We start from the raw sequence: 72,089 nt of genomic DNA on the forward strand, positions 1-72,089 counted from the left end.
GTCAGTTCCTCCGTCTGCAACACCATCACCACCTCCCTGTTGGAAGTCTCTGTCAGCTTGCCTTGGAAGGAAACGTTTCGTTTTCTTAGGTTTTCTTCGTAATTTTGAGTAGAGAACGAGGGTGATATATGGTTGTTGAAGTGTGCACAAGGGGGAGAATGGGATTTCACATAAACATGCAAAAAGGAATCCAAGCAAAACGACGTCGCTTTGCTGACTGTACAGGGGCTTAATGGTCCCAATCAACACATACCATTCCACGTATGATGTGCCAAGGCTATGTCACGGTATGCACGTTACATCTCAGCGTTTTCCGACGACTATGAACGGAGAAACCAACGAAAGGGTTTATTGGTATCACGGAATATATGGATAGGGGCTAATCTAATATTTTATAAAGGTTAGGGGGCGTATAGTCAAATTTAAAAAAGGACAGGGGCTGAAAAGGGTATTTACTCTATTATTAAATACTAATAATTCTATTTTCCTTTTTTTAAAAACATTTCAAATAAAATTAAAATTAGTAAAAATATATACTAAGAATTAATAATATCAATTCTGTTTTTTAAATAAATAATTAAAATACTAAAAAATATTCAATTTTATTATTACATATTTCAAACAAAACTAAAATAACTAAACTAATCTTTAATACTAATCAAGGCTAATATATTTTAATAAATTTTTCAAACCTAAACCACTAAAAAACATATACTAACAATTATTTATTAAACAAATAAATCTGTTGTTGAAAAAATATTTTAAATAAAACTAAAATTACTAAAATATATACTAATAATTAATTAATAATATATCCTAACAAGAATTAACTAAGACTAACACTAATACTACTATACAACTGCAACAACAAAAAATATATTTTTTATTACTTCTTATTAACTAACAAGTATTTTATTTATTTAGTATTAAAACAACAACATAATAATATTAAAAAATTATAAACCATGTTCTTTTATATTGTTTTCAGTTTAAAATAAATTATCTATCTATTAATATATAATAAGAATGTAGTACATGGTCCTTTGATCAACAAGTGGTACGTTCTATGTTTGATAAGTGTTTATCTTAATTGCATGACAAGTGTCAAAAAAACAATGAATCACAAGAGTACAAGAGTATTGCATCACAGAGCAAAAGCAATGGGGCGGGAATTTGAATCAAATTCAAATTCAAATCTATTTTGTTCCAGCTATGCTCTTAGCCTCTTATATATCTTAATTTGTTCACATTTGTCATACGCAAATTTAAAAACTGAGATGTCAACAAATTTTTTAACGAGAAGAGAACACGATGGTGAAGAGAAAAAGCACGACGGAAGAAGGAGAAGAGGGTGGCGACGAGGGCAGTGCCGCAGCGGTCACAAAGAAGGAGGCTAGATCGATAGAGAAAGGAAGAGGAATGAGGCGACGGCGGTGACGGAGGCCATCACTGCTGTTGGATGCGTAGAACTGCATCCACCGCAGAACGGCGTCGCAGACGTTCCTTCGCTGGCAGGTGCTGCAAATGAAGCATGGTTTATTCTCTCCGTCACATGCTTTTTTTATTGTTTGATTTATTTTTTTACATTGTTTTTTTTTTAATTATTGAAATGCAGCTTCTTGAGAAAAATGTTAACGAAGTTTATACTAGCGTTAATAGATTTTCTCACATTGTTGATGATTTTGTTTGAATTCCTTCTTTTTTTTTGTTTTGTTGATATAAGCTTCAGGTTTCCATTAGTTTGGCCTATGACTCGGTTTTTAATAAACTAGAAATTGTAAATTGTAAAGAGGATACTCATACACATGATTGATCGATGGTGAGGAATCGGCGCCAGAGATGGTAATGCGAAGCGCGACGCTGACGCACACTAAGTATGTAGCAGCGATGGCCCAACCCCCACCGTTCTGAATCGGACAGCTTTGCCCAGTAAAGGCCAAGTCGTGCAGTGGCTCACTTCACCCCAAATGACTTCAAGCTTAAATACGGTGAGATTGGTTAAGTTTCTCTGCTCAATGTTTTTCACTGATCTTTTTATGTTTCTGGTGTGTATGGCCAGTTAAAGATTGTCATCTTGGTTTAATAAATTATTTTTATTCTGAACAATTGTGTTTTTTAGAGCAAAAACATTTCGGTGGCTGGTGATGCAGAGAACTGTCTTCCTTAGTTATTATAGTTTTAGTGTGTTTGTGTATCTGATTTTTATTTTCTGTTTTATTTTCAGATACATTATAGCTGCACAACTTATGGTGAAGTATGGAGGGCTAAGTAAAGATGGTGAATTCAAAAATAATGATATTGAGACCAGGATCTAATACTGTGGAGTTTCCAATTAATAAGGTGTGTCTCATGCATTATTGTTCTCCTTTTTTTTCTAGATTTAGTTTTTTCATTTATAACATCAGAGTCCAAAGCATTGTATCATTAGAATACGTAACATCCGTTGACCTAGGTGGATCTGTTGGACCTATCAAAAAAGTAAAAGCTTGCAATCTTCTTGAAACTTTAATTTGTATAATGCAATGGCAATCCATGATGTGATAATAGGTCCTTAGAATAGAATATATATAGTCTGTCATCATCTATGTTCTTTTATCCTCCTTGCTTTTTCCAAATGCATGGATCCAGAGACCATAGGGGTAAACCAAAAGAGGGAAAGATAATTATTAGTGGGAAGATTCATTTCTCTTGAATGGCACTAGAAAAATGTAGTTGATCTGATTTGTGCTAATTCCAAATCAATTAAGAACTGATACTCTTCAGTTGTAATTTTTTTACAACTTACAGCTAGGCAAATGCAAAGTTATTTTATGAGAAGCAGGTGCTTAGCACAGTATGCCCACAAGATGCAAAAGTTACAACTCAATTTCCCAAGGTTAGTTCTTAATGTCTATTTTGTTATGTGTAACATCTATTGTCTTTTCACTTGATTTTGTTATGTGCTAAATTTCATTATTTTGTAGCATGAAGTATGAGAATTCTTTTTCCGTTGCAGTTGGGAGAGCAATTGGCAAAAAAAAAAAGAACAAAAGATAGCGCCAGATGATCCGGAGCTGTTTCCGTTGAGCAGTGGAGATGAAAAACAATAAGTCAGAGGTGGCGATGGTTGTGGATGCAGCGGAGACGAAGAACAGTGGCAGCAATGAGTTGTGAGTTGTATTGCTCCTGTTATTGAAGAAGGAGCAGCTAGCGGCAAGTTGACCATACTGGTGAAAAGAACGCCGAGATCTCTGTCGTCCGCCATGTTGCAGAGATAATTTACTCTCTAAAGGTTAGAATACTCACGTAAATAAAACTTATGAAGTATTTCTTTGACCATTAAACTTCATCGAAAAATTGAGTTTCATAGATTTGAAAAACAAGAACACACTTCTTGAAAGGATATCATACGTGAATGATTCTCAGAAGAAGGGTTTGATTTGATAGGGTATTATGTGTCAATGTGTGTATGATTCTATTTTTTTTAATATTTTTGGTTTTTTATTTCTGTAAATTTGTTTTCAAATTCACTTTGTGCTTCTCATAAATAGAATAGGAAAAGTGAAGCCTAATATACTACTGGATGGAGTGAGGGCAGTAATTTCAAGTAAAAAAATCTTATTGGTGGAGAGAACATTGCAGAAAAGACATTATTTGGCATTGAACTTTTGTTTGTTGAAGATATTGCTTTTGTGATAAGTTCATTACTTTCTTAAATCAACAATGTGTGAGCTTCTTTTTCAATTCTTTGAACATTGATACATCAGAAGTTTCATTTTTATCATTGTCCAATTCCGTAGGTTGCAAATTATTTCCTTGAAAGATCTAGCATTCTTGAAGTTCCTCCATTTCTTTATCCAGAATATATTGGTGATGTATCGAAAGGAATGGCGGCATATGGCAAGATTATTTTTAAAGAGGTACCATTCAAGTTTTCTTCATGTTGAAAGGGTTAGATTGATTTCATTATCATCTCCATTTAAAATTAGATGTATCCTATAAAGATAATTACATTACATTTACTCTTCAAATTGAGAATCATAGTGTTACTCCCCGTACTCTCAAGAGACACTTACCTTAAAATATTTCTTAAAAAAATTAAAAAAAATCTCCAACTAAATAGTTCTTTTTTCTCTTTATACATGTATACATATGCAATGAATTAATTACATATTGGTGTTTGCAAAGAATCATTTATTAATAGATTTTTGTAAAGTTATCATAAAGCATTCCAATAAGCAATAATATTGGTGTTTCTTAAGGTCTTTTATTGATTTTCTTTAATAAGCATTTCATGCTTTGTTCTATCTGTGTGTAATCCTAAAATTATTATAGAAAAATTTGACTAAAGGAAACTCATACATATTTCTATTGTTCAATCTGAAATTTTGATTTAATAGCTTCTTTTTTTAGATTTATACGTGGTAGGGTTGTGGAAACTTCATGATGATTTGGAGAAAGAAGGCTTTATCTTTGTTTAACCAAATGATTTAGTGTGTTTGTTGTTGCTTACCGCTTTTGTTGTTGGGTGCAGTGATCTTCAAGACAAGTATATAGGCTAATTAATCAACAAGTAAGCTAAATTATATGTCCAATTCAGTTCTTGCTATGTGATTGTTGATTTCATATCTATCAATTTAGAATTTTTTATATAAAATTTGGATTTTTTGTTAAGAAAAGGTATATAAAATTAATTATATATCTGATAAAATTTACGGTATTTTTTTAAAGAAAAACCAATTGGGTGTTCATTATGTGAATGCAAATTAAAATTTCAAAGACCTATAATTTGCTTATCCATTTTTATAATAATTTGGTCAAAGTTATTCTATAAAATAGATAGAAAAATACGCCAAGCATATTGTTATGATTTTTATTGAACATTACAATTCCTTTTCAAAAATCAATTGAGTTTTCCAAAATTTATTTAGTGTTTTTATGCTTAAAATATTCTTTGAAATATTTATAAATTTTACATTTTTAGCAAACAAGAAGAGAACAAGTAGAAGTTTTTTAAAATAATTGAATACATTAAAATCATATTCATCAAAGAAAGGGATATTGATTTTGGTGCTTTAAACTTGAGAATATGCATAAACTAATAAGTTTTTATCATTAACATTACTTTTTGTTATTGTTGCAATATATGTCTAGACCCCTGGAGTTCTAGACAGTTTACAATTGGCAAAGGTGGTTGAAATGGATTAGCATGGTATATTGTTGAAATTAGAAAAGCTAACATTGTTAAGTATGAGCTGGACAAGGTAAGTTGACTTTTAAAGGTGTGGTTCACATATTTTATTTCAGAAAAAGTATCAATTCTATTGGCTTTTATATTTTTTAAAATTCATTTTTAATGTCATATAGGTATTCTGTTTAGATGGAGGGAGACTATGAAAAATATCATCAACAAACATTGTAAGTTTCAATTGAAGTTATTCAATTATAATATGATACAATTATACCTGTTTTTTTTGTTCTTTTTGTTAGAATATAATTATATTCTAACACATTTCATCATTTGTGTTGCATATGGAGCTCCCTAAATGTTACATTGTTGCAAACTTTTATGCATTTTTTGTGGTGAATCATGAGACATTTATATGGAACATGTGTTTTTCTTTAAACAAAAATATATTATACTTAATATTTGCCACCATATTCTTCTTTGCCATTGGGTTAGTGTTAGTTGTTGCCTTTTTTTATGGGATCAAAATTTATATCCTCTGTTTGATACTAATTATATCTAAATGAAAGATCAATCTGTAGTTTATTACTTTTATTCGAGAAAATAAAAAATCAGAAAAAAATTATATAATCCAATTTGGTCTTTGATTTTATTTTTCTTGGAAGATCAATTTGTAGTTTACTTTACTATTTTAATTAATTCGCAAAATTTTTATTTGAATATTTTTAAAAAATTATTTGTTTATCTACTTCTCTTTTTCTATTTCTTTTTTCTAATTTTTACAGGAAATTTTATCTCTTAGTGACATAATGGTGGTCATTTGTTACAAATGAATGTGCCTTCAAGAATTAGCCGCTAAGAGGGAGAGAGAATTCTTCAAACATTTCAAAAGATGAATTTGTAAATTATGAAGTTCTTCATTGGTTCATATTAGTGCTTTTTTGTTTTAGTGGGATACTCTTTGGCCTTTTCAACTATAGATCACTGACAAATAAATAGTTGGCAACTATAGGAAAATGGGAGTAAATAACTTTTGATTGAAAGTAGTTTGTATCTTTTTTATAGTGGAAATTGAAAAAGAAATTGAAGTTGAGAAAGAGAATTATCTTAATTTAATCCAAATAACAAAGTTGATCTGATAATTAATTTTGGTAGGGAGTGTTCTAACACCAATGACATCTCTTGAGGCTTGGCAAGGGTTGGTTATTGTTGTTGGAACTACAGTTGAATTGCTTGAAATTGCTGAAAAGTAAGAACATCTCTCATTTGCAAAAGCCACCCCACCAATTTTTACATTGTGAAAAGATTTATTTGTTTAGGTCATGGTCAAAGAGGAATAGAGGGAACTGGGAGAGATACAGTTCACTAAGAAATTGAAGGCATTGACGGATCCTTTGGAAAGATGGCAGAGAGCTAATTTTGGGGACATGGACAAGAAAATTATGAAGTTTGAGGAAGAGATCAAGAAGTTAGATGACATGGTGGGCGACGGAGTTTATGATGGAACAGTGGAGGCAAGAAGAAAGGCTTTAGTTGTGTGCTATGAGAAATGGTATGTGAGGAAAAAACTACATTGGAAGCAGATGTCGAGGTCTAGGCATGCGAGGGACATGGATAAAAATACAAGATACTTCCACAACTTAGCTTCTGCAAGAAGGAGGAATAATAGGATTGATGCACTTGTCATTAATGGACGTTTGATAAGGAATCAAGCTAGGATCAAGATAGCCATCAACGAGTTCTACAAAAGATTATATCATCAAGAGAAGTCTCCGTTGGTGGGATTCAAAGATGGTCTGATGGATGTGATCAGTGAGGAGGATGCTAAGGCTTTAGAGGTACTACCGACGGCTCAGGAGGTTAGAGAGGCAGTGTGGGATTGTGAATCATCCAAGGCTCCAGGTTGCGATTGCTACAACATGAACTTCATAAAGAAGTGCTGGGATAAAATTGGCAATGAATTCACGGCAGCAGTATTGAATTTCTTCCAATGTTCAAAGCTACCGGCAGATGCTAATGTTACGTGGGTGGCGCTTGCCCCCAAGTTTACTGGTGCTAAGGAAATCAAAGACCTGCGACCAATTAGCATGGTGGGGTGTGTGTATAAGGTGATCTCGAAGTTGCTGGTGAGGAGAATGCGAGCAATTATGCCAGGGCTAGTAGGTGAGACACAGAGTGTTTTTGTCAAAGGTCGAAAGATTCATGATGGGACCCTTATCGCGTGTAAAACTGTCCAGTGGTTCAAGCTGAGGAAGAAGGAAGCAGCAATTATAAAATTTGATTTCCAGAAAGGATATGATAGAGTTAATTGGAGTTTTGTGGACCTTGTACTACAAAAGATGGGTTTTGGAAAAAAGGTGGAGGGGTTGGATAATGGAATGTGTCAGTACGTGTTCTATGTCAGTGCTGATTAACGGCTCGCCTTCTAAGCCTTTCAAGATGGAAAGAGGAATGCGACAAGGTGGTCTTTTGTCTCCTTTCTTATTTGTACTTGTGCTTGACGTGCTACATAGGATGATTGGGGAGGCTATCAGGAACGGTCGTATATCTCCGTTATTGGTAGGGAGAGATCATATAGAGTTGTCGCACCTTCAGTTTGCAGATGATACGATGTTGTTCTGCCCACCTGAGGAAGAGACCATCAAGAATTACAGGAGGCTGCTTCGTTGCTTTGAGTTGATGTCAGGATTAAGTATTAATTTTGATAAATCTAGCTTGATTCCTATTAATTTTAACGAGCAGTGGGTACAACGTATGTGTAGGGTGCTGGGCTGTAAGGATGCCACTCTTCGAGTAAAATACCTGGGTGTCCCGCTTGGAGCTAACCAGAGGTTGGTTAAGACTTGGAAGCCAATAATTGACAAAGTGGAGGAAAAGCTCAGTCTTTGGAAGGCCAAGGCCCTTAATAAAGCCGGCAAGTTAGTGCTTATCAAATCTGTGTTAAATAGCCTTCCTGTTTATTATTTGAGCTTATATAAGATGCTCAGGGCTGTTGCAGAAAATTTGATTTCCTTGCAGAGAAGATTTCTTTGGAGTAAGGAGGATGGGAGGAATGGTATGGCTATGGTTAAGTGGGAAGTGGTACAGGCTCCTAAAAGAGTTGGAGATGCTGTGGTCCGAAACACAACTCTTCTGTTTAAATGGTGGTGGCATTTTTCGAAGGAGGATTGTCCATTGTGGAAGAAGGTGGTTTGTTCCTATAATAACCTGGATCCAAATGTACCCCTGGCCAACCAAGAAATACCTGCTCGGGGGGGGGGGGAGGGGAGGGGGCGTGGAGGGATATTTGCCAGTTACAATTCACGAATCAAGAAGTGAGACAGAAGATGATCACTGGGTTGTCTATGGAGGTGGGGGATGGGAGAGGTACTCACTTTTGGGAAGATGTCTGGCTTTTTAGAAGTTCGTTGAAAGATCGCTTTCCAAGACTCTTCTCTGTTTCAAACCAAAAGGGATCAGTGATAGGGGATTGTGGATTTTGGGATGGGTTATAGTGGATATGGAACTTCCAATGGAGACGACAACTGTTCCAATGGGAGATAGATCTAGTGAACCAGTTACACGATGTATTAAGGCTGGTCAGGCTTGCACATGACAGAGAGGATAGGATTGTGTGGAAATATGATAAACATAGAATTTATTCAACTAACTCTTTTGTGCAGGTAATGCAGGTGGAAATGGTCCCGAAGGATATCACAAGTTACAGCTTTACTAAAACTATTTGGAAAGGACTAGTCCCGCCACGAGTGGAGTTGTTTGTTTGGTTTGCTTTGACTGGCAGGATCAGTACGAAGGAGAGACTGAGTTGGTTTGGGGCTATTAACCAACAAGATACCTTGTGTGTTTTCTGTAATGAAAGTATTAATTCTAGTCACCACTTGTTCCTTGGCTGTAGTTTTACTTGGCAGGTTTGGTGTGCGTGGTTATCGTATGTTGGTAGACAATGGTCTTGCCCAGGTACGTTGAAGGAGCATTTCTTAAGCTGGACAGAGATATCACAAAGGAAGGCGGAGTGCAAGCAATTGATGGTGTGCTTTTGTGCGATCACCTGGAACTTATGGCTGGAAAGGAATAGGAGGATCTTCCAAAACAAAGGAAAAGGAGTTGACGATATTATCAACATGTCCTTTCTGAGCTACAAGGAGTGGTTAGGTGTAGATCCCTTTTGTTGTTGATGGCAATGTCGGAGATAACAAAGGGATATATGTTATTGTAGGTTATAGGATTTGTCTCTTTGTCTGAGTTGTTTTATCCTTGTTTTTCTCTATGCTCCACTTTATGTGTCGAGCTCCTCTTTCAAAAAAAAAAGCTTTCAGATTCCCTCATATATATATATATATATATATATATATATATATATATATATATATATATATATAGTCGAGCTCCTCTTTCAAAAAAAAAAAGCTTTCGATTCCCTCATATATATATATATATATATATATATATATATATTTCATCTCTTATATACAACACAAGTGTGTTCGGTCTTTGTATTATTATGTTTAATTAGATTATATTAAGAAGTTTAGCCTTCATAACTAAAATATGATACCCTGTTTGGCTATGTTCAGTTTTCTTTATTTATTTGGTTCGCGTCAGGTTGTGCTTGAGATATGCCTTCTAAAAACTCATGTAGATATATTACCTAAATTTACTCATGGTTTTGGTTTTCAACTTCACACGGTATAATACTACTACATAAGCTAAGAATTTCCTTCAATATAGAAGAAACGTTTGCATAATCAATTTAACATTTTTGCTCTAGAATATATTTGCTACTAAAGTAATAATTTCTTACATGATTGTAGGCATAATTTTTCTTACATAATTTTTTGCATTCAAAGAAAATATACCGAGATAGTAATTAGTAGTGAATTGCTTTATATTATGACAGTTTCAAAGACATCATAGCCAGGGATAGTTTGCAGAAGCATTGTATTATGATTTGACATAGTATAACATTTTAATCATTACATGGATTAATGCTGATTTTAGAGGACTAATTGATAGAATACATACAAACTCTCTTTGTCAATTTTCAATTCTTCTGTGTTTCACTTTTTAAAATTGTCCATCATTTTAAATGGCAGTAATGGTGATGATAGAAAAGATGGTTTAATTTCTCTTAAGATATATACATAGATGATCGCTAAATATAATCTTAGTTGTCCATATTTATGAAAACACGATGCTCAATATGAAATTGTGATCTAATAGCTTTCTCTTTTTCATATTTATAAATGCGTAAGTTTTCTTTTGTGAAGCTACTTTTATTACTATAATGCAAAATTTTTAAGTGAACATTATACTTTTTCTTTTGGGCAGTAGTCTGTTTACAAACTCTAATTGCTTTGCATTCCAAGAGGACAGAATTGACCAGATTAGAACAAACACTATAGTTAACGTGAATAGTTTTGTCTAAATCAAGTATTGAATTTCAGGCAGAGAAGAAAGACTATCTGCCTGTGAGGATCTTGGAGCTAATGTTGTCGTCAATTATAAGACAGAAGACTCTGTTGCACGCTTAAAAAAAGAAACAAGAGCGAAAGGTATATTATTCTCTAAATTTTGTAATTAATTTGTGCAATAATTGAAGCATCTATCTCAGTTGCCACTGCCTGTATTGCTGCAGGTGTTAATGTCATTATGGATCGAAACTTAAACAGTAGAAGTATTGATAAAAGGATTTTCTTCATGGGCGGTGCTATAGTTGAAGTAAATCTAAACAGTATGATCACAATCTCCCTCAACTCAGAGTTGGTAAATATTTTCATTGATTTATTAACATTATATTAGGAAAGATACACAATCCCCCTCATAAAGGTTTGGTTGTGCTTTGGCTTTCTTTTCTTTAAAAAGCTTTGGTTGTTGCTTTGACTTTCTTTAACAATATATGTGCAACAATGTTATGACTATACATGATTACTTTGTGATAATTAATTTGCTCATAAAAAGTTTGTATATCTGTTTATGTGAATTTGAGGAGGAATTAATGGCAATGTCTCATTTTGAACCTTTACTTTTCTTCCTTTCTTTCTTTATGGATACCAGAAATGGATGTTGAATTAATGGTGCATATGTAAACCCCGCTAAAATCGGTAAATTATTAGCTAATAAATTGAATTTTTATTAGGAAAGATAAAAATGCAAAACTAATATCAAAATAGGATAGAGCTTGTCGAAACGAGAATTTTGATACCAATTTCGAAAATTTGGCCCAGAATCGGACCGGAAAGGCCGAACCGGTTGAACTGGGACGCAAATCGGACCCGTTGGTCCAACCGGACCGCTAACATAAATGAAGCAGCAGCTTCATCTTCTCCATTTCACTAAAGTCACGACACAAACAGCAAGGGGGGAGGAGAAGAAACCTAACCCTCACCTTTCCTTCTCACCACCATAACTCCTCCGTCCGGGCTCCGATCGCCGCACCGTTCGCGGCCACGCGCTCAGCGCGTCGAGCTCTACCTTTCTATCTGAATAATTTCACTGGTAAGCCTCCTATTAAGTTCAGAATCCCTATTCCTCTTTCTTTGGTAAACTTGAAAACCTATGGTGAATCTTGTCCAATTTCTATGTTCTAGGATCAAGTTAGCTTCTGGAACTTGTGGGCTCAAGCTATTGAGCATATGGGTATGGTAAGAACACCCTAACCCTAGCTCAATCTTGTTTTTGGTAATAGAAAACTGAATTGGAACATATATATGTGTATTAGGTGTAGTTTAAGAGGGTCTTCATGCATTGGACTTGAATTTGGATTACTTGGAGCTTTGTTGGTGACAAGACTTGCTTTGGGGCTGTTTGATTGAGCTTGGAGGGGTTGTGATTTTGTGTTGAGAGGTTTCCTTGGGTGAATTAAGTGATCGGCCAAGGTATGGTTTAAGTTTCGCACATTTAATATTTACGGTATTGTGAAAACTTAGGTTAGAGGAACCATAGGATAAGTTGAGTTATTTGTTGTATTTAATGATTAGCCTTGTAATGTTGTTGGAATAGATTTATTGGTGGATATATATATCAGAATTATGAGGTGTGGAAGTTATTAATGGTGTGCTCTTATATTTATTTATGATGGATTAGGATTGGTGTTTGTTAACAAGGATGTAGAGTTGTGTTATGGTGGTATTGCATATGCTGTAACTAATTATGTAATGATCGGAATTACATGAGACTAAGTTTGGACTAAACTTGGGAATATAAGGAACTAAACTGAAAAATTTGGGACCTTTTTGTTAAATATACAATTTATGGCAAATTTTTAAAGTTAGGTTGTTAAATCTGTCCTGCAGCAGAAATGGTCAAACAGGGCAGCAACTTGTTTGTCTTGCTGCGACTTCTACGAGTTGAGTTTTGGAGCAAAACCAATTTTGCTATAAAATTTGATTAACTTTCTTTATTGTTCTAAAACTTCAGAATTTTAAGAGTTGAGGATTGGGAGTTGTGAATTTTTGAATATTGGTGGTCAAAGCTGAAAAGAAACAGATTTCAGCAAGCTATGCATCAACTTCCAATGCTTGTAGCTCTTAGAATTGAATAGCAATTGGGTTGCAACCAAGAAAAACTTGTTTCTGGATGAGCTATAAGTTTCCAAATAAAAATTTAGCTTAATTGGAGTTTTGTAATAAAAGTTCTTCAAATTGAAAGGTACTAAGCTTGTTGGTTTCTAAAACAGATTTTGACTCATTTTTACTTAACTTCCAGGTAATGTAACTTCATTAAAAATGGTATTAACTCAGAACCAATTGAGAAAGAAACTTGTATGAGTAAAGTTTAACTACATTAATTTTTAAAGTCATTGGATTTAACTTGGATTTTATATTGAATTTTGAATATCACATGCTGCTGCTATTTTTCTAGTTTTATGCACTGCAGAGCAGTCACAGTTTTTCCTTTATTTCTGAGGCTAGAGAAATCAAAAAATTATGATCTTTAGTTTGTTAGAAAGCTTATTTCAAGATAAATGCCTGGACATAAATTTTGCACAATTTCGAGTTCATTTGTTATATTAAAAACAGAAAAGAAAATAGAGTGTCGAGGATGTCTTAGTGATAGTCATGGGTTCGAGAAGTTAAAGTTTAATCTTCTTGTGATGTGATTGATTTAATGTTAGGGTTGGGTTGATTTTAAGATTATTCGATATTAAGAAGGTTGAGAAGAGTTTGATAAATAGTTTGGTCAGGACCCGGAAAGGGTAATCAAGATGAATTATAAGGGAATGATGATGAAAAATGTGAAAATGGAGGTTGTTAATAAAAGGAGTTAACATGCCATGGCTTGATGAATGATTAAATAATGATTATGACTATGAAATGGCTTATGAATGATGATATTTGAGATACGAGTTTTCTTGGGTAAAAACCGTGGCTCGCCACCACGTGTTCTAGGTTGATTCTCGATACTCTGTTAACCCTACATCGTAAGGGTGACCGGGCACGTATAAATTCCCGGGTATGGATAACCCCCATTGAGTGATTTATATGATAATTGAATGTGAACTCTATGCATAGACTCTTGGGGATACGCGAGGGGGACAGTCTAAGGTTTTCGGACTTGTCGGGTTGGCTGGATAACCGACAGATGGGTCCCATCAGACATAGGACAGGCATGCATCATATGCATTTGTTTGTTTTGATTGCTATGCATTTCCTGGGTATGCCTAATTGATATATATCACCTGCTATCTGTTATACTTGCTATTTATACTATCTGCTCATTACTTGTGCATGAACTTGTTGGTTGCTTGTTTCTGTTGCATTATGGTTGATGGAGAAAATGGAGGAAATGGAGAAACGGTTGGGTGTTAGATTAGGATTGAATTTGAGTAAGTTAGGTAGATTTAGAATAACTGCCCCTGTTTATGGCTTCTGTTTAGTACTTAAGTTGGATAATTGAATAACGGAGTTCTAGGATTGGCTATGGCATTCTCAGGACCGTATTTCTTATGCGTGTGGCACTTTTACCATGTTAAGAACCTCCGGTTCTCATTCCATATTGTATTGTTGTTTTTCAGATGCAGGTCGAGAGGCTCCTCGCTAGGCGTCTGGATCTTGGGAAGCGAAGTAGTCCTTGGGTGTATTTTGGTTTTTGGTTGTATATATGTATATATTTGTTTAGCTTATACAAGTAACTTATGTATGCTGCTCATCTTAGAGGATTAGGGAGAGATAGGAGTTTACTTTGATGTTTTAGTGTATTTTGGGGATACTTAAGTATGTTTATATATATATATATATCCTCCGGCCAGCCTTAGCTTCGCAGGCTGAGTCAGGGGCTAGTTATGCTGTTTCCTTGGCCGTTCCTTATTCTTTTGCTTATCTTTACCATGTTTTTATTAGGTTTCTTAGCGCGCAAGTAATCATTTTCTTTGAGCGTTGCGCTTTTTCTTTTGCGATTTTTGCTTACCCATTTTGTTTTAAGGCTCCTAGTATATTATCTTATTTTCTATTATGTATTTATTTTGCTGTCTAGAGGTCGTAACACCACATTACCTCTATTCTACGACTTAAGCATAAAACTCTGTGTAATAGGGTGTTACAGCATACCATTAATCTGTTTTCTTTCTTTCTTAAAATTTGTTAAAATATGCTAAAAAAATTTCATTTGAATAAAAAAACATTAAAAATATACAAATTAGTTTTAACAACTCTAAATTTTATATACTTATGTTATGTAATTAGTTTAAACATTAATATTTTTAAAAGATATTAATCACTCAATTCATAAACGTGTGAAAAATTTTGTTATATGTTAATAGATATGAGCTCCTTTTCACAGAGATTAAGAAAAAAAATTAAATAGATCTATGAAACATGTCCAAAAAATGAAAGACATACTAATAAAATATTTTGAATAATTAATTTCATAAATCTAAAATAGTTAACTTTTTAGTTTAATTAAAATGTTTGTTTTAAAGAGGTTACATTTGAAAAAAAAATTATTCAAAAGATATAAGTTAATATAAACTAAAATATTAAAGAATATTACCTACATTAATTTTTCTATATACTAACTAAATTAATTATTTAATCTTTTTGTATACTATATAAATTAATTCTTTCAATAATATATATTAATCTTTTTGTAAATAAACTATACAAAAATACAATAAAATATATTAAGTACATGACTTGCGCATGGCACAGACTATACACTAAGAGTCTAATAGTATAATTAATTAAATGCATGTCACTTAGTAAAATTTTAATTTTTTGGTATGTATATCAGTAACAAAGTGTAATAACATTTATTTAAATAAACAAATATAATAACTTTTATATTTAAGTGAAATATGCTACTATGGATTAGAAAAATTATAAGATTATTAAAGTTCTGAAAAACATATATAATACAATAATCTTATATAATGTACAATAAATTTTTTATATACAATTTTTGTTTTCAAATTAAAAATAAGAACTATTAATATCAATCAATAAGTATTAATAAACTTTTATAATAAATCAACATTTAACCCGCACTAGGCGCGAATTTTACATTAGTTAATAATAATAACTAGCAACCCAACAAATAAGGTAACTACAGCTTACCTTGGTCAAACACAAAGGTAGAATGGAAAGCTTCTCTTCTTGTCTCAGCAACATTTTCTTCAATGGTGGGATGAGGAGCAAATATTTTGAAAATGGTTTGTTGTTATTGCTGAAGAATTGAAAGCAACCGAAGAGAAAGAAACCAGGATTGAGACATGGGATTACCTCTGTTAGCTGGGTTATGCAGGAGGGATAAGAGAAGCAAGCCAAACCAGGTGTCAAACATGCACTGGACTCATTTTTCCTGCGTGTCAGATGGCACTCCTATAACGACGTTAAACATGCTAATGGATTCATTTTTGGATCAAACTCACCTAATGGATAATATTTAAAAAAAAAGTTTCAATAATAATTTGTACTCATTTATTAAAATTTTACAAACAAAAACATATATAATTTATATTTATATTTACTAAAATTTGTACACATAAATTAATAGAATTTATATTTATTTTTTTAGAATTTATATATATAAACTAGTAAAATTTATTTTTTAAAAATAATTTAATATTTATATCGATCAAATTTATGCTGGTCAAATAATAATAAAGATATTATAAATTGATGACTCCGAAAATTTCTAAAATTTAAATGGAAAGCAAAATAAGACTCAAAATTTAATATGATCATAAAAAAATAATTGGAAAAAAAAAGAAAAATAAAAAAATCAATTAGAAAAATATGTCATTAAAAACATAAATAAATAAATCATTTAAAAATATATTTATCTCTTTAATACAAAAATTTGATTATTCTTTATAAATATTTTTATTAATTAATTTTTTAATAATTTTAATAACAATATATCTCTTTTAATAATTAAATCTCTATAATAATTTTTAAGAGTAATTTTTTATTTTTAAATTTAATTTCATTTTCATGAGACAAATTTACAAATATACATAACACATATAATACCTGTATATAGGGGGTGTACATGACCAAACTCGGTCTGAAAATTCGGCCCAAATTCAAATACTTTGGAGTTAATTTGGTTTTACCAGGTCTAAAGGCGAGTAAGGATATGAAAAATAGACTAGGTCATTATTTAAGGTTGGGTCCGGGTCAAAGTGAACTCGACTTTACCCGACTCATATACATCCTAAGGGACTAAAAAAAGTATATGTATTTTAAATTAATTCTAACATCACTGAACCTAACAGCCGAAGAGACGATCTGTACAGAAATGGCTCTAACAGAGTTTCTGTTATTCGTATTAACAGCTACTCTAGGAGAAATATTTTTATGTTGCTTCACACGGGTACGCTTCGCTCGGCCACATAATAGGCGAGTTGTGCTAAGGTTTCAACTCCCTCCCCCACGTCCACTCCTTGAACATAAGAGTGTTTGGCTAAAAATCGCACGGATTGAATCTTCCGTAAGGTGTTGGGTTAAGTCCCGCAACGAGCGCAACGGATGATCAACCACACTGGGATTGAGATACGTTCCGGACTCCTAGGGGGGCAGCAGTGGGATGTCCCAAAACATTAGGAGTATAAAAAATTCAAATAGAAAAAAAGATAGTAAAAACTACCCAACCTACTAGATCTTCGGCCTGGGATTTAAAAATTGTTTCGCCACAAAATAAGAAGTATAGTTATTAACTTTTTTGTAACAAGTATTTTTTTTCTTTTTTATAAATGAATGTATTATAATTTTTTGATATAAAATTTATCAAGACCCAGATTTCACTCTGTCGATACCCGATTTCAGTGTGGCCCGAAAGTAATAATGTGATTTTACAAATTTAAAATCAAATAAGAATTTTAAAAATAGACCCAATTATTATTTAAAGTCAAATTTAAACTAAGACGAATTTAATTTTACCTTACCCATGCACACTCCTACCTGTACGGATGCAATAATAGATGCTCATAAGGAATAGAAAACGGTGGAGTTTGGAGCTCCTGTTTCAAATTGTCCCATCCAAAAGAAAGCCCCAAATCAAATTAAAAGCCAATAAAGATCTCCTGAAAATTTTGGATATTTCATCTCATTCGGTAGTTATTTCACGTATTTTTTAAATGTGAATCCTAGTAAACTACTACGTTGATGACAACTGAAGCCAAATTGGCTAGAATAATGGTGAACTTGATTTCTTTGACTAGGCTGGATGTATCACTCTCTTCTTTTGATGTAATCTTTAGTGGGTGATTAATAGAGATGATAGGTTTTAATTGTTCTGTACTAGCTTTAGAACTAGTCTAGGTGATCTTTCTGCGATTTTCGCATTGGTTATTTGGTTTACACTTTACACATTTGATTATAGTATCCTTCTTTGATGTTGTAAATCTTTATATTTGCTATTATTTTATAAAGTATTATTTTAATTTTTAATAATTTTTAAAAAATTTAATTCTATTTTTAATATTTAAAATATTTTATTTTATTTCAAACCAAACGTGTTATTCGTTTTATTTTTGTGAATTTTTTTAAAATAATTAAGATAATTCATTATTTAAAAAATAACATTTATATACATAAATCAATTTTTTTAGATTAGGATACAGATTGTTTACATAATTTATTATTTCGTAAAACAACAAAATTTAGAATAAATTATAAATAAGTATTTTATCTTTTATCTCAAAGATAAATAAGTTATTGATTAGTTAAAAATATAAAAATATTTTTTATTTTTTAAAACACAAGACATTTAAGTCTTTTTAGAGAATTAATTTGTCTTATATTTTAAAAAATAAAGGACATTTTTATATTTTCAATTAGTTAAAAATTTATGTGTCTTTAAATTAAAAAAATAAAAAATTTATTTATATTTTTGTCAAAAACTTATTTATATGCATAAATCTATTTTTTTTACTGAGATACATATTGTTGTCTATTTAGGCGATTTGTAAGTAGGCGTGAAAAAAAATTTTGTTCCTCCATTCTAAATCATATTTATCTTTATTTTTTCCTTTTATATTATAAGAATCGTAAGTTTATTAATTGATTAATTAAAATAAAATAATAATTTATTTATCCGAAATAGGTTCAAAAATTTAGAAATATTAATTAGAAAATTTAAAAGTGAAATTTAGATTTAGCATATTTTTTTGAATGAAAAAGTATAATTTTCTGCAAATAATTGCGTAAAAATATATACCAATAATTTAGTGGGCAGTACTAACTTAAATCTATTCGATACTGTGTAAGAGTAATAAAAACTGTAGAAAAACTTACAAAAAATATTTAGAATTAAAAATCGGACGCTAACTCTAAAGGTTTTGGTTTAAAGTTGGGTCAAATGAACTAAAATCGTTAAACAGTTGGATCGAACCCAAGGCCTAACATTTATAAGCTTGTTAAGTGGTCATTTCAGTCACATTCATCACAAATAGAGGGAGAGAGTTGAGATTGAAAGGGAAGAGAAGGGTTTGCTATTCACCTTTATCTTTCTTGGCTCATATCTTGAGCTATGGAGTTTTGATTTGCGTGCTGTTCGTGGCCACACGAAATTCTTGTCGAGCCCGTCATTTCTAACTAAATAAAATGGTAAGAATCTAGAAGTTCGTGCTCTAGTTCTCTGCTCTAAAGTTTATGCCATTTAAAGAACGGGTGAACATTGATTTAAAACAAAAAATTTATGCGCGTTTGAAGTTTAGTATAAAAAACTGGATTCTGAAGCAAAACAGCATTTTCTGAAAGCTGGGTGGCATGCGTACGCAGAACATGGCATACGTACATGAGCATTGGCCTCTAACAAGCACTCATGCGTACGTGACCCTGGCACGCGTACGCGAGATTGCCATTTTTACACTCCCCTGTACGCAGCCATTGGCATGCGCACGTGGCAACCTTGTTTCTGCTTTGAACTTTTGCCTACGCGGATAATGCACGTCTACGCGACATTGGCAATTTGACACTCATGGATACGCGAGAATGGCATGCGTACGCATGACCCCTGTTTTGCTGAAAATATGATTTTTGAGTTTTTAAGCATTCTTCTAGCTTTCTAAACCTCTTTAATTATTGGTTGAGACCCCCTAGCTAATGGTTAGTCTTTGGGACGAGTGAGAGAGCTTTGGATGAATTAAAAAGGTTAATTTGTTATAAGTTTAGAGTAGATGATTTAGGTTTTGGAAGGCTTGTTGATGAAATTAGTGAGGGTTGAGTTGTCGAGCATTTCATTAATGAGAGGTTAAGAAATGAATGAGGTTGAGCAATACTTTATTGAAAGGGTTAATGAACATGGAAGAATTTGAGAAATGAGGATGAATTATGATGATATGAGAAAATAAAAAGTTGATGAATTTGCTGAGTACGAGTAGTGATCACTGAATGATATTGTGATATGCGTTGATTGGTAAGTCGCTATGTGCCTGGCAAGGATGGTGGTTTAATCCTGCTTGTCGAGGTAATGGTACTGGCATAGGGACTTTGGCGGTCTTCTGCCTACGTTCAGATGTAAGGGCTGAGGTAGTATTCCACTCACATAACCTTTTTTGCCATAAGAGTGAGCCAGGTACTATATCCCAGGGTGGAGAGTGAGTCAGGCACTATATCCCGGGAGCACATAAGAGTGATCCGGACACAATATCTCAGGGTAGAGAGAGTGAGTCAGGCACTATATCCCAGGATTGCGCATAAAAGTGAGCCGAACACTATATCCCAGGGATGCACATAGTGAGCCAGGCACTATATTCCAAGGACTTGGCAGAAAGGCGACATCTGAGGGGATGTGTCAGGTTGGCAACGTTGAATCGACAAGTGATTTCACGAACCAAATAGGACAGGAATTCATTATATGCATCTTCTATATGCTTGCTTGCTTTGATTATTTCAGTTATGCCTAATCAAATACTATGCCTAATTGCTAATCAATTTACTTGTTGTATATGTATATTAATTGTGCTTTACTTGATTGCATTACTTGTGTTTTTAACGGTTTGAGGAGGATCGGTAGGCGGTGGCAATGGGATCTCATGGATGGTAGGTTGGCGAAGGCTGTGGGATAGCGGTTACTATAGTTAGACTAGAAATTCCTTAAGTTATATTATCCTGTTTATGGTTTAATTAATATATTCTGTTAAGTTTGAATAATTGTATCGATGTAAAGTTCTAGGATTGCCTTTGACTTTCCAGAACCTTATATCTTATCTATTGGGCACTGTTACCATACTGAGAACCTCCGGTTCTCATACCATATGTTCTTATTATTTTTCAGATGCAGGTTGCAACCCACCTCAATGAGTTTGCGGATGGTGACAGAGTGGAGGATGGCTCTCTCTTTTGCATTTTGTTCCTTCTAATGTAGTTATTCTCTCACTTTTGTATAGTACTTGTTGATGTGTGGAAAAAGATCCAACACTAAACTCACCGGCAAGTGTACCGGGTCGCATCAAGTAATAATAACTCACATGAGTGAAGTCGATCCCACAGGGATTGAAGGATTGAGCAATTTTAGTTAGGTGGTTGATTTGGTCAAGCAAACAAGTATTGATTTGAGTGATTTGTATTAAACAGAAACTAAATTGCATGAAATTTAAAGGGAGAGGGGTAATTGAGAGTAAATTAAAGGGCAAAGGAATTAAAGAAGCTGAATCTTAAATTGCAAGTAATATAAATGACAGAAGCTTAAATTGCAAGAAATGTAAATAACTGAAACATAGAATGCAAGAAATGTAAATTGCTTGAATCATAAAGGACTTTGGGAGTTGGGATTGCAGAAATTAAACAAGAGAGAGTAAATGACATTCAACAGAGAAGTAAAAGATGAACTAAAGAGTAGCAGATCTGAACATAAAAGAAGAATTGCTTGAAGAAGTTAAACAGAAAGTAAATGTAGCTAAATTGCATTAACTGAAAGAGAAGTTGAAGATCTCAAGGGTTGGATGAGACTAGAGAACAAGTCTAGATCTCAATTCCTTCCTTGATCCAACAAGAGAATAATTGCAGAAGAAGTAAAAGATGAAAACAGTAAAGAAACCTTAGATCCAAATTCACAATTCTTTGGTATTATGCAGAAAATAAACAAAAGAGATCTCAGATCAAGAATGAAACAGAATTTCTTCAATTCTCAATCCAAGATTCAAAATTAAAAATAAAGAGAGTAGAAGCAAGAACAAAGAGCAAGAGAATTCAATTCTCTTCTCAATTCCCAAACCCAAAGCTAAAATCTAAAATTGAGCTCTAAAATGAAAAGTAAAAAATCTCAAAAAGATTGAAAGTCCTAAGGAAAAATGTCCCAAAGGTCCTTCCTAAATTAAACTAACTTCTATTTATACACTTCCTATTTTTGGATTTTAGAATTTGGAATGGGCTTTCTAATTTGGTGAAGAATTGAATTTAAATGGAATTTTGGCCCATGGGTGCCACTCCCAGGGTCAAGCTCGGTTGGTGTCAAGAGCGCAACCTTCCCTCTTGCTGGCCTTGGCAATTTTTGGCGTGACAAGCTCCTTTGGGCAGCAATCAGGGTAGCGCTCGGTTGGTGAAGTGAACTGAGCTCTCCATCTTGCACTTGGTGTGCCAATTTGTGCGCGTGACAAGCTCCTTGGCGTGCCAAAATGTGAAGAGTGTGAGGGGAAGTAGCGCTCAGTTGGGAAAGTGAACTGAGCTTCCTTTTTTTTCCTTGTGTAGCTCTCCACCTTTGAGTGTGACGCCTTGAGTTCGAACCTTGGGGGAGCCATTTTGGCTCATTTTCTTTGCAAGAAGAGTAGCGCCCCTCCCTTGTTCTGCATGGAGCTCCCATGTTCGATCCCTTGTGAGGCCATCTTGGCCAATTTTCCTTGCAAGTTTTGTAGCTTGAGGTCCCTTGTTCGAATCTTGAGGGATGGAATTTGGCCAATTTTGGCTTGTTTTCCTTGCAAGGAGCGTTCCTCTTGGTCCCTTAGGTCATGGGTTCGAGAGTTGGTAGCTTCATTCCTTGGAATTGTGCCTTGAATTTATTTTGGAGAAGCCCCGATAAAGTTAACTTAGTGAACCGAGCTTTGTGAGTTTGCCTTGCTTCCTTTGTTATTTGTAGCGCTCTGTTAACAAGGAGAGCACAGCTTCCTTGCCATATGCTTTCTTGGGTTGAATAGCGCTCCTTTGGAGAGCGCTGAGCTCTTTGAGAGAGCTCTATTGCTCTTCTCTCCTTTAATGTGCCACGCTTTCTTCTCCCTTAGGCTATACTCCATAAGCCATGCTTTCTTGTCTTTTTCTTTTCTTCACCTACAAGTAATCAAAACAACCAATCAAAGTATCACCAAATTCACAAGGTTTACAAATCATTCAAAAACCAATTAATTTTAGCTCAAACCTCATGATTTAGTGTCAAATAAAGGATGGTTGATTGATTCAACAAAACCATGCAATTCCACTCCAAATCACTTACTTCTAATGCAAGAAAGTTCATAAAACCTAATGAAACAAGTGAAAAATGCTTGAAAAGCTAGCATAAGATGACTTGTCATCACATGTTGCCTTAGAGGCTTAACTTTGAGAGACAAGATGTATCCTTTTAACACTCAAAAACTCTGTTGTATTATGGTTTAAATAGTCGGTCTAAACTCCGCAGGCTGTGCCTAGTTCTCTTTTGTATATTATATATATCTCGTTTACTCTATGTATTCTGTTTATCTCTTGTGCCTACGCATTTAGTGATCGGGTGTGAACGATTCGCGCTTTTGTGTCTCTATTTCTTGTGTCTTTGAGCTGTTATTCCTTCATCGGACTTCTAGTATATTATATTCCTTGATTATATATTATTGTATGAGTTTTTGAACTGTCGTGATGCTTTGTCGTCCTTTGTTTTACGGCTAGAGGTAAGACTTAGGGTGATAGGGTGTTACATATTGTCTAAGATCTTCCACTTTGAGGCACTGAACAAGAACCGTTGCAAAGGATAAGTCAATTAAAGTACCTGAAATTGTGCTATCTTCTTATGGGAACTCCTCTAATAGCTATGAGAGTGCTAAAGATAAAGTGTATAAGCCAATAACAAATGATAGCTTTTTTGATTCGGTTGAGGGGGTTAATGTTTCTTCCTCTAGAAGGAAGGATGTGAAATTGAATAATGTTCCTAAAGAAGAAGGTGGTAAAGGTAAATGGAACAGAAAGATGAAGATAATAGTTGATCTTGGGTTTATGGAAAATGCAAAGATTGAAGTCTATGGTGCTTATGATCCAGGGGCTGAATCAGATGGAGCAAATTCATGGCATTCATCAGAGATGAAAATCCCACCGAACTCTAAAGATGAGCTGGATGAGGAAGAGGATTCCGATGAATTGTTTCAAGTGTTTTCGAAGAGTGCAAGCTCTGGTGAATTGCATTTAGAAGTGGGAATGAAGTTGAATATCAAATGAGACTTCAAAAATGCCGTGATGGAGTACACCATTCAAGAGGGAAGGCATATTAGGTTCAAGAAGAACAATAGGAAAAGGGCAAGGATAGTGTGTAAGGCTAAAGAATGCAAATGGGTGATTTATGCTACAAGGGACCATGAAGACAACTGCTAGTAAGTGAAGACATTCATGGATGATCATACTTGTCCGAGAGAGGATAAGAATAGGGCTGCAAATAGAAACTGAGTTGCAAGTAAGTTGGTGAAGAAGATAAGAAAGTATTTTAACATTCGACATTGTGATGCTACAACATTATTCAAGACAAAGTATGATATGTCTCTAAATGGAAATTCAATCTCAAGGGCACTTAATAATGTTAGGAATGTGGTATATGGGGATGAGAAGGCACAATATGCATTGGGCAAGGACTATAGCCTTACTTTGCTGAAGATCAACCCAGGATGAACTGTTCAAATTGGCACAACTCTACGGCCACATGATGACCCAATCTTCGAGAGGATGTATGTGTGTTTGCTGGTTGCAAGAACAATTTTAAAGTTGGATGTTGTCCACTACTCATTGGTCTTGATGGTGCTTTCTTGAAGACTGTGTTTAGAGGCTAAATACTCTCAACTTTTGGACAAGATGCTAATCATCACATCTAGGGATGGCAAATGGGAAAGCCCGCTCCTCCCCACTTAATGAGGCGGTCCTGAAACCTCACCTCGCTCCGCTAACGGAGGGCTGGCAGGCCAAGCCTGCCAAATCTCATTTTTTTTACTATTAAATATTAAACAATATATATAATTTCACAACCGTTTTAATAAATTTATAGTTTCTAAAGACATAAAAATTTATAATTTCTAAATTCACAAACATTAAAGTCTTTATAATTATAAATACGTAATAAACATAATCATAAACTAAATTTTTTGAAACAAAATAATAAAACCAATATTGTCCAAAGCAAAATAAACATTGTCCAAAACATATAATTAAACATCTACAAGTTTAAAACATAATCAATCAAATGTAAAATATAATCCAAAACCCTAAATTAGAACATCTTCAATTCTCATATTCATCTTCTTGTAGATCAATAACATCATTGGAACTAACTCCTGAAGAATAACCTTCTCCTTTTGCAATATCTTTCTCATCTAAATATTTTTCTAGAAAAAAGTAAATAAATGTATGAGAAAGATAATACATAATAATGAACAAAATCACTAAAGTAGGTATGCTATAAATATAATTATACCATAATCAGCATATCCACGTATCAAATTTTGAGTGCAAATCACAGCTTCAACATTATTTGACAATAAACAACTTCTATACTTGTTCAAAACTTGAGAACCCATGCTAAATGCAGATTCTAAAGCCACGATGGTAATAGAAATGCTCAACAAAACATCTATGATTGCATTATTGCAAAATATCTATGATTGTTGTCTTTCCACCATTACAAAATATATATGATTGTATCATTGCAAAACAATGTTGCCTCACTCAAATAAACATCAAGTTGGTTTTTTCCACTTTTCACTTCAGCTGTTGATTACGGGACATCAAATTTTTTGAATCGCAAACAATATATGAAGAAAAAAATGAACAATAAAAAATACATATGACCAAGTAGAGTAAATATAAGAAAAAAAATACTTACACCAACAATTTTAATAAGTTGAGTTCCTATTGCAGAAGTAAATATAAGAAACCATACTTGGAGTTTGAGAAGCACTTTCTACAATTGTAGAGGAATTGAAGTCATAAACTTCAAAGAGCTTGTATAACTTACTCTTCACATGTTCCACCTTGTCTTTAGCACTAATAGAATCAATCTCATTATAGCAATGAGTCAAAGTGTTGAGTTTAAATCTAGGATCAAGAACTGCTCCAAATGCAAGAACAACACTATATTCATCCCAATATTTCTTGAACTTGATCATCATTTGTTCTCCCATGATCCTTATAAACACTTTATTATTTTTCATACTATTCATCAAAATAAGCTAAATTTGCCAAACTTGTAAACAATACAAGTTGGATGTCGGGTAATAAGTTTGAGACATTAACTTAGTATACTCAACTCCCTTAGTATCTAAAAAACATTCTTTAAATTTAACCATTTGACTTTCATATTTTCTCATATACTTAATACAATCTCTAATCTTATGCACTGCATCACCAGCTATTTTCATTCCATCTTGAACAATAAGATTTAAAATATGAGCAGAGCAACGAACATAAAGAATTCACCACCACATAACAATGAATCATGCACATCCAAAATACTTTTCAAGTGATCAACACAATTATCATTAAAAGAAGCATTATCCAAAGTAATGGAAAAATCTTTTTGTCAATTTTTCACTCATTCAAATGCGTAAAAATTTTAGAAGACAACTCAAATCCCATGTGAAGAGGAGACATATGACAAAAATTGAGAATTTTACTCTGTAATTTTCAATTCTCATCAACAAAGTGTGCAGTAAAACATATAAACCCCTCATTTTTCATGGATGTCTAAAGACCAGATGTTAAATAAATTCTATTTGGAATGAAAACTAAAATCTTTTTAAGTTTTGCAGCTTCTCTCTTGTGAACTTTCACTATCTCAAACTTAACCGTATTCCTAGTAGGAGTTTCAAAGTTGGACTTATATATTTCACCTAATTTCAAAATCTCCTATCATCAACCATATTGAATGGCTTATCCCCAGCAACTATATAAGAAGCAGATATATCCCTAGCAACTCCTAAATCAATCTTAAGTGAACTCTTTTTTTTTTTGTAATTTCACTATACTCTAACCAATATCTTTATGCTTAATTTGGGTACAATTATCAAGATGTCGTTTAAGAGTATTTGTGCCATATCACTTACCTCCGGCTTTAAACACCTTCTTGTATCCTTTACACTCAGAATATTTTACTCCATCCTTATCTAGCCCAAGTTTTTTGAAGAAATTTCATACATCAGATATTGCTGGTCTAGCCCTTTTCGAACTAGGTTCATCAACCTCAACCTAAGCAGCCTCAGAACCAGCTCCAGCAATAACAAGATTACTCACAGTTTTAGAATTCATACTTTATGAAATAAAATAAAATGTTAAAACAAGTATTATACATTCAGATTTAGTCAAAACCATTATCAAACAAAACAAAACACAGCAAACAAGAAAAAAATTTGCATCAGATTTTAGATTTGTCAAAATTGTAAAGTTTAATCAAAGCAAGCAAACCTAAACTTATCTAAATGTTTGATCTGATACAAACCTAAACTTATGCTAATGATTTAGTCATGCACACTATTTTGTAAAAAGATAAAAAATTCAAAATGTTAACAAAAAAACCAACATACCAGAATAACAACAGGGACGACGAGGACAGAGGAGGCAGCCAGACGACAGACCCAAAGAGGACAGGGGAGCAGCATCGATGGCCAGGAGCCCAGGATCGACGAGCAGCGGCGACGATGGCTAGACGTAGCAGCGGCAGTGGCCAGGACCCAGGAGGACCTAGCAGCAACGGTGGGAGCAGCCTGGGACGAGGAGCGTCGCAATTGTGGTGTCGGACTACTGATGTGTATTTTTGGAAAACGAATTCCAAACACACAAATCTTACCGGCAAGTGCACCGGGTCGCATCAAGTAATAAAAACTCACGGGAGTGAGGTCGATCCCACAGGGATTGAAGGATTGAGCAATTTTAGTTTAGTGGTTGATTTAGTCAAGCGAATCAAATATTGGTTGGGTGATTTGTGATTGCAGAAACTAAATTACTTGAAATGTAAAGGGAGAAGGGTAGATTGCAGGAAATTAAAGAGCAAAGAAAGTAAATAAGCTGAATCTTAAAGAGCAAGAAATTAAATGGCAGAAACTTAGAACGCAAGAAATGTAAATTGCAGAATCTTAAAGTGCAAGAAATGTAAATGGCTTGAATTGTAAAGGGAATTGGGAAGTGGATTTGCAGAATTTAAACAAGGAAAGGTAAAATTGCAACAAGCAGGGAAGTAAAAGATGGATTTAATTGCAATAGATCTCAAACAGAAAATGTAAATCGCTTGAAGAAGCGTTCAACAGAGAAATAAAAAGGGAATTTCAGATCTCAGGGCCCAAGAGACTAGATAACCAAGTCTAGATCTCAATGCCTTCCTAGATCCAATCCAGAAATCAATTGCAAGAGAATTTAAAGATCAAGCAGTAAAAGAAGCAAAACCAAATTCAATTTCCAAAAGTGCAGTAAAGTGAGACAGAGAGATCTCAAGATGAGATTGAGACAGAATTTCCTCAATTCTTCAACCCAAGATCCAAGACAAATGTAATTGAAATTGAAAACAAGAAAACTAAGAAGAAGAGAATTCAATTCTCCTCTCCGAAACTCAGAAACTCAAAATGATTCCAAAACCAAAAGCCCTCAGCAAAACTAAAACAGAAAGCTCTAAAGGAAAAAAAAACTCCCCTTGAAAACTTAAATCTTAAGCTATTTATACACTTTCTTCAAATGGTCTTCAAGCCTTGAATTGGGCCTTTGTTCTTGATGGAATTGGGTTGATAAAGACCTTGGTTGATTGCTCTTGGAGTTGGAGAAAGATCCATTGTGAATCGGGTTGAAAAACATAAAAGCTTGAGTAAAAGTTTGAGTAAAAGGTTGAGGCAAACTTTTACTCAAACTTTTTACACCAGATGGCTTCACTTTGCTGCTACCAACGTTTGAGCCAAAGTTTGACCTCAAACATTGGCGCAAGCTTTTTCCTCCAGGGTGTGCAAGTGTGGCGCCAACGTTTGAGCAAAAGTTTGACCTCAAACGTTGGCGCAAGCTTTTTCCTCCAGGGTATTGATTTTGTGATGCCAACGTTTGCCAAAAAGTTTGAGGCAAACGTTGGCTCAAGCTTTTCTCCCAAAAGTTTGAGCTAAAATTTGAGGTCAAACTTTTGCTCAAGCTTTTTTCCTCTGGAGTGTTTTCAACTTTTTTAAAAGTTTGAGCTAAAGTTTGAGGCAAACTTTTGCTCAAGCTTTTTGTTCTCTCTTGCTCCTAGCCATTCCTTCTTTCTTCAACCTTCTTCAAAACTCTTTTCACCTATCATCAATCAACCAAACACATCAAAGCTTTGCTCAAAATCATGAGTTTGTTATCCTTTCATAATATATGACAATTATAGCATAAAATCTCATGAAATTGCATTAATTCATCCATGGTTGATTAAATCAAAGGAAACATGAAAATCTACCCAATTGGCTTGCTTATGGCTCAAGAAAGTGCATAAATCAATCGAAAACAAAAGAAAAAGGCTAGTGAAAATAGGCTAAGATGACTTGTCATCACAACACCAAACTTAAAACTTGCTTGTCCCCAAGCAAGAAAGGAATTATGCTCAAAGGTTCTTTCAATCAGAATGGATTTGAAAAATTACATGTACTATCCTGTGAGTGAAGTGATCAAGTGACAGTGGGGTGAACTCTAAATCATATGCTCATGCAAGGGCCTCAGTGCTTACTAGTCCTTACATATTGGAAGTCTTAGGTCTTAGGACTTTCATCCAAATGATATCATGGAGATCTCTCTATAGGTAATCACCTTGAAGCAGCTAATAGTTTCTGTGCTTTGGCCTTGACTCTAAGTGTCATGTCTCAAAGCGGCTCTTTAGATAAACTTTCAATCAATACTCCTAAACCAGTTGGTTTTAAGGTATTAGGTGTTAAAGCACCCCTAAGGATTTACTTGCTCAAGCCTCTTTCTTTGACACACTTCGACCACAAGCATTTACTAGGATAATAACTCTTTGAGTTTTTGTTTCTCTTTTCTTTTCTGCCTAGTAATTGATGCTCAGAGCCTTGGGCCATGTTCTTTTTGTTTTTGTATTTTCTTTATTTTCTTTTGTTTTGTTTGCTGCTTCTTGGATCAATAAATGTTTGAGAATCTCCACAACACTTCTTTGAACTCTATGTCCCGCCTATGAGCTCCCATGCAAGTTTTCATAAGCATGCAACCTCAATACATAATTATACAACTAGAACCACCACTTCTCCTAATCTTTTGCTTGCCTCAAAATTGTTTAATTCCTCAATCCTTCTTTTCAAAGAACTTTCATGTGATGCATTTTTTTGAAAAATTGAGTGCAAACAAGTTTTGGAGAGTATGATGTTGTAAATGATCAAGCATCTTGCTTATTGAATTTCAGAAAAAAAACTATACTAAACAGACAGATAATCAGGGAAACAAAACCACTCTCAATCATAGCAGTGTTTGATGTAAGATAATCACTTAACAATACAACCTTTTGGAGTTCGCTTGCTTTACTCCTCATCATCATCATCACTGACCCACACATTCCTCTTTCATCTCTTTGGTTGATGATGCTTAATCCTTCCAAAAACTTGTATGAACCTCTGCAATGATATTGAAAGTTGCTTGTTCCCCAAGCACTTAGAAACAATGATTAGCATGCATGATTTATTTATGGGCTTTTGTACTTACTTTGGTGTGGGAACACCAAACTTAGTACCTTGCCAATGGTTCTCATGCATCAGATTAACCATGTGTGAAACTTTTTTTTTCTTTTTCAAAAGTAATAAACTGAAAACTAGGAAACGGCAGAATGGTTAACTAGTTTATCTAAATGCTTGAAGCTAGCATTATGCAGAGAGTGAGAATGCGTTTTATGATGAAATTTTGGTGGAACACCAAACTTAGAATCCTTCATTCTCCCTTGGATTGTTTTGGTGTGCAACACCAAACTTAGCTTCTTGCAATATAGATGAAGTTAATTAACCTTTTTATTAAAATAACTATGGAAAGAAAACTACCTCAGGTTGGGTTGCCTCCCAACAAGCGCTCTTTTATTGTCATTAGCTTGACATCCTTCATTTTCTGATCATGGAAGTTAAGGCTTCTGTTGCCTTTGGTTTCCCCCTCTCACCGTGGACTTTTCCTTGATGATTGTTTCTTTTCCCGTAGCCTTCTCACTTTTTTCCATAACTGCTTTCCCTTTCAACCCAGCAGCTTTTTCACTGTTTTTTGGGTCATCTTCAGTGGCCCTTAGAGATATATTTGCCTCTCTCTCGCCCAATTCAGCAAGGTTTTGAACCAGTTGTTCCATTTGCCTTTCAACTCTTCTGAGTGAGGCCTCTTGGTTCCTGCTTATCATCTCTTGATTTTTCCTTATTTCTTCCTGCTCTATTGTTATCATTTCTTGAACTTTCATGAATCTTTCCATCATCATTTCTAGAACATAGAGTCTTTGAGAGTTTGGAATTGGTTGTGGTTATGTCAACTGTGATGGTTGATGAGAGTCGTTTTGGGCGAGTGGTGAGATAGGACGGGGTTGGAAGTGTGTGTATTGGGATGGTGTGTGATGATTGTTATTGTGGGGGTGGTTTTTATGTTGATTTTTGAAGTAGGGGTTGTTGCAGTTGAAGTCCCTTGGTTTTTGATTTTGGTTTTCAACCCCTCTCCAGTTAGATTGAGTTCTCCAGGGTGGGTTGTACACATCATTCTGAGTCCTACGTTGGAACATGCTTGAGGAGCTGTCTGGAGAGTATGATCGCTCATGACTTGGTTGCTCATAGTTAATTACTCCAGAACCTTTTTCAGGTTGATTCCAACAATGGGGATTTTGAGGTGAGTTCTGTGCATTTGCCACAGCATGTTGCAGTTCATCTATTTTTCTGTTAATCAGCTCCAATTGTTGCTTAAGTTGTTGATGTATTTGCTCGCTTTGGGCCATGACTGCACGAATACCTTCAATTTCCTTCTCTTGTGCGAATGGTTGCACTCCTGCCTCTGGTTTAACAGTTCTCTGAGGTGGCTTTAGCTTGGCTAGGAGTTCACTCATTAGTTCTTCCCATCCGATGATGTTTTCTTGTGGGAAAGCTTCAAACCACTGAGCAATGTCGTTCATGGTGATGAGTGGTTGCTCGTCATCTAAGGTGGGGGTATTACTCCCATGCTTACTGGAGTTTGTTGGGTTCTTCTCCATGATCTGCACAATCACAAATAGTCCAAATGAAGATTGAATACATTCATGTCCAAAATGTGGTTAAAAGGTTTAGCTGACACAATGTATCAAACAGTTGATAGGTTTGAAAGATTAGTAAGAGAGAATCGCTTCTCTCGTACATTCAACAAGCTGAAATATTAGAATCATAGGAAGCCAGGGGAACCAAGAAAACTTCACTTTATTGCTAAAGTGAGGTTTCAGTTAATTCAAGCAAAAATTCAAACAGTTAGTGTGTCAGTCAAAAATTTGAGAAACAAAAAATAAAAATGCTAGATCTAGATCTCCACTTCACTTAATCATTGTCAATCTATTTCAATCCCCGGCAACGGCGCCAAAAACTTGATGTGTATTTTTGAAAAACAAATTCCAAACACACAAATCTTACCGGCAAGTGCACTGGGTCGCATCAAGTAATAAAAACTTACGGGAGTGAGGTCGATCCCACAGGGATTGAAGGATTGAGCAATTTTAGTTTACTGGTTGATTTAGTCAAGCGAATCAAATATTGGTTGGGTGATTTGTGATTGCAGAAACTAAATTGCTTGAAATGTAAAGGGAGAAGGGTAGATTGCAGAAAATTAAAGAGCAAAGAAAGTAAATAAGCTGAATCTTAAAGAGCAAGAAATTAAATGGCAGAAACTTAGAACGCAAGAAATGTAAATTGCAGAATCTTAAAGTGCAAGAAATGTAAATGGCTTGAATTGTAAAGGGAATTGGGAAGTAAATTTGCATAATTTAAACAAGGAAAGGTAAAATTGCAACAAGCAGGGAAGTAAAAGATGGATTTAATTGCAATAGATCTCAAACAGAAAATGTAAATTGCTTGAAGAAGCGTTCAACAGAGAAATAAAAAGGGAATTTCAGATCTCAGGGCCCAAGAGACTAGATAACCAAGTCTAGATCTCAATGCCTTCCTAGATCCAATCCAGAAATCAATTGCAATAGAATTTAAAGATCAAGCAGTAAAAGAAGCAAAACCAAATTCAATTTCCAAAAGTGCAGTAAAGTGAGACAGAGAGATCTCAAGATGAGATTGAGACAGAATTTCCTCAATTCTTCAACCCAAGATCCAAGACAAATGTAATTGAAATTGAAAACAAGAAAACTAAGAAGAAGAGAATTCAATTCTCCTCTCCGAAACTCAGAAACTCAAAATGATTCCAAAACCAAAAGCCCTCAGCAAAACTAAAACGGAAAGCTCTAAAGGAAAAAAAAAACTCCCCTTGAAAACTTAAATCCTAAGCTATTTATACACTTTCTTCAAATGGTCTTCAAGCCTTGAATTGGGCATTTGTTCTTGATGGAATTGGGTTGATAAAGGCCTTGGTTGATTGCTCTTGGAGTTGGAGAAAGATCCATTGTGAACCGGGTTGAAAAACATAAAAGCTTGAGTAAAAGTTTGAGTAAAAGTTTGAGGCAAACTTTTACTCAAACTTTTTACACCAGATGACTTCACTTTGCTGCTACCAACGTTTAAACCAAAGTTTGACCTCAAACGTTGGCGCAAGCTTTTTCCTCCAAGGTGTGCAAGTGTGGCGCCAACGTTTGAGCAAAAGTTTGACCTCAAACGTTGGCGCAAGCTTTTTCCTCCAGGGTATTGATTTTGTGATGCCAACGTTTGCCAAAAATTTTGAGGCAAACGTTGGCTCAAGCTTTTTTCCTCTGGAGTGTTTTCAACTTTTTTAAAAGTTTGAGCTAAAGTTTGAGGCAAACTTTTGCTCAAGCTTTTTGTTCTCTCTTGCTCCTAGCCATTCCTTCTTTCTTCAACCTTCTTCAAAACTCTTTTCACCTATCATCAATCAACCAAACACATCAAAGCTTTGCTTAAAATCATGAGTTTGTTATCCTTTCATAATATATGACAATTATAGCATAAAATCTCATGAAATTGCATTAATTCATCCATGGTTGATTAAATCAAAGGAAACATGGAAATCTACCCAATTGGCTTGCTTATGGCTTAAGAAAGTGCATAAATCAATCGAAAACAAAAGAAAAAGGCTAGTGAAAATAGGCTAAGATGACTTGTCATCAACTACCGAATGCGACTGTGTGAGATTGTGACTCAGGCTTGACAATGAGATGGTGGTGAGACGACGTCACTCACGAGCGTCAGCGTGTGTGATTGTGGGTCGGACGCTGGACGCAGCAGGGTTGGGGGCGACAATGGCAATAGTACCGATAGGGACATCGGACGCTAGACGTAGCAGGGTTTGGGGCAGCTGGTGTGATTGTGACTATGGGAGAGACACTGAGTGACTGAGTATGTTGTGTTGTGTGAGTCTGAGAGAGAGTCAACTAGGGTAAGGTTTCTATTGGGTCGGGTTTGGAAAGCTGGGTTTTGGGCCAGAAATTTGCAAAAAAAAATTTGGCAAAAAAAAGCATTGGGCCCGCTGAGGAGGCCTATCCCGCCAAAACCCACAGTTTAAGCAGTACGGGTTAGGCGGATTTTTGAAGTGTGGCAGTCTCAATTTTTAACTTGGCCCACCTTTTTTGGCAAGTTATGCGGGCCAGCCCGACGGGTTTAGACCTGTTTGCCACTCCTAATCACATTTATGTGATTGCATGGGTAATTGTGGACGTAAAAAATAAGAACAATTGGAAGTGGTTCTTCGAATTGTTGCATCAAGACCTTGGTGACTACATGATACATGAGTAGTGCTTGATTTCTGACATGAAAAAGATATGTTAATTAAAATACATGTAGTAATTTCTTACAAATATATGTTGATTAATATGGTTGGTGCTTGCAAAATAGTACTCTTTATTTTTGAATATGAGCTTGGGAAGTTTATTTGAGTTTTATCTGAATATGTGACATTAGGGACTATTTTGTTTGCCCGATATAAATGTGAGGGACTTTTATGGTGCTTTTAAAAATTATGAATTTTTATGGTGTTTAATTGTGGTACACAATATCTTACTATTAGGTCTTGTCATGTATCTGTTGCAGGGTTTGATTCTTGCCATGCAAGAAGTGATACCTCGTGTGTATTACCACTTCTGTGTGTGGTATTTAGGCATAATTTTAATAAATATTGAAAAGATTTAGACCTGCAGAGATTGTTGTGGAACTTAATAGATGGTATTAAGAGGCTTAATGAGGATGCCTTATCTATATAAATGGTCTAGAAATGCATAAATAAAGTTGTAGTTCAGTCACAGACTAAAATTAGACTCTGTTTTCACAACACATATGAAGTATTTAACTTAAGATAAAGGAAGCATGAGACAAGCCAATAATTACACTGTTCGAAGAAGTCACAATATTTGTGATACACACAATGGCTAAGAAAAAGGTAAAGATGAAAATCCATGTGAGCATACATGAAGTTTAATTTATTTTTAATATATATTTTATATTTATAATTAATTTTAATATATACCTAATATAATTAAAAAATTAATCACTAAACTAAATTAATTATTATATATTTATATATAAATATATATATTATTTAATTTATTTTTAATATATATTTTTTATACAAATAATTAATTTAATAACTAAATTTTTGCATATATCTAAATAGTTGAATTAAATTTAGTAATGCTTTTATTTTTAGAATAGGATTTATGCACTTGTTATGATTCTTCTTCATGGATATCACCAAACCTCTTCCATACATGCCGATGTTTTATTTTTAAGGCAAAGTATTAAATTGGTCCTTTACATTTGAGTATAATTCTATTTTAATCCTTAAAATTTAAAGTGTCATATTTGAATCCAAAAAAATTTTATTTAATTTCAATTTAGTCCCACCATGAGGTCAAAGTTAAATAATGAACGGAATGTCTTACATGACAGCAGTACAAGAACAAGGTCGATAATTTAAAAAACAAGTACAAGCTCCAAAGGTATAAAATCAACCATGGATGCATCAATACATTTATTTATCATTCTCTTTAGTTCTACAAAAAATATTTCATTATTTAAATTGTAAGAAGAATGATAAATAAATATATTGATGCTTGCACGGTTGATTTTGTGTTTCTAGAACTTGTACTTATTTTTCATATTATCGATCTTGTTCTTATACTGCTGTCATGAAGGACATTCCATTAATTATTTAATTTTGACCTCACAGTGGGACTACATTAAAGTTAAATGAAATTTTTTTATGAGTAAAGTATCATTTTTGTCCCCAACGTTTAGGGTAAGTCCCAAAGTTGTCCCTAACGTTTCAATCGTCCTATTTAAGTCCCTATCGTTTCAAAATTGACTCAATGTTGTCCTGCCGTTAGGGATCCGTTAACAGAATTGACGGTGGGACAAAATTAAGACAATTTTAAAACGTTAGGGACTTAAATAGGACGAAAACGCTAGGGACAAAAATGATATATAAAAATAATTTTAATTTTATTTTATTTTTTAATAATATTAATTTTTTACTGTACATAGTATTCAATTATTTTTCAATTACATCTAAATAAATTACACTTAATCACATTACTTTCATTTTAAATAAATTTAATTTTTTATAATTTTAAAGAATTTTGATACATTAGAGACAAAAGATATAATTTATATTTTATTGTATATAAATTATTTTTTTCTTTTCTGCAAGTTTATATACTAGTCATTCTACAAACATTTCATGATAACTAAAAATCTTTAAGAGTAAAATTATAAAAAAACTAATTTATTTAAAATGAAAGTAATATGATTAAGTGTAATTTACTTAGATGTGATTAAAAAATAATTGAATACTATGTATAATAAAAAAATGATATTATTGAATGATGAAATTAAAATTTATTTCTATGTATCATTTTTGTCCCCAACGTTTTCGTCCTATTTAAGTCCCCAACGTTTTCGTCCTATTTAAGTCCCTAACGTTTTAAAATCGTCTCAATTTTGTCCTACCGTCAATTCTGTTAACGGATCCCTAATAGCAGGACAACATTGAGTCAATTTTGAAACGTTAGAGACTTAAATAGGACGATTGAAACGTTAGGGACAACTTTGGGACTTACCCCAAATATTGAGGACAAAAACGATACTTTACTCTTTTTTTATTCAAATAGGGCACTTTAAACCTTAAAGACTAAAAAAAGATTACGTCTAAATATAAAGAATTAATTTAGTACTTTACCCTTTATTTTTATCATCCAAATCAAAGAACTTTTTTAGGAAAAGAGTATATGGAGGAATTCTAAGTTCCAGGATTATTTTTAAAAATATAAAAAAATACATGAATGAATTTGTAAAATTAAATTTAATCTAATTTAAAAAGAGTTAAATACATTTTTCTTCACTAAGATTTGAGATCAAAATCAAAATTATTTCCAACCTTTTTTCTTATTAAAATCATCCTTAATGTTATAAAACGTTATAAAATCATTTTCTACCTCAATTTTAATTTTTTGACCAAATTTTTTTTAACAATTAATAAAAATAATATTAAAAAATAAAAACAAAAACACCCCACTCCCACTCCCACTCCCGAAATCTCTTCCCTCCCCATCCTCTTCCTCATATTCTCTTTGAATTCTCCTCCCCTCCTCCCACCCCCAAAAAAACCCTAGTTCTTCTTCTTTCCCTTTCTACCACCCTCTATCATCTCCGCCCCGCCTCGAGTGTCCACCTTCTTCTTCCTCTCCATCATCACCAATCTCAACTAAGAAAAGGGATGAAATCTGCGACGTTGAAAGCTCCAAACAGCTTCAAGAATTCCTGATCAGGATGAACTCGTCTTGATCTTCTTGGGAATTGGACTCAAAGGCAGCGTGGTAAATGATGTTCTCGGTAAGTTTGAAAACGAGTTTGCCAATTTTGACGGTTTTTCCGGTGTTGGAGATGACGGAACCGACTACCTTGTTGACTTCGTCTCCAACAGACTCCCATGACTCTTGGCGCTTGCATTGCGGCTGAAGAGCTTCATGACACAAAGCTTATGTATCTGGCGCTAAAAGGGGCCGTAGTGAGTGAAGACCATGTCGGCGCAGTAATAGATTAGGGGAGAGGAGATCTCAGGAGGTGGAAGGGAGTGTTTTTATTTTTATTTTTTAATATTATTTTTATTAATTATTAAGAATAATTTGATAAAAAATTAAAATTGAGATAAAAAAAATAATAATTTTATAATATTTTATAACATTGAAAATAATTTTAATAAAAAAAAAATCAGAAACAAACTTAATTTTAACCCAAACTTATAGTAACCAAAAAAAAAAAAATACTTAGCCTTCCAAAAAACTTGCAAATTTTATGAATGTTTCATCATTCGCCAATCTACTTCGGAGTTTCCATGGCCATCATCTTCTCCGTCCTCGAGCACTTATCTTGAGAATATTCTTTTCCACTATCTCCTCTCTCCCGCATTTGCCGCATCATCTACCTCGACTGTGTCAGCGTCATTTAGGTTGTAATTATTGAACTTTTAAAAGAACCCCTTGTATGTTATACTTCATATATATTTGTTAATCAAACCAACTAATTATGCTTCTTTAATTTGACATTAAGGACCGTTATTACCTACAAATAACTTCTCAAGAAGCAGAACATGAAGGTAGTAGAAATAAAAGAGTGAATCAAAATTAAATAAGTAAATATCCAAATTCCATATAAATCACAAATTCACAGTAATATTACACGTCACAACCCATAAAAAAAAAAAGAGTACAATGAGAAATGAATGTGTTACATAATAAGAATATGAATTATATTTTGGAGAAAAAAAAAGCAAACAAAAGGACCTAGGTATGTGCCTTCTCAATCACTCTTTCCCTCAAAGCAAAAGACAGAATGAGAGTGTAAAACACAAACAACCTCTTTACAGATGGAACTCACTCAAGAAGCTTCTAGAAGAGTAACCCAAATGCAAGAGCAACAAAAGAAGCTAAAGCAGTTGGAACAAGCAAGGTTGATGCGTCCGATGTGGGACTTGGGGCTGGAGCATCAGCAGCTGAAACACTTGTTGCTGCCATCACCAAGGCAATAACCAAAGCCAAGAAAACCTTAACCTTCAATGACTCCATTGCTCTCGAACAAAATTCTAGAATATTTCTGTTCTTTTTTATCTCTTTTGTTGGCTAGAGAAGGTTTTGGAAACACTGCTTGTTGAATGGAAAAATGTAGTGCGGCTATGTGTGATTTTATATGGTTGGCGGGCATAGATGGGACCGGGCAGGCTGCCCGAACTTTTGTTTTAATGTGTTTGAGAGTTTTGAGGCTAACGGGCAGACGCACTTGCCCGGTTGGTTAGACAGCGTGTTATTCTTTGGCGTTGCTGGTGATATACAGCTGTCGCCAACGGTTTGTGGGTCCATTTTGCTTTCTCTCATTTTGATAAACTTTTTTTAACCCATTTGTAATTTTGTATAGTTGGAAACGAAGGAAAAGCTTATTTGAGTATTTAATTTGTATATTAACTTCAGATTTGAAAGGATTTTGAATAATTTACATAGTTAAATTAAATGAGAGATATTTTAAATTGGATTTAGTTATATATATATATATATTTTTTTTTATTTTTATATAAATTAAATCAAATAAGTTTGATTTATATTTTTTTAATGTAAATCGAACCCTCAAATTAATTAGATTTATATGAATAAAGTTAATATATGGTGAGATTATAATTTTAGTTATTGATATTTTTTTTCAATGGGACATACATAAATCGATTTGATTTATATTAAAAAAATATAAATTAAATTTATTTGATTCAATCTACATAGAGCGTATAACTAAATTTAGTTTAGGATATATGTGTAATTTTTATCTTTATTTAATTTATCTGTATAAAAGAATTTTAATTAAAAATGTAAAGTATAATTTTTAATTTTTTTATATTTTTTATATATTTTTTTGTCTTACTTATAAAATATATAGTAAAATATTATATTTTATTTCATGTTCTTAAAAAAATTAAAGTTAAAAAGTTTAACTAAAAAATGAGAAATTGGAATAAGGAAAACCATAGTTAAGAGGATTTTTTTTTTTACAAAAAATTATATCATATGTAAATAAAAGATTAGTCATCATATAAAAATACATGTGATATTTGTGAGAATGTTTGATTAGACTATTTAATATAATTTTTATCTTTTTATAAAAAAAGTAATTATTAATTTATATAAAATAATATATATAATATGATGACTAATTTTTTGTATTTATGAATTATTTTTGTTTAAGAAATAAAAGTCATCTAGATTGTTCTAAAATGGGTTTGTTTAACTATATTAGGTTTTGAATTTTTTTTAAAAAAAATGACAAGTTTGTACATATTTATGAAAGAATAAAACTCTATATTCAAGCAAAATACTTAACCAAGTATCTCCTCCTCCTCCTCAAGTTTCTTTTTGTTTTACTCTCTTAACAAGAATAAAAAAAATTAAATAAAGAAGAAGAAGAAATACATAATACTGCAAAATTACTAGGAAAAGGATAAACCTATATTTATTCAACTAAAAAACAAAAAGAAAGAAGAAAAAAAAGAAAAAAAAATACTACATTAAAAAAGACATTTTTGTACTTTTATAGCAAAGTTTCGGTATAAAAACTAAGAAATTTATGTGTATTTGTTAATAAATTTCAGTGTATTTTTATTCGAATAAGTTCTGTATAATTCAAAACTCTTCCTCTACCTTCTCCGGATCTTCATCTTCTGTTGCTTCTTCTTCTTCTTCTTCTTCTTCTTCTTCTCCTTTTTAATCATAATCTTTTTTTTTCTTATTCATTTTTTCCTTCTTATTCTGTCTTCTCAAGTTTCTTCTTATTTTACTATGTTAACAAGAATAAAAATAAAAAAATCAAACAAAGAAGAAGAAGAAACACATAATGCCGTAAAATTATTAGGAAGAGAATAAACATATATTCATTCAATTAAAAGAAAGAAAGAAATAAGGAAAAAGAAAAAAATACAGTATTAAAAAAGACATTCTTGTGCTTTTATAGTAAAATTTCGGTGTAAAAACTAAGTGTGTATTTGTTAATAAATTTTGGTGTATTTTTATTTTGATAAGTTCTGCATAATTAAAGATTCTTTCTTTTCCTCCTTTTTTTATCTACTACTACTTCTTCTTTATCTTTTTCTTTTTTTTTTATTTTATTTTCTCATAATTTTTTCTGTTTTACTCTTTTGAGAGGAATAAATAAAAAAAATTAATGCTGCAAAATTATTATAAAGAAAAGGAGTAAAAGAAAAAACACAGCAATAACATCAACAATAAAAGAATGACAATAGAGAGAAAATACGCGAAGAAAAAAAGGAAAACGCGACGAAAAAGAAGAACAAATGCGAAGAAGAATAAAGAAGAATGCGAAAAAAAAGAATGTGTTTGCGTTAGTGAAACGTACGTGTGTACACCACTCCGTATAATGAAAATGGTTTTTGTTAAATTTAGACTAATTTAATTAAATTTAGTTATTAAAAAAACTTGAATGTGTAATACGACTGTTTATGAAATTAAAAATATAAATTTTCTATTTTAGAACATAACCAAATAACAATCTGATTTTTGTCCTATATTATTGTATTATTTAATATTTTCAATCAACTATTTGACTAAGCAGAACCGTTAAAAATAATTGTTATTAACGACGTAATAATTCATACGTAAATGTTTGTCTGAAATATATTGTAAAAGTAATATTTTATTATTTTTATTTAATATTTGGTTAATATTTTAAATTTTAAAATATTAAATTTTAAATTTTAATATTATAAAATAAAATATTATTTAAATTTTAACTAATATTGACAAAAATGATTTATCTCTAACATTTTTTATATATTTATACTAAACATTACATAAGGATAAAAATAAAATATAGTTGGTGTAGTCTGCGCCTTGTTGAGGTTGGTAATGGACAACTCGATGTTGCCTTTCCCTTCAATGTATTTTTATATAAATTATTTGGGTGTTTGCATAATTGACTCCAATGATTTGCATTATTGTTTTATCTTGCATATTTAATTATTTTTAGTTGTTTTCAATTCGTGTGTATGATTGAAGAAAATGGTGGGGTTATGCTGAATACTATTGAGCTACTGAGCTGGTTTAAGACTTTTGTTACCTGGATCAAGGGGTGGCAACACTACTCAAACTGCGGGTATCCATCCCGTTCCTACCCGTTCGGAACGGGTAATTACTCGTTCCCGCACCGGAACGGATTTTAACAGAACGGGTTCTTGGGCGGGACGGGACGGGGTCAAGTTTAGGTTAAACCCGCCCCTACCCGCTCCGATATATATAATATATATGTAAATATATATATTTTTAATATATAATATATGTAACATATATAAAATAATTAGTAAAATAATTAATAATATTATATTATATATAATTTTTTACTTTAATTTATATTATATATGTAAATGGTGGTTATATAATTTTTAAAATTTAATTTTATTTGTTAGATTTAATAATTATAGGGGCGGATAGGGTACCTGCAGGGGCGGGTTAGGGTTTAACATTTTACAACCCGCGGGTAGGGCGGGGCGGGTTTGATGCGGGTTTTTTGTAGGGCGGGACGGGGTCGGGTAGAGCAAAAATCCGCTCCTACCCGCCCCGTTGCCACCCCTACCTGGATCGAACAATTCACCGCTGATTTTTTTTTTTACTAGAATTGAATGTTTTTAATTTTTTTTTACACTTAGAGAATGTAAAGTGTAATTTTTTTTTATATATTTTATAAATAACACTACCAAAAAAATTGCTGAATACGGTTAGATTTATCGATGGATTTATTAAACAAATTTGCCAATAATATAATCTGTTTATTGTCAGAATAAATTTGATGGTATAAATTTTGCCAGTAATTATTTACCAACAAATTTTCTTATCCGTTGCTAATTACCGTCGAAAATTTTTTGTCAAAAACTTTTACCATCAGATTTATCGACAGTAATATGTTATTTAATAATAATAACTAAATTAATAATTACCGGCGAATTTATCCAATAGTAAATCCGTTGGTAAACTTAATTTTTTTTTTTTATAAATTTACCCATCATCCTCCTTCTCCTAGAGTAGAAGAGAACAAAATCATATATAACTATTACCAACCAATGAAACAAGTTAAAAAAAAAAGATAAAATTAAAGTACAAAAAATGAAAACATAATAAAAAATCTCAATCAAGAATCAAGAACAAACTAAAAATCATAACAAGAGAGTTAGATGCAGCTCAATAACTGATTGCGTCAAATTAAATAAATTATCTAAACCTACATCAAAATTTAAAATTGAAAAACTAAAAAAATTCAGTATAAAAAATTTAATTTATGGAATTAAAACAAAAAAATTCCTTAGTAAAAAGTGAAGTCAGTGAACTCGCTCACATTGCAAAAGCAGAACCAAGAACACAGCGATTGAGGAATCACGAGAAGAGGAAGCAGATGATGTGGCAGGAACTAAGTACAACTGACAACGAGAATGCGAGGCGATAAGAACGTCTGAACCACGGACCACAGTCACTGAAGAAGGAGCGAGATAGGGTTATGGTTCAAAAAGGGGTTAAGGTTTTTTATTTATAATGGGGTAAAAACAGGAATGTAATAGGAAGAAAGTCGAAGGCAACTTACCTGGAGGAGGGAGAAGAGACGCAGGTCAGCGATTAAGGGAGCAACGACAGCGGCTACAATGACGAAAATGGCAGCGATAGAGCGACCAACGCGTCGCAAGGAGCACCTAGCTGAGTTCACGCAGTCTTTGACGTAGTTGGTGGTAGCCGATGGTGGAGGCTGCCGGAGGTTGTTTGGGGGGAAAGAGAGGGAGAAAGAGAGAAGAGAAGGTTAGAGAGAGAGAGAGAGAGAGAGAGAGAGAGAGAGAGAGAGAGAGAGAGAGAGAGAGAGAGAGAGAGAGAGAGAGAGAAATTAGTTCGAAAATAAAAGGGAAGAGGGTTAACGGTTCGAATTTAGAGTGATATTACCGTTGAATTTACTAGCGGAAAAATTTGACGGAAACACTTTGAAAGTGACAAAAATGCAGTGTTTCACTAATTACGGATTACCAGTGGATGAATTCGATGGTAATTTCGGCGCCAATTTTTCATTTTTTCCTCCAATTATTACCGACAATTTATTGTCGGAAAATTAAATCTGACGGTAATATGTTTATTTGATGAATTTATTGCTAAATTCGTCAGTAAATTCGTCGGTAAACCCGCCACTAACGTCCGACGCTAAATTCGACCGTAAATCTGACGATATTCAGCGTTATTTTAATAGTATATGATCAAAAAAATCATGAAAAAAATATTAAAAAGTTAAAATCACACTTTACATTCTCAATTAAAAAAAATTGAAAGGATTCATTTCCTTTTTAATTATCTTTGTATAAATAATTATATAATAATATAACATAATTTGTGTGTTAGCTTTGATGTAATCAATCCTAACTAATCTCATCATTGTAAAATTCGCATAATTAGTAATTAATTAATCAATAAATTAATTATTATTTAAAGAAATTAAAAAATTAAATTTTAGAATTTAATAAGATAGAGCTAATTAAAATAAAAATTTTGACACTAATTTTAAAAAATTTGACCCAAAATTAGGACGAACGAGTCAAACCGAACGAACCAGATCCGTATTAGGCCCAAGGCCCAACACAATTACCAAATAAATGAAGAGCTCAGCTCTTCCTTCCCCACACAAGAGGGGAAACATGCTGAAAATACAAGGGAAGGGGGAAGAACAAAAGCAAACACCAAACTCTTGGCTTAATTTCAAATTCACATAACTTTTGATCCGGAGCTCCGATTGACGAGTTGTTAGTAGCCACGCGTTCATCTTGAAATTATCTACAAATCCCAATAATCAATTTGGTAAGAATATTACATTTTTAGTTTTGAATTTTCTCCCCCCAATTTCGAAAATTCAATGTGAAATTATGTTGAATTTATATGATTTTGGTATTTTAGGGTCGAATTAACTCGTGGATAGTATTAGAATTTATCCAATTGACTCATGGGTAAGGTAAGGAAACCTTTACCCTTGTCAAATTATTGAATTTGTGAACCCTAAGGTAATTCTAGTGTTCTTGTATGAAAATTTAGATTGAATTATGTACTTGGAAACAATTTGGTGTTATTGGAGGCTAATTGGCAAATTTGGGAGCTTGAGCTTGAACTTTGGGGCTGTGGATATTTGTTGACGGTGAATACTTGAGGTGTTCCGTGCGTTAGGAGGAATCAGCCAAGGTATGGTTTCGGTTTCTCGTAATTAAAATATAATATAACGTGAAAACTTAGGCTAGATGACTTAGGATAAGATGAATTATATGTTGGTGTATATTTGATGATTTTGGTTAATTGTGATGTATGTTGAATTATATGGAGTGTTGAATGAAGTTGATTGATGTTGTAATAATGAAGTTGATTGATGTTGTGATGATATTAATGACGTATGAATTAGTATTGTAAGTTGAGGAATAAGGTTGTAATGAGTGAAATTATTGGTGTTGGTATTAATGATTTTGTGGAAGGAATGTCTTGATATGAGAATAAAGAATTGAGGTGTAATTGGTGTGATTTGAGCTGTATATGGTTGAAGTAGTTTGTTAGAAAAGTGTAACTTTTGTGAAAATAGAGGTTGAGAATGTTTTTTGTAAAGTTAATTTTTGACCTAATTTCGACGAGCAATAACTTGGCTTTCAAACTGTCGATATTTCTCAAACTTATTTTATATGAAAATTGGGTCTGTGAAACTTACACCATTCGAAGAACGGGTAAAAATATTTTAAAATGAAAAAGTTAAGCTCGTCGGAAGTTTGGTGTGCGAAAGGCAATTCTGCAACACTTAACAGCTTTTGGCATTTTTGGGAGGCTCGTGTATGCGGGGGTACACGCGACGCGGCCGTTTGGTTCGGCCAAACGTGCTTGCATACGTGGGAGTATGTTGCGTACGCGGGTTGGAAAATTTTACACTTCCGCGTACGCGGGATATGGTTCGCGTATGCAGGACCCTGTTTTTCAGCAACATTATATTTTGTAATTTTAAACATGATTTTAAACCTTTAAACTTCTATTTTAACTTTCTAAGACCCTAAAACTTAGTTCTAGGCATAGTGAGGGTGTTAAACCTTGAGAGGGAGTTAACTTAACACAGAAGAAAAGTTTAGAGTAAAGAATTGTGATTGAGGAAGGGAAGAAAGGATAGGTTGTAAGTGAATATGATATGTGACCCCCGAATAGTAGGTAGTGACGTTCATTTACTCCGGGTATGAGATGAGGAAGGAGAATTACAAAAACTGAGTTTAATTATGGAATTTCGAATGATTGTGAAAGAATTGATATGATAATGAATTTTCGAATGAGAAACCTTGGCAGTAATAAGGATTGTGGTTCGTCCCGCTTGCTCCGGGTCAATGTTTGATATTTGATAATAATGATAATTGATTATTAATTGAATCAATGTATATTTGAGATACCTGGGCAGTAGCAAAGATTGTGGTTTGTCTCGCTTGATCCAGGTCAGTGATTGTGACGCTTGAGTAGTAGCAACAGTAGTGGATTATTCCACTTGCTCCAGGCTGAGTTTTTAAACACCTGCCTGTGTAGTAGCCACAGTAGTGGTTATTCCACTGGCTCTAAGTTAAGCATGTAGTAGTAAGGGGGTTATAGCTCAAACCTACTTGCTCCGCAATGGGTGTTTTTGTCCATGGTTAGCTACCAGGACGTGTCGAATTGGCTATATAACCGACAGATGATATCATCAACCATAGGGCAGGTAGGAGTATGCAAGGGCCGGGTGAGACCGGGTTTGATGTGACCCAGACCCGGCCCAAAATATATATCGGGCCTATTTATTAGACTCGAACTCGACCCTAGACCCTAGACCCGATGAAACCTATACACTTTCGGGTCACGATTATACCGGGTGAAAACCGAGCCGTTAACATTACATTACCTTGATACCTTCTTATAAGCTAGCATGTGAAAATATCAAGGTTCTGAAAACTGAACCGGTTATCGAACCGCTCTAGCTACTGGTTTACTGGTTTATAGATTCAACCGGTTTGATCGTGGTTGAACCGAAAAAACCGTTTTATAAAAAATAATAAATAAAATATAAATAAACACACAAAAATATAATTATAGACTAATATAATCTTTAAAATTTTATCCAAATTAAAAGTATTACATCAACCACAATATTATAATCTCATCCAAATACAAACACAAAAGTCAAATAACAAAAAATAAATAAATAATCAATAACAAACCATTCAATTATTCACCATCTTCATATTACATGTCAAATTGCTGCAGAGAGAATACTAACATTTTGATGTATTTAGTTTGATCACTGCCAGTCTTCAATCTTCTGTTGTGTCATGAGTGTTGTTCATTCAGTAATAGAGAGTATGTAAAGGCAGGATTGAGTGAATTAGAGAGATAGTGTATTGAGGCCAATGATGAGGAGCACCAATCAACCATTTGAGACCATTTCTTGAATTCCATATTTATATCATAACCTGAATCTGTCATGCACAGTATGTTGACTCAGCCTGGGAGGAACTGAAACATATTGAGCAAATTGTAGGATTCCTAGTAAAAGTCAGTTTTACAGAATCTTGAATTCATATTCAAACAAACAAACGAAAAGAAAGTCAATATTTCTCATCTTCCATTCAATTCTTAATCTCAGGTATTCATCAGAAACCCAAAAAAACATTTAATGAAGTAACAAAGAAGGTCTGCCCAGTGAGTGTCCTCTTTTCAATTTATAGCTACCTGTAAATTGATATACCTCAATTCCATTCTCTTCCTAAATAGTTAGTTTTTGATATATCTCAGTGAAAATACTAAGTAGTTAGTTTTTGGTTAAAAACGCAATATGAGAAAGAGAGAGAATGATCTCACAGAACAGAATTGATCACTTCATATCATTTTTCATACATTGAAGTAGGTATATATATACACACTCATTAGAGCAGAGGAGCTAGTAAAGCTGTTGAGGTGGACAGCTCAGAATAACAGAATATCCACCTTTTAGTGACTACTAACTAACACTATCTACAATTGGCTAACAAACTATTTTCTATCGTTAGGTTTTTTTTATTGGCTAACAAACTATGCATCGTTCATATTCACAGTTCAGTTTAGTTCAGTAATCAGTTCACACTTCATAGCTCCAAGAAAAATAAAATATCAGTAACTTACATATCAGTAATTCAGTATCACTATATCAGTATATCAGAGACATGCAACAGGCTTCAGTGACTTCAGTTCACAAAGCTTCACAGAATCAAAAAATTATTCAACCATACTCATTAGGGAGATAGAGACATGCAACAGAGCTTCACAGAATCAAAAAATTATTCAACCATACTCATTAGAGAGACAGAGACATGCAACACTGCAACAGTTATTCAATCAATTAATCAAACAATGATATCCAAAAATATATTACCTGGAAGGCTGGAAGCTTGAAGACGCCTTCAACAGAGATAGAGGGAGACAAAGACACCAAGTGACCAAGACAACGAGCAGTGGTGGAGCACCTTCGAACCGAGTGACCAACAGAGCTAGCAGTGGCGTGGGTGCGCGACGGACGCTTCGACGTTCCCACGGTGGCTGCGCGTTGGAAGGGAAGGAAGGTTGCGATGGCTGCTGCGCGATGGAGGGGAAGGGAGCGAGCTGATGGTGGCTGTTCAAAGGACGACGGCGGCGGCACGAGGAGGTGGCTGGATGGAGGTGAGGGACGACGAACCGATTTTCAGAATCTTGGAAAATATCCAAATTTTCAAGACTCCAACCATTATTTGACATGGTAAAATTCACTTAGAAAAATATAACAAGAACCAACTCTTTTCTAAAATTAAAGCATATCCATAATCAAATACTAATATTGTCTAATAACACCAAATATTTAAATCAATACCAAAATACAATATTATGCATTAGTCTAAAATCTTATGCATTTTAAAAATAAAACATTAACTTATAGTCTTATAACAACTAATAACACAAAATATTAAGGTTTACAATACTTATATTCCACATAAGAATAGCCATCATCCATCACTAATAACACAAAATATTAATTGTGTATGATGACTGGGCCACCGGGCCGAGTTCGGGTGACCCGAGCCATGGTCCGGACCCGATCCAAAATAATGACCGGGTCTATTTTTGAGACCCATACCCGGCCCTAGACCCAGTAAAATCACACCAAATTAGCCCCTAAAACTTTGGCCAAGGAAATTGAATGAATGAAAAAATGAGTTTCTTAAGTCATTTACAGTTCATTATAATAATGGTAACAAGTTAGAGTTTGACAATTAAACTATACTCTAAAGGTTAACCAAGAGCTAGAAAGATGGAAGGAACTATACTTTGTTCTTTTCGGGTTCTTAGTAAAAATATATTATTTCATAGTATCGGGTTGTTAAGGAGTGTTGCTAGACGCTAACCTTGATTAGTAAATTTAGTATGACTAATTTACTACCCGCTTAGTATTGAACCTATGAGGTCACACACTAACGAGGGTTCTAATCTTTGCTTTAGAATTATTTAATTAATATTTTGATTTGATCAAATAAATAATTATATTAATTCAAATAGAATATTATTATATTCTTTGTTAGCACTAAGAATATAATAATAGTATGACAATTGAGAATGAGATTTGAGAATAATTAGTTATTCTATTTCTAAATTTGTATTCTAAATTTGGATGAGATCCTAACTGATTCTGTTTTAAATTGAGTTATGATATGATTCATAAATTTGAAAGATTCAAGTTTAAAATAGTAAGATATGATTTAAATTTGAATTTAGATTCAAATTTAAAATCAGTAACAAATCTCATACTATATATATGTATGCCAAGAGCAGAGAAAACATATGAGAATAAAACACAAGAGTTTTATTCCTTTACCTCTACACACATAAACGTATGTGAGCTTAATTCTTAGAGAAGAATTTTATGGCGTGCAAAGAGTTGCAAGAGGTCTCTCAAATTAGATCAGATGTCCATTGGTCAAGGAGTTGACAGCAAAGGTTGGTTTCGATGTGCATACGCATAGCGCCTTCGTATCATCAAAACAGAAAGTGATTTTTACTAGCGTAAACACAGGTATTTAGATCTAATCTATATCTATATATTATTTATTTGAATAAAATTTAAACACAAAATAGATCTTTAGGATTATTTTAATTTCTTTCGCTGCGTGTTATGAACACATAGTAATCCTTCAGTGGTATCAGAGCTTTGGTTTTTTGTGTTTAAATTTTATTTCTATTTTCTAAAAGTTTGTGAATTAATAGGATTAATTCAAATTTTTTTAGCATGTGAGGCAGTTATTTCTATTGAGATGGTTTTTTAATATTTTAATAGTTAATTTATTTTAATTATTTAATTGTGATTAAATTATCACTCTTTTAATATAATAGTTATATTTATAATCAAATATTTTGTTTGGTTCTATTTATTCATTAAATTTTATCGTGATTTTAGTCACGATAAAAAGAATAAGATGCAAAATATTTTTTGTTTGTTTTTTTTTATATATATAAGTGTATATATAAATGTCAAATTTGATTTGATAGTTTTGTAAAGCTAAATATTAGTCTATTAAAAATTAAATTCAGATTTGATTAATGTGTTTTGAACACTATAATTTTAGAAATTAATTTTTCTAATGTCTTTTATTATAAAGAGCGGCCTCACAATCAGGAGTTTTATTTTCAAGATAATAATCAGTATATATATTTGATGTATTAGAAATTTAATTTTATATTTTTACCTAGACAATTTGGGAGTATAAAATTTAATCCATGAGTACTAATAAAAATTCTCTAACAATAGAGATAAATCCTAAAAGTTAGGAGGTTGCTTGAAAAAATAAATATATCTCTTGTTTATAGGAAGCAACCTGACAACTAGAAAACTTGTACTCAAAGATAGAATTTATTTATGCATATGATGATGTATAAGGAGAATTAATTTTATACTTGAACCTAGACAACCTAGGAATATAAAATACAATTCAGTTAAATAATTGTCTGACAACCAAATAATTATTTGGAATTATAATTGTATGGGATATAATTTAATCATGTTTATTTAGAATAGGTACAAGTAACAACTTAACAACCAAGGTACTTATTCATAATTTTAAATAATTTTAACAGAAATATAAATTTCTTAATTTAGTTTCATTTAAAATTTTTAAATATGTCTATCTTTTGTGTGACATACTTAAAAGTAATATATTAAATGCAATTTGATAATTGTATTTCCAATGATTTATCATTAAGATGATAATCCTACTGAAATAATATCCTCCAGTAAAATTAGTTATAGAACGGTTAAAACTTATGAAGTATTTTGAATATTATTTTGTCGTAATATGTGTTGTTTTGACAACGATGAGTTCCGATTTCAAAGGCATCTCCCCACTATTTATTACAGAATATCTTGAGAAGATGTTTGGTGCCCAAAATAAGATAGTACGACTATCAAAGATTTTATTTAAACTAGTGGAAGTATTGGGAGATATATTTTGAATTAAACAACTTTAGAAGTTGGAATGCCATTAGGCAAATGGCTTTAGCGAGATTTGTTCTTACAAATATTTTTGGAGATTTATTTTGTTACAAACAATTTATAATTGGCCTTAATATGATTAAGGTTTGTGATCTTTTTGGAAAAACTCAATATAAGTATTGAAGATGCGAATTAAAATTGCTCTTAAAGGTTGGTTTGACCAATAATAAAGATATTGAATATTTTTATTATAGAGCTTAAAATAAAATCTCTAATATCTAATTGATATTCTAATACACAAATATTAGTACTCTATGTACTCCATCATGTTTAAGAAACATAGAATTTGATTTAGTTGAGAATCACTATTTGTTAAATATTTGGACTACGTTTTAGAAATGTTGCTAAATTAATAAAATTCTCACTAAATCTACCCATATGAGATATGGAAAAGGCATAAATCTAAACTCAAGAACATTAGAGTTTTAAGATGTTTAAAAGATTGCACAACAATAGAATTGATATTATGTCCGATAAATGAGATTTATTGGTTACCCTAAAGAAATAATGAGTATTATTTCTATCACTCTTCGTACGACAAAGTGTTTGTAATAAGAGGTTGAACTCTTTTTAAAAAAGGAAATTCCTTTTCGAAGGAAGGCAAGGTGAACAAAAGGAACTTGATGAAGTTCAAGACAATCAAAAAGTTTGATTTGTGTAATGTGAGGAGCACAATGATTTCTCAAAAGAATAAAAGGTTTGATTGTCAAACTAATTTTCGAAAAGTAACCTATGTATATAATGATATAATTCTATAGAGATAAATCTATTGGTTACTTAGATTTTTCATATCTATGTATATTGATACCAAGTAAAAGGTATATAGTATGGAAAATTCTGAAAAGAACTATCAACTGATAGACATTAGAATCATCTTCAATAAGGATTGTCCTTAAAATAAAAATTATGCACCATTGTAGTGGGAGATTTCATGTTTTGAGAAAATTTGATATTTTTTATGCACTAGATGTATGTTGTAAAAGATCAAGCACACATACTCGAAAGCTAAGGTATTTAAGTTCAAAAGAGTTTTGATAAACACAAATGTGCATTAAAAATTATACATATGATTGATTGACTCGTGCAAGTGGGAGAATATTGAGATAATATTTGTCAATTCCTAATGATTATAATTACCGCATATTTGTCAATAGGATATTCTCAAAATGGACATAGTAATAGAGTTCCTTTGACCTGCGACTATCATAATAATTGATAATATATTTATTATACTTTGATTTCGGATACCTAATACCCTAGGATGCTAGTTGAATAGACATTGGGTATGATTTAAATATGATGGTTATCAGTGGCTAAGAGAAGGGGGGTTGAATCTTAGCCCCCTTTTCACTTGACAAGACTTGCTGGCCTTTGAAACCACTTCTGGAAACTTTTTGTCTTTTTATCTCGTAACTAGCCACGAGAATTTTTCTTTTGTCTCGTCCCCAGCCACGAGACTTTTCTTTTTGTCTCGTCAGTCAACACGAGATATTTTCGGTTTTATCTCCTGGGCAGCAGAAATAGAAATGGAGTAGAAGAGAGAGAAAATTACACCCAGATATATCCTGGTTCAGCTGCTAAGTGCAGTGCAGCCTACATCCAGTCTCCATCACAACAATGATAAAATTTCACTATAATCTTTCTTGATTACAATCACTAATTCTCCTTAGAAACTACCCTTCCTATCTGAGACAAGTCCAGAGTCTAATCCCAAACTGAACTTGACTTGGTCACTGCCAAGCTTTCAACTGTAAAGTGCTAACCCAACTTACAAGGGGATTCCCACAGAATCATGAAACACAACACAGACGTACAAAGGAACTCTAAGGGCATCTATGGCTTTTTCTTTTAATTTTGCACTCTCTGTCTTTTTCCGCTCTATGGCTTTTTCATTACAAACCTCATTGTTTGCCTTTTTCATGAGATCAAGACATGACAAAATTAAACAAAAAAATACAAAATGAAGAACATTGAAGGAGAAGAAATTCTGTAAGCTTGGGGAGCTATAGGAACTCTGTGCTCACTCTTTTCCTTGAATCAAACCCTGACTGTTCACCCTTACTTATAGGGAGAAGCCTCCAAGGTTGAAACCAAACAAACTAAACCAACCTTCTTCTTCTTCAACCAGAACCGGTTTGGTCAGAGAGAGAGAAGAGATAACCCATGTAAAACCGAACATGCAATTACCTCTAGTCCTTCCTTGGTCACCACTCTTCATCAATCCGAGCCCTTCATCCTTGCCTTGCTCTCCAAGATGAACTTCTGGCCCTTGATGCTTCATGATGATGATAGCTTCATCTGCTCCAATCTCTGCCTCTTCCATCACGTAGCCACTGTAGCTACCTCCTGTGGTGGCTGAGCAGAATCAGAGACAAGCCATCCTCTCCAAGGATTCTTCTTCTCTGACCGAGATCTTCTCTTTCATTTTTGTTATGGAGAAGCCAAGATCTCTTCACAAAATCTTACCACAAGTGAGTGAGAATCTTAGCCACAGCATACTTTTAGTTTTCTTTTTCTTGCCATCATTGTGATGGTCTTGTTACTTGTATCTTCATCTCTTCGGTGTCTAGCCATAGCCTCCATGCTTTCTCTGTAATGATATGACCGAAGTTAGAAGAGAGAGTAAAGAGAGAAAGGAGAAAGAAAAACAAATCTATGAGTAATGAGTGTTATTCACAAATAAATTAATTAATGATCAACTCCCCATACTTTTGTGTAGTAGCGTGTAAGCTACATTAAAACCATCAAATCACTTTTCTCTTTCTCTTTCATATTTCCAATGTAAGTCATTTCAAGTTTTAATTGAATTTGAAATCTACCAAAACTTGAGGTGGGTTCCGTTGGAAACTTAGAACTTTGCTTTTCTTTCATTGTAGATTTCGGACCAAGTCTTGGTTTAGGTAGCAAAGATTTAATTGGGCTTGTAGCAACAATATATCAAATTGGCCCATTTATAAAAACTCTTCAGCCAACAATCATATAACAAAATTTGCATAGGGCTGTAATTTAATTTTGTTGGGCTTAGGATCTTTTCTTTTTTTTTTTCTGCCCAATTAACCACAAATTGCTTCAGCCACTCAATTTGTCATTTTTATACCCAAGGCTGAATATATGAAATTATGTTGGGCTGATCAAATTATTCGGCCCAATAAAAACCTGCATCAATAAAATTATTAATTAAACAAGTATGAATTAAGATCAAATTAATAATTTTGTAAATAATTATACTAATAATGTTTAGTCATCATAAAATTAATTTAGAGTTTTCCAAACTCATCAATCTCCCCCTTGATGACAAACATTATTAAAATTAAAATGGAAAGAAATTAAAGATTAAAGTATAGAATACTCCCTTTGAATATTTAAATTTCTCCCCCTTTCTAATTGTCAAATGGCTCCCCCTTAATGTATGCTATTTTACCAAGGGAAGATTTATACCTGTAACAATTTTTATCAAGCCTAAGGCAACAATGTTATTCAACATATTCATTATGTGATGTTGAATGGCTTGATTTATGAGCAGAATTGAATGATAATCAAAACTCATTTGTTATCAATAATTTGATTTTCTGCTCAAACCCATACATAATCAATTGAATTTATATCAATGGAATCTAATTTTGTTTCAAAACAGAATTGTTGTTCAAATGATTTTCAAATATTTCCCATTCAAGATATTAGAGCAAGATAATTATGGTAAAAAAATATTTGTGAAAAATGGCAAATATTAGATTATATTTACAGTTTTAAAGGAACTTCCAAAAATAAATTTTTCAAATCAAACTTATTTACCAAGGTAAATCAAGTGCATATTACAGCAAGCAAAACACAGCAAGCATAACATCACATGTATCATTAGCAGAACGCAGCAAGCATATCACAGCAAGCAAAACCACATGTGTTGTTAAGCAAAACACAAATAATCATAACCAAGTGATTGAAACAAGGGAGATCATGAATTCTCAAAGAGAATTTCTTCCCTGTTTTTGTTAATTTCAATTTTTTCCTGCACTATTTCTCCCCCTTTTGTCATCAAGGGACACCTGTAAAGAATGACATAGCAAACAGAATATCCAAAATATTTTCCAAAAGTATCCACAGTGTATCACATAGTTATAGGACTAACAGTATCCACACAAACAAGACAGAGTATCAAATTGAGCCTAAACCTACCAATATCAAATACTAAAAGAAACAGATTAATCATCTGATAAATGAAGCTCAGATTCCTCAGCCCCTTCTTCACTAGCAACTCCCGGATCCTCCTCAAGACTCTCCAGCATCAGACTGACTTTATCCTTGCATCTTATCCAAGCCTTCTCATTTTCATAGGCTAGCTTGCGTCCCGCCTTATGGAATTGTATCATGAGCTCCGACATATTTGAAAATTCAGTGAGAATTTCTTTGATAGAGTCGGTTTCCTTGGAAGATTCAGGCCGACTCTCATAGTCACTCTCCGAAGCCACAGATTTCTTGCCCTTGGTTCCTTTAACAGCTCCACCTCCTTTGATCATAGACACTTTGTTTTCTACAGTCTCATTCAGGAGATCAATTTTAAAATATTCAAAAATAGTTGTTAAAAACATTCCATAGGGCAGATTAGCCTTTTTGGTGCTTTTAATTGACTCCCACATGTGTCTGATCATGAGGTAACCAAAAGATATAGGAGTAGATGTAACAAGTACAAAAATGATGAGAGAGTCAGAGAATGTTACTCTATTGTGGGAGCCGCTTTGAGGGGTCAGAATGTGGGTGATGATCCTATGAAGCAGAGAGTTGGTGAGACCGAGAGCTTTGTGGGTAGGAGTAGTTCCATCCAAGCCAGAGAGATTTTCACAGATGTGTTGAAGAACAACCTTATAGGTGACGCCGACCTGTGAGTCCCACTTCTCGGCCATGTATGCTCTCGGCCCTTCCTCCTTGTAACCTAGAGCCGTCCCAATGGTTCCAGTGTCAAGAGTGATATGAACCCTCTTTACATATGAGTGGATGATGCCATCAATTAGTCGCATGTTGGCATAGAACTCATGAACTAAACCTGGGTAAACCGATTTCTGGATGTGAAGCAGAGGAGTCCATTGAAGAAGTTCAAAAAGTGAAGAGACATTTATCCCTTTGTTGGTGAGAGAGTCAAGATTGACTAGATAAGTTTGACAGAGATGACGTTTTTCCAGAACCTCTTTGTGGAATTCATATGAAGCACAGGAGTTAAACCTCGCAGGATCATAGTGAGAATGTGGTTTGTTGAATTTGTTCTTGAAATCCAAGGACTCCAGGTTTGCGGGTACCTTGGTGTTGTGCAGCGCGAATCCTTTTGTTTTCTGAGCACTCTTCCCGGGTGTGGCTTTCTTCGGTGGAGATGGTGGTGGTGACGGAATGGGTGAGGTGTGAGATTCTTCCTCTTCCTCCATAGGAACTTTCTCTTTCTTCTTCCTTGAAGAGGTTTTCGTGGCTATGACCTTCCTTCTCATGGTGTCGGTTTGTTTTGAGGGAGGTGAAGGAGAAGATGATGATGTAGAGTGAATATGGATGTGGGTGTGTGATTGTGGCATGGACGGTTTTTGAGAGAAGAGAATCTGTTTGCTTTTTCTAGGTGCAGTTTTCTTTTTCATGATGATAATGGTGAAGTGGAATAGGAAGGGTTGATGAAGGCCGAATTGAGTGTGGAAGTGGGGAGGTTAGAGACGTAATAAATGAGGAGTGGAGAGAGAATTGGAGGGAAGTTAATGACCATTAAGAAGTGGTTATTACCCAAGGGAGTTTCTCTTTTATTTGAAATAAACTGAAAATTGGTTTCCTAGAATCAAGGGATTAGTTGAGGAGAAGGATTTGATTTGACAATCACCACTTCCAACTAGATTTGATGAGACAACAAAAAGAGATTGTGATTTACATAGAGGAAAATAAACAAAATGGTCAGTGTGGGGTCAAGGAAATTTGGTGGGCCCATGAGAATTGATTTCGGCGCAGTCTCCCCCTTGATCACAGCCCTTCCAACACACTCTGATTTTTATCTCGTTCTTTCCTACGAGACAAAATTGAGCAGAATCAAAATTTCACAAGTTATCAACGGAAATTAAATCAATCATTCCCAAACTTTTTCTCAAAGTGCAGAATCTGTCTTCACGGAGGGGTTTTGTAAAAATGTCAGCAAGTTGGTCTTCAAATTTTACAAATTGAATATCAATAGTACCCTTTTGCACATGTTCTCTAATGAAATGATATTTTATCTCAATGTGCTTGGTTCTTGAGTGCAGAACAGGATTTTTTGAAATGTTTATAGCACTCATATTATCACAAAATAAGGGTATACTATTGATCTTTAATTTGTAATCTTCCAACTGTGTTTTTAACCAAATTAATTGTGAACAACATGTAGATGCGAAAATATATTCAGCTTCAGCTGTGGATAGAGCCATTGTAGCTTGCTTTTTGCTTGACCACATATTGAGTGAGCTTCCAAGGAAGCAACACATGCCGGATGTACTTCGTCTATCCACCCTATCTCCCACATAATCTGCATCACAAAATCCTACTACACAAAAGTCATCAGATTTAGGATACCACAAGCCATAATCACTAGTTCCCTTAATGTATCTAATGATGTGCTTAACGGCTGAAAGATGGGATTCTTTTGGGTGAGATTGAAACCTTGAACATACACCCACACTTTGAACAATGTCCGGTCTAGAAGAAGTAAGATACATGAGTGAACCTATCATTCCTCTATACCTTGTTTCATCCACATCTTTGCCATCATCATCCTTTTCAAGTTTTGTGTTAGGATGCATTGGTGTTCCCATTGGTTTGGAACTTTCTAGGCCAAATTTTTTGATAAGTTCTTTTGCATACTTTCCTTGGTGAATAAAGGTACCACTAGGAGTTTGTTTAATTTGGAGGCCAAGAAAGAAAGTAAGCTCTCCCATTAAACTCATCTCAAACTCACTAGTCATGAGTTTTCCAAACTCTTCACACAAGGACTCATTGGCCAAACCAAACACAATGTCATTCACATAAACTTGAACTAGGAGAATATCATCATTAGATGCTTTAATGAATAAAGTTGTGCCGGTGGTTCCCCTTTGAAAGTGATTTTCCAATAGGAATGCACTTAGCCTTTCATACCAAGCTCTTGGAGCTTGCCTAAGGCTATAAAGGGCCTTTGATAGTTTGAAAACATGATTTGAAAAATCTTTATGTTCAAAACCGGGAGGTTGTGCCACATACACTTCTCTATCAATAAAGCCATTAAGGAAAGCACATTTAACATCCATTTGAAACATTTTGAAACCCTTATAGGCAGTATAGGCAAGAAGCAACCTAATTGCTTCCATTCTAGCTACTGGTGCAAAAGACTCATCAAAATCTATACCCTCTTCTTGATCGTAACCTTGGGCCACTAATCTAGCCTTGTTACGAACAACTTGTCCATCCTCACCAAGTTTATTTTTAAACACCCACTTAGTACCCGTAACTTTCTTACCATCCGGATGTGGTACTAGTGTCCAAACCTCATTTTTGTCGAATTGAGCAAGCTCTTCTTGCATGGCTTTGACCCATGATGGATCTTCAAGAGCTTGCCTTACATTGTTGGGTTCCATTTCTGACAAGAGAGCAAAGTTGCTTGGTTCGGATTGTCTTTTGGTTGAGAATCTTGTTGTAACACCTTGAGAGGGATCACCAATGATGAAGTCATGAGGATAACCCCTCATTGACTTCCATTCTCTAGGCTTCCGGATTGGTGTTGAGCTCTGATGAGTTTCTGGTGGTCCCACTGTTTCAGTTTCTCGTGCTGGCTCAGGAGACAAAATGGAAATATCTCCTCCAATTTGACGAGACAAAATTGGACTGGCAGATTCTTCATTTTGAGCAGATTTAGAATTTTCTTCACTAGTTTCTTTATTGACAACATCTTCACAATCTGTATCATCTTCTATTATAGTACTGGGAATAGAGTTAGAATCACAAAAAGTAACATGCATGGATTCCTCTATGGTCCTAAGTTCTTTGAGATAAATCCTATAGGCCTTGCTAGTGGTTGAGTATCCAACAAACATTCCTTCATATGATTTTGGATCAAATTTGCCAAGGTTTTCTTTATTGTTAAGTACAAAGCATTTGCATCCAAAAACATGAAAATACTTAAGATTTGGAGGGGTTCCTTTCCATAGATCATAGGGAGTTTTCTTCAACCCTTTTCTAATGATTGTCCTATTCAAAATATAACAAGATGTATTTACAGCTTCTGCCCATAAAAATTTTGGAATCTCATTCTCACACAGCATGGTCCTAGTCATTTCTTGAAGGCTTCTATTCCTTCTCTCAACCACCCCATGTTGTTGAGGGGTTATAGGGCATGAAAAGTTATGAGCAATTCCAAAGTCATCACAGAATTTTTCAAAGTCTTGGTTTTCAAATTCTCTTCTGTGATCACTTCTTAAATGAGCAATTTTTAAATCCTTTTCATTTTGAATTTTCTTGAAAAGGGTTGAGAAAGCATGAAAAGCATCATTTTTATGAGCAAGAAAAAGTACCCAACCAAATCTAGAGTAATCATCTACCACCACAAGACCATAGTATTTACCTCCTAAACTTTGAGTTCTTGTTGGACCAAAAAGATCAATGTGTAACATCTCTAATAGCCTTTTGGTTGAGATTCTATCTTTTGGTTTAAAAGTTGATTTTACTTGTTTGCCCAATTGGCAAGCATCACAAGTAAGATCTTTATCAAATTTGATATTAGGAATTCCTCTAACCAAATTTTCCTTTACTAGCTTAGAAATTTGGTACATGCTAGCATGACCCAACTTTCTATGCCATAGCCATTTTTCAGATTCAAGAGAGGTAAAACATGTTACATTTTGTTCTTTCAAGTCCTCAAGAGTCAATCCATACACATTATTGCACCTTTTAGCTTCAAATAAAATATCCCCAGATTTTTCACACACAATCAAACACACAAATTTTCTAAAAATAACTTCAAAACCTAGATCACACAATTGGCTAACACTAAGTAAATTATGTTTTAAACCATTTACAAGAACATCATTTATACAAGATGAAAAGCTTTTACCAACTTTTCCAACAGCCACTATCTTTCCTTTAGCATCATCACCAAAAGTGACAAATCCTCCATCATATTCATCAAGCTTTATGAAGAAGGTTGTCTTTCGATCATATGCCTAGAGCATCCGCTGTCCATATACCACATATTTTCTTTCCGTTTGGATGCTAGGCATACCTACAAAACAAGCTCAAGTGACCTTAGGTATCCAAATTTTCTTGGATCCTTTCACGTTAAACCATCTCTTATTACCTAAGCCATTATAATCAAAGACAACCTTGTAAACTTTATCACCTATCATCCTTTCACCAAAAAAGCATTGTATAGGAAAGTGTCCATTTCGGTTATATAGTCTACAAAATCTTGGAGTTGCTGTTTTGTTAAAGCTTCTTGGGTTTTGAAATCTTGTATCATTGGACGATGAAGCAATATTTTCAAAATGAGATTTTTCAATAGATTTATAGAGCCCCAAGCCAGCTTTATCATAAAGAGGTTTTTGGCTAGGCAAGATTTGATTCAGATTTTTAGAACTTTGCGTGAACTTGGCTAAGTCTTCTTTAAGCCTTTTGACCTCTTTAAGCAACTCTTCATTTCTTTTAAAACAATCAACATATGCAACAACCGAATGGTCACTTTCACAGCTCCTAAGTTGGGCTTTTAACTGCTTATTTTCTTCAACAAGATCACAAACAGTTTCGGCCTCCCTTAGCTTTTCTTTGAGAAATCCATTTTCTGCTTTAAGAATGATAATTTGTTGTTCAAGTTCTTGATTATCCAGTAAAAAGCATCTTATTTTTTCAGAAAGATGATCTATCCTAAGATGAAGAGATTCAGTGTTAGGGCTAGGAATGATTACCTGTTCAACATGGTCAGCAATAAGACATGGTTGAGACATGGTTTCGGTTTCTTCGTCATCTTCTGAATCATTTTCCAAATCTTCCCATGATGCCATCAGTCCTTTTTTCTTTCCTTTTTTCAATTTTTCTTCCTTCTTCAACTTAGGATAGTCGGACTTGAAGTGGCCTGTTTCCTTACAGTTGTAGCATGTCACCTTGCTGAGATCTTTCTTTTGTTTTCTTGAGCTGCCTCCTTTGCCTCTCTCCTTAAGCTTCACCATTTTCCTGAATTTTTTGGCAAACAACACAAATTTATTTTCAGATGAGTCATCACTGGATTCATCATCCAGAGGGTTAGTAACAGATGAGAAGGCTATTCCTTTCTTTTTTGAATCCTTTTTTAAATAGGTGTTTTCAAAAGCAAGTAAATTTCCTCTCAAATCATCATAAGTCATGGAGTCAAGACCACTACTCTCAGAAATAATTAATGCTTTTGTTTCCCACTCTTTTGTGAGACATCTCAACACTCTTCTCACTAGCACAGATTTAGGATACTTGATTTCCATAGCATCCAAGCCGACAATAATGGTGTTGAAGCGCTCAAACAGCTCATCAATGGATTCTCCTTCCTTCATTGCAAACATTTCATACTCTCTGTTTAACATATCTATCCTGGTCTTCTTTACAATGGTAGTTCCTTCATGAGTAACTAGGAGTTTGTCCTAGATTTCCTTTGCTGTTATGCATCGTGATACCCGTCGGTACTCCTCGAAGCTGATAGCACAGTTGAGCAAGTTGATAGCCTTGGCGTTGAGCTCAACCTTCTTTCTGTCTTCTTCGGTCCAGCTTGCTTCTGGTTTAGGAGTGACAACTCCTTCGGCACTTGTGACGGTTGGATATTGAGGACCTTCAAGGATAATCTTCCAAAGTCTGTAGTCCACTTCTTGCACAAAGATCTTCATTCTTTCCTTCCAATAGGTATAGTTTTTTCCGTTGAAAAGAGGAGGTCTGCTGCTTGATTGTCCTTCAGTCAGGTTGTAGGACACCAAATTTGAGCCACTGTTTTCTGCCATCAGGATCTTTTCTCCAAGCTACAAAGCTTGATCTCCTTGAGAACAAGCTCTGATACCAATTGATGGTTATCAGTGGCTAAGAGAAGAGGGGTTAAATCTTAGCCCCCTTTTCACTTGACAATACTTGCTGGCCTTTGAAACCACTTCTGAAAACTTTTTGTCTTTTTATCTCGTAACTAGCCATGAGACTTTTTCTTTTGTCTCGTCCCCAGCCACGAGACTTTTCTTTTTGTCTCGTCAGTCAACACGAGATATTTTCGGTTTTATCTCCTAGGCAGCAGAAATAGAAATGGAGTAGAAGAGAGAGGAAATTACACCCAGATATATCCTGGTTCAGCTGCTAAGTGCAGTGCAGCCTACATCCAGTCTCCATCACAACAATGATGGAATTACACTATAATCTTTCTTGATTACAATAACTAATTCTCTCTAGGAACTACCCTTCCTATCTGGGACAAGTCCAGAGTCTAATCCCAAACTGAACTTGACTTGGTCACTGCCAAGCTTTCAACTGTAAAGTGTTAACCCAACTTACAAGGGGATTCCCACAGAATCATGAAACACAACACAGATGTACAAAGGAACTCTAAGGACATCTATGGCTTTTTCTTTTAATTTTGCACTCTCTGCCTTTTTTCGCTCTATGGCTTTTACATTACAAACCTCACTGTTTGCCTTTTTCATGAGACTCAAGACATGACAAAATCAAACAGAAAAATACAAAATGAAGAACATTGAAGGAGAAAAAATTCTGTAAACTTGGGGAGCTATAGGAACTCTGTGCTCACTCTTTTCCTTGAATCAAACCCTGACTGTTCACCCTTACTTATAGGGAGAAGCCTCCAAGGTTAAACCAAACAAACCAAACCAACCTTCTTCTTCTTCAACCAGAACCAGTTCGGTCAGAGAGAGAGAGAAGAGATAACCCATGCAAAACCGAACATGCAATTACCTCTAGTCCTTCCTTGGTCACCACTCTTCATCAATCTGAGCCCTTCATCCTTGCCTTGCTCTCCAAGATGAACTTCTGGCCCTTGATGCTTCATGATGATGATAGCTTTATCTGCTCCAATCTCTACCTCTTCCATCACGTAGCCACTGTAGCTACCTCCTGTAGTGGCTGAGCAGAATCAGAGACAAGCCATCCTCTCCAAGAATTCTTCTTCTCTGACCGAGATCTTCTCTTTCATTTTTAGTATGGAGAAGCCAATATCTCTTCACAAAATCTTACCACAAGTGAGTGAGAATCTTAGCCACAACATACTTTTAGTTTTCTTTTTCTTGCCATCATTGTGATGGTCTTGTTACTTGCATCTTCATCTCTTCGGTGTCTAGCCATAGCCTCCATACTTTCTCTGTAATGATATGACCGAAGGTAGAAGAGAGAGTAAAGAGAGAAAGGAGAAAGAAAAACAAAGCTATGAGTAATGAGTGTTATTCACAAATAAATTAATTAATGATCAACTCCCCATGCTTTTGTGTAGTAGCGTGTAAGCTACATTAAAACCATCATATCACTTTTCTCTTTCTCTTTCATATTTCCAATGCAAGTCATTTCAAGTTTTAATTGAATTTGAAATCCACCAAAACTTGAGGTGGGTTCCGTTGGAAACTTAGAACTTTACTTTTCTTTCATTGTAGATTTCGGACCAAGTCTTGGTTTAGGTAGCAAAGATTTAATTGGGCTTGTAGCAACAATATATCAAATTGGCCCATTTATAAAAACTCTTCAGCCAACAATCATATAACAAAATTTGCATAGGCCTGTAATTTAATTTTGTTGGGCTTAGGATCTTTTCTTTTCTTTTCTGCCCAATTAACCACAAATTGCTTCAGCCACTCAATTTGTCATTTTTATACCCAAGGCTGAATATATGAAATTATGTTGGGCTGATCAAATTATTCGGCCCAATAAAAACCTGCATCAACAAAATTATTAATTAAACAAGTATGAATTAAGATCAATTAATAATTTTGTAAATAATTATACTAATAATGTTTAGTCATCATAAAATTAATTTAGAGTTTTTCAAACTCATCAAAATACTTGTACAATTAATGATTAGTCAATAAAGAATTCGTCAACTCTCGGTAAAGAGTTTGAGCTCTATGATTATAATGATTGAGATGAATAAAACTTTGTTCAAAGGGATCACAATTCATTATAATAATGGTAATAAGTTAGAGTTTGACAATTAAACTATACTCTAAGGGTTAATTAAGAGCTAGAAAGATGGAAGGAATTATACTTTGTTCTTTTCGGGTTCTTAGTAAATATATTACTTCATACTATTGGGTCGTTAAGGAGTGTTGCTAGATGCCAACCTTGATTTGTAAATTTAGTATGACTAATTTACTATCTGCTTAGTATTGAACCTATGGGGTCACACACTAATGAGTGTTCTAATCTTTGTTTTAGAATTATTTAATTATTATTTTGATTTGATCAAATAAATAATTACATTAATTCAAATGGAATATTATTATATTCTTTGCTAGCACCAAGAATATAATAATAGTATGACAATTGAGAATGAGATTTGAGAATAATTAGTTATTCTATTTTTAAATTTGAATTCTAAATTTGGATGAGATTCTAACTGATTCTGTTTCAAATTGAGTTATGATATGATTCAAAAATTTGAAATATTCAAATTTAAAATTAGTAACAAATCTCATACTATATATATGTATGCCAAGAATAGAGGAAACATGTGAGAATAAAATACAAGAGTTTTATTCCTTTACCTCTACACACATAAACGTATGTGAGCCTAATTCTTAGAGAAAAAATTTATGACGTGCAAAGAGTTGCAAGAGATCTCTCAAATTAGATCAGATGTTCATTGGTTAAGGAATTGACAGTAAACGTTGGTTTCGGTGTGGATACGCATAGCGCCTTCGTACCATCGAAGGAGAAAGTGATTTTTACTAGCGTACACACATGTGTATTTAGATCTGATCTATATTTATATATTGTTTATTTGAATAAAATTGAAACATAAAATAGATTTTTAGAATTACTTTTTTTTTTCTTACACGGTGTGTTATGAACACATGGTAATTCTTGAATTTAAATATCGATAATAATGAACATTAATAGTTTAATTTTCATAATTGTTAGATTATCATATATAAATCTTTAAAATACATTGACATGCTCATACCTTAGGGCGGATCGGAGCTTGGTGCGACGATGGGAGCCATGCCTCCTCCCCAAAAACATTTTTAAAACTTTGATTATATAGCCATGTATAGGAAATTAAGGTAGCTCAAATGGTTAGTTTTCACAAGTGTGGGGTAAGTATTTATTTATTTACTTATTTTGTGAGATGGGTTCAATCAAATCCCATTCTTGAATGTTATTCTTTTAGACGCAGGAATGATTTTATATTATTTATGTTTTTGTACTTTTGAAACGAGGGCTTAAGGGGAAAATCAGATACAATTTTTTTTCACTCTTATTAACGAAGGTCAAAATAGAGAATATCTTGTAATTTATATTAAAGGAGATATTTTTTCTTTATATAAATTACAACAACACCCGGTGTTTTTTTTCCCTATATCTTGTAATAGAGACTTTATTTTTATATACATTGGTCCCCGAAAAATCTTTTTCAACTTCCATTACCGTCATTTAACATAACATATATACATCTATATGCATTCTCATCAATTCTAAGTAACATTCGGGAATGAAAAAGAGAAGAATGAATTCAAAATTTGATGTTGCTTTTCTTTATCTAGCATTAATCATTATGCCAACCGACCAGTTTATTTTTCCTCTTAGTTCTTCAACCATGGGTACTTAGAGACGAACTTAGGTTAGAGATAAAGGGGCACACTTGTCCCACTAGCTGATGAAAAATTAATAATAATTATATATAAATGAATATATTTGATTTTATTATTATATTATTTTTATTTTTCTATTAAATTATAAATTATTTTTTTGAGAATTATATTAAAAAAATATTTTGTTAAATTTACTATGCAATTATATATATCGTATTAAATTTAATTTAGTATCAAAATAAAAAATAAAAAAATAAAAAATAATGATAATATTTTTTTTTAAAATAGTCAATTAATTAATTATTAAACTGTTTAGTTTTTTAAATATAAATAAATTTTTTATCTTTTTTAAAAAATTGGTTGAGATAAAAAATATTATTTATATATTAAATAATAAAAAATTATAAAAAGTTGACTTTTAGTTATCTAACATTAATTATTTTTTAAATATAAAAATTTTTAATTTTTTAGAGACTTGATGATTTAAATTTTAAGATAAATAATATAATTTTAAAAAAATGGACTGATATTGATTGAAATTTTTTTAAAGACATATTTTTTATTGCATAAAAAGAACTTTACAGCTGGAGATTGGAGTATATTATATTTTCCTGGAGTACATTCTGTTAAGACAAAAGATTTTTTCAACGAGATGTTAAAGAAACATTATCTAATGGGTAGAGGAGAGAAAGAAAATAATTAAGAGAGAAAGAAGTTCCAAAGCGCTAGTTATTGCTGTTCATAGAGAAGGTGGTTTGAGGAGATGATGTCGCCAGTATTCCTCCTCCAACAATATCGCCTGAGACAGAATTTTTCCAGGTTCCTGGCGTTGGTGTTGGAATAAATTAATTTTAATAATCCAGATCATCCATATTGAATCACCAAAAATATCTCATAACATAATGCGGAAGCGTACCTGAATTCATAAACATGAATCATACGATCGGAAGAGTTTGGATCTTGTGGTTCTTTCGATCTTCCTCAACCAAAGTCTTCTGTATTCCTAGGAGGCTGAACTGCAACTCTTTTGATGGGGAAAGAGTAACAAATGCGGCTTTGGCATATTGGGACCGAAACCCTGAAGGTCTATTTATATTTGAGCATGGCACCCATTAAACCCTTAAACCCAAATAAAATAGTATCTAAAGCCCAAAAGATAATATATCTAAAATCCATAAAGATAATTATCTAAGGAACAAAAGATAATATCCGGTTTTATTCTCATTTAATTCCAAATCAAAAGTAATAATGACTTATTCAATTAGCATTTAAAACAATAAATGAGATCATCATTATATAAGTCATTTAATTTGAAATAGCATAATTTGTGATTATAATTAATATATGTATTGCCCACAAATAAGTTAGGAAATTAAATAATTTCCTAACAATCTCCCACTTGGGCTATACATATATTCTTTCTTGACATAATCACATCTTATAAAATTTATGCGCGCATCTGAATGCTATTTCTCTCATTACTTTAACAATCTGGTCCGTCTCATACATTAGATATGGAACTACCGCAGCTTTTATCACATTAAATGCCGTGACTAAACCACGCCAATCACCATCCTAATATACTCAACGACATAGATCAAATTTGGATGAGTAATATGGAAATTACATGCCAAGTGATCTCATGCATGTCTATTTCTAGATGGTCCAACTTTATTGAGATCAAACACAATACAAATATTGCAAAATGAACATTTCACATAACATAAAATAAACCATCAACTTAATTCTGCAGAAAAATAACTCAATATCTGTCATAGGACATATAGCATAAAATAAACTCCCACTAAACTAAGGCATCACAAATATTGACACCCATCCGAGCAGTGTGCTCATGAAAGACTTTAGGGATCAATCCCTTAGTTAATGGGTCTGCTAGCATATACTCTGTTCCTATATGTTCTATGAAAATCTGTTTTTCTTAACCTTTCTCCTTGACAACTAAGAGCTTGATGTCTATATGCTTCGATTCTGTCAAGCTCTTATTGTTATTAGAGTATAGTACTGCTGACTTGTTGTCACAAAATATCTTTAATGGTCTTTCAATGTCATCTACTATATGAAGCTCAGTGACAAAGTTTCGCAACCATATGCCATGAAATCGGAATCAGAGTACCTAATGATCTCCAAATTTTCTGATCTCCGATAAATAAGCATGTAATCCTTTGTTCTCTTTAAATAACGCATTACGCGTTTAACAGCTATCCAATGATCCATATCCGGATTGCTCAAGTATCTATCCAACACTCCCACTATAAATGATATATCGGAATGTGTGCAGACTTGAGCATACATTAAATTCCCTAGTGCTGATGCATAAGGTTTATCATGCATTGCTGTCTTCTCAAGAGCATTTTGGGGCATTGCTTGAGACTAAACTTGTCTCCTTTAGTTACGGGTGTGTCCATTGGTCTATAACTTTCCATGACTTATCTACTTAAAATCTATTGATATAGTTCTTTTGTGATAATCCAAGAATACCTTGAGAGTGATCTCTTAGTATCTCGATTCCTAATACAAAAGAGGCATCACTAAGATCTTTCATTTCGAATTTTGTTCGATAGAAATTTCTTAGTTTCATCAACATATAAGACCAAAATATGTATTTACTCCCACTGAACTTGCGGTATACACACTCATTTATGATATTTACCTCAAAACCATGAGGTAATGACTTGATGAACTTGTGATACCATTAATGAAAAACTTGTTTGAGACCATAGATGGATTTTCTCCTTTCTCTATTGGATCTCCTTAATGACACTTCTTGAGGTTGTTGAGTTTGCTGTATGGATTGGGATTGAGAAGGATTATCATTATTTTTATGTGCTGTAGCAGTATCTTAAGCAACAACGATATTCTCATTGTTCTCTTGTACTATAATTGGATCTACAGTAGGATTCTCATTATATTCTTGTACTATAACTGTGTCTTGAACAATAATAGGTCCAAGGATCTGATCATTGTCAGTTACAGAATCCTCATCAAAAGCAACATTCCTAATATTTCCTTCTCCCAAACTCAACATCCTCAAGAAATCTCGCATTTTTCGTTTCAAAAATAGACCTTGATGCGGGATTGTAAAACTTGTACCCCCGTGAGCGCGCAGCGTATCCAACAAAGTAGCAACTAATTGTCCTTGAGTCCAATTTTCTTTCATGCGGCCTATAAGGTCGCGCCTCAGCTGGACATCCCTAAATATGCAAATGCTTTATACTGGGCCTTTTCCCAGTCCAAATTTCATATGGGGTTTTGTTAACTGCTTTGCTTGGCACCCTATTAAGGATGTATACTGCGGTCTTTAAGGCTTCTCCCCAGAGTGATTCAGGCAAGAAAGAATGACTAATCATACTTCTCACCATGTCCTTAAGAGTTCGGTTCCTTCGCTCTGCAACACCATTCATGCTAGGTTTGACTGGCATGATATATTGCGGAATAATACCACACTCCTCTAGAAAAAAGAGCAAAAGGCCCGGGATGTTGCTCACTTGAACCATCATATCTTCCGTAGTATTTACCGCTACGATCAGATTTGACAGCTTTAATTTTCTTTCCAAGTTGAAGTTCAACTTCAGCTTTGAAAGACTTGAAAGCATCCAAGACTTGAGACTTTTCATGAATTAAATATAGATACCCATAACGAGAGTAATCATCTATGAACTTAATAAAGTACCGTTGTCCATTCCAAGAGACAGTAGGGAATGGGCCATATATATCAGTATGTATTAGTTCTAAGACATCTTTAGCTCTCTCAGCACCTAATTTTCTTTCGTTTGTCCTTTTTTCCTTTATGCACTCAATGCAGACTTCAAAGTTTGCCAAATTTAGGGGTCCAAGAATTTCATCCGACACGAGCCTCTGAATTCTCTGTTTAGAGATGTGACCTAGGCGTTTGTGCCATAATGATGCCGAATTCTCATTTAGTTTTCGTTTTGTACCCGTTTGCAGTATTTCATTATTATAGGAATTTAAGGAAAGCATATATAGATTATCCACCAAATGACCAGAGCAAATATTATTCGAATTATAGAAGAGACTGACTTTATTGTCTCCGAACGAACAAAAATAACCTAATTTGTCCAAACGAGAAACAGAAACCAAATTCCATCTAAATGACGGTACATAAAATGTCTCTAATAAATCCAAGTAAAATCCACTCGTGGAACATAATCTAAAGGTTCCTATAGCTTCGACTGCAACTATATTGCCGTCTGCCACATAGATGTATCTTTCAGCATCACTTGGCGGTCGGCTCCACAGGCAACCCATAGTAACACTTACATGAGTAGTAGCAGCAGAATCTACCCACTAAGTATCAACAGGTGCATAACTTAAACTAGCCTCAGAACAAACGAAGGTAAGAATTATACCCTTCTTTACACGCCATGTGGCATATTTGGTACAATCCTTCTTCATGTGTCCCACCTTCTTACAGAAGAAACAAGTTGAAACTTGATCTTGTTTCTTAGCCTTTTTCTGTTGAGAAGGCACATCCGCAGTAGTATCACGCTTTCTTTTATACTGAGAAGATGAAGCCATGTGAGCACTTTCAGTCTTATCTTGCTGCAGCCTCTCTTCTTCTTGCACACAGTGAGATATAAGCTCATTTAAGGACCAAGTGTCCTTCAGAGTGTTATAACTCACTTTGAATTGCTCAAAGTGTGCAGGAAGAGAAATCAAAATGAAATGCACGAGTAAATCTTCAGACAACTCTAACTTTAGTGCTTTCAATTTTGAAGCAAGATGAGACATTTCCATAATGTACTCCCTTATGTTCCCTTTACCTTTATACCTCATGGAGACAAGTTTGCTCAAAAGGCTACTTGCCTCCGACTTTTCATTCTTAGTAAAGAATTTTTCAACATCCTTTAGGAACTGTTTGGCATCTTTATCCTCAGTAATTGAGCCCCGAAATGCCTCAGGAATTGAGCGTTTCATGATCATAATGCTCATTCGATTAGATCTCTCCCACTTCTCTATTTTAACCTCATTAAGGTTTTCCGGAGTGGAAGTGGGTTTCTCCTCTCGAAGAGCTATATCTAGATCCATACAACCGAGGACAATCTCCACGGTATCTTTCCAAACTTTAAAGTTTGAACCATTCAGCATAGGAATACTGCTAATTTGCGCAGAAACATTGGTAGCTAAAGCCATAGTTTCTGGTTAGAACAAAAGAACATGCAGTAAATATTAATTAATTAATGGGTAAAAAATCCATATTGAGATATCCAGCACAACATTAATTTTCAATCTTTGGATAGAAAAATTAACTGTAAGTGATACTCTCATTGCAGTAATCAAATATTGTCAAAATTCCTGTCACACATTAAGCCTTTCTTTGGACCGACTTAATACGCACATGGAAACTTAAACTTCGCAACCTATTTATTACCGCATATATTTTCTATTAATTGGCCAGACAATAACCTTCCTTTGGACCGATTATTGACCGCATAATTAATAGAAAATAAACAAAAGTGTGCAATGCTTATTATTTGGCCAAACAATAAACTTCCTTTGGGCCGATTATTGTTCGCATAAATAATAACCATTACTTTATTTTTAATTTGTTACCCAAACATGTATTTATTTTCAATATGTGTATGTAATTCGGCCAAATATAGACCTTCCTTTGGGCCGACCAATATTCGCATGAATTACATAACACCATATTCCTAATTTTTTAAATAAATCAATTTTCACAAAAGAGGCTATTTGGCAGCATAATGTTCAATCAATTTATTTTAAAACCAAATCTTTATAAAATTAGTGGGTATAATAATCCAAATTGTTACTAGTTTCC

At 33.6% G+C, this 72,089-nt stretch overlaps 1 protein-coding gene and 1 long non-coding RNA gene across 2 annotated transcripts; one reads left to right on the forward strand and one right to left on the reverse strand.

Moving 5' to 3' along the window:
• The first annotated feature begins 11,493 nt into the window (after positions 1–11,493).
• Positions 11,494–14,457, forward strand: LOC112759020 (uncharacterized). Its single transcript, XR_003179888.3, has 4 exons — positions 11,494–11,662; positions 11,755–11,808; positions 11,886–12,042; positions 14,181–14,457. It is a non-coding gene; the product is annotated as an uncharacterized lncRNA (long non-coding RNA).
• A 24,067-nt stretch (positions 14,458–38,524) lies between these two features.
• On the reverse strand, positions 38,525–39,064 carry LOC112754866 (uncharacterized). The gene has a single exon (XM_025802662.3). It carries the CDS (start codon positions 38,963–38,965, stop codon positions 38,789–38,791), a length of 177 nt encoding a protein of 58 aa, XP_025658447.1. The 5' UTR covers positions 38,966–39,064; the 3' UTR covers positions 38,525–38,788.
• Positions 39,065–72,089: the final 33,025 nt, after the last annotated feature.

The sequence above is a fragment of the Arachis hypogaea genome, chromosome 16, assembly GCF_003086295.3.
Source record: "Arachis hypogaea cultivar Tifrunner chromosome 16, arahy.Tifrunner.gnm2.J5K5, whole genome shotgun sequence".
Classification (NCBI taxonomy): domain Eukaryota; kingdom Viridiplantae; phylum Streptophyta; class Magnoliopsida; order Fabales; family Fabaceae; genus Arachis; species Arachis hypogaea.

Coding starts and splice junctions, on each gene's coding strand:
- LOC112754866 (XM_025802662.3), bottom strand. CDS start 38,965: ATGGAGTCATTGAAGGTTAAGGTTTTCTTGGCTTTGGTTATTGCCTTG.